At 39.5% G+C, this 61,863-nt stretch overlaps 1 protein-coding gene across 1 annotated transcript; it reads right to left on the bottom strand.

The window, feature by feature from the left end:
• Positions 1 to 1,792: 1,792 nt before the first annotated feature.
• PHF21B (PHD finger protein 21B) lies at positions 1,793 to 47,433 on the bottom strand. Its single transcript, XM_014940067.1, has 13 exons — positions 47,348 to 47,433; positions 47,089 to 47,092; positions 41,741 to 41,833; positions 27,548 to 27,898; positions 25,654 to 25,776; positions 20,392 to 20,443; positions 14,733 to 14,809; positions 11,895 to 11,949; positions 8,180 to 8,202; positions 6,631 to 6,789; positions 5,558 to 5,633; positions 4,517 to 4,620; positions 1,793 to 2,061 (listed from the first exon to the last, which is right to left on the bottom strand). Exons 1-13 carry the CDS (start codon positions 47,431 to 47,433, stop codon positions 1,837 to 1,839), a joined length of 1,428 nt encoding a protein of 475 aa, XP_014795553.1. The 3' UTR covers positions 1,793 to 1,836.
• Positions 47,434 to 61,863: the final 14,430 nt, after the last annotated feature.

The following is a 61,863-nucleotide window of genomic DNA, read 5'->3' as shown; positions in this document are numbered from 1 at the left end:
GGGTGACGTTGAGAAAAACCGGGGTGCCCATCACTACCTTCCCAGGCAGGCCGCGGGGGGACGGGGGACCCGTGGCCTACGGGGGTGGGGGCCAGGCCGACCCTTGCAGTATCAGGAAGACTAGCTAGTGAAACAAGCAGGCGCACGGGGATTTTCTCAGGCTAATGCTAAACGCTTCCCAAATGTGCTAAGATCCAACAAAATATCAAAAAGGAACCAAGTTGCAAAAAAAAACCAAAACCCCAAACCCAGCAAACCCTTTACATTTTCCACAGCCTGTCCTTCCCCCAGAACTCTTGATATTATCCACTATGAGAATCAAACCCTTGAGGAAGGGTTGGTTTTTTGTTTTGTTTTTTTTTTTCTGTACCGTTTCAGCAGATATTTCTGCAAGCAAAAAAAAAAAAATAAAAAAAAAAAAACACGTTCCCAGGCAGGCCGCGGGGGGACGGGGGACCCGTGGCCTACGGGGGTGGGGGCCAGGCCGACCCTTGCAGTATCAGGAAGACTAACTAGTGAAACAAGCAGGCGCACGGGGATTTTCTCAGGCTAATGCTAAACGCTTCCCAAATGTGCTAAGATCCAACAAAATATCAAAAAGGAACCAAGTTGCAAAAAAAATCAAACCCCAAACCCAGCAAACCCTTTACATTTTCCACAGCCTGTCCTTCCCCCAGAACTCTTAATATTATCCACTATGAGAATCAAACCCTTGAGGAAGGGTTGGTTTTTTGTTTTTTGTTTTTTCTGTACCGTTTCAGCAGATATTTCTGCAAGCAAAAAAAAAAAAATTAAAAAAAAATAATCACGTTATATATTTTTAACAATAAAAATGCAGTACAAAAATGTAAAGTTATCTTTTTGGCATATTATCTGTACTGGCAAGAAACGAAAAACAGAATAGTTATTTGCTTTCTTTTCTTTGAAAAAAATCCAAAATTAACTAAAAAGAAAACCCCCAAAATAATCTTTTTAAAAAACAAACCCCAACCTGCCAAAGATACCCAACTATTATGGTTTATGCTAAATCTTGCACAAAAACTCCATGAGAAAAATACACCGATAGCAAAATAAGTAAAAAGGACCTGCAAAAAAGTAAGGAGTTTTACAGTCATACTTTTTTAAATACTTCGGAACGCATATACAGAAGCATCAGCATGAAAATACTTCAATATTTTACTAGAAACGCTAACTTCATACAGTTTCTTTATTTAAATATCTGCAATTCTCAACTCTAATAATACTGAAAAAAACCGATCTTTTGTTTCGAAGGCTCTGTGAGTGTCCGTGACGCCGTTCTGGTCAAAACGGCCCCATCTCCAGGTCACCTGAATCAACGGGGCCAACTTTGTTCTTCTGGTAAGAATCCATGTCGAGTCCTAAGTAGTTCAGTTTCTGGTTATCTCACCGATTTCCCTCCCACACATAGCTTTCAGCCCAACTACTTCTCTACTAGCTCACTAACTCTTTGCATTGAAAATTTTCCCCTTAAAGCAGAACTGGAAACCCGTCTGCCCCCCACAAAAGGATATCCCGCTTCCTACCGGCCGTACTTTTCCTCTTCATCCTTAGTCATAAATACATTAAGGCCAACATAACAAAAAAAATCTCATTAAGCACTGAAGGTCTCGGCAAATACAAAACCGCAGCACAACCCGCTCCGTGGGAACCTGCTGCCACAGTGACCTACAGACTGGACTGATTGGTTTGCGAGTTTCTACGCGTATCAAAACTGAGATTGTTCCTTCTTTCCTTTGTTTCGGTTTAATCTCTCATCTGCGCATGTGTATAAAGTTTTTTTTCCCCCCTTCTTTCGCTCTCTCACAGCCGGCTCTGTCAGTTGTTCCCCTGTGATTGCTGCAAGGCTTTGTGCATGGCAGCGGAGGCAGAGGAGGGTTTGATCCAGGGGACAGTTAGCAGGGAGGAGGTGGTGGTGGTCGTCATGGTAACCTGAATCATGTGCTCGTTTTGTATCAGTCTAATGAGGGTTTTGAGACGTTCCAGTGATGACTGAGTCCCTTTCTGCTGGGCCAACAGGCTGGTTTTTAGCTCTAAGCATTTCTGTCAAATAAAGAGAAGGAGAGAGAGAAGGGAAGACTGAGAATACATTCAAATTGGTGTCAAACATCTCTCCAAACATCCTTTTGTGTCTTGAGTGCACGTCCTGCTCAAAGGAAGTATATTCTCCTTTGGGGATAGCAAAACCACAGCTTAACGAATGGCGTAATCACCAGTGCTGCACACACTGCAGCGCCTGTCTAAGGGAACAATATTCATCGCAGTCCAAGTGCATTTCAGAGGAAGTTTCCAGCCTCACCCTGTAGACAGCCTGGCAGAAATGCCTTCTCCAAGGAGATTACTGGCACGGGATCGGAACAGCTGTATTACTGGAAAGTACCGAAGGCACCAGTGAGATCTCTGAATCTTACCAAAAGGGAATGATAAACTCTTGAGGGATAAACCTCACCATGACGCATTTTGTATGTGCCACACATTTTAGGGAGTCAGTACTGTGAAGATAAGTTGATCTATTTAAACACAATGTCAATATCTTTCTGGCAGAAAACTTCATCTAAGACACTACTGTCATACCACTGCAGTCACAAGAATGTCTTTCTCCTATGGGGTGGCCAAACTGCACTCCACCATCACTTGAAATGTTTTATACAAACTTACATGAAAATGAGCTTGACAGCAAGAGCCAAACGAAGGCATCCCAAATCTTCCTCTTAGCATCATAGAAACATTTAGGTTGGAAAAGACCTTTAAGATCATTGAGTCCAAACGCAAACCTAATACTGCCAAGTCCACCACTCAGCCATGGCCCTAAGTGCCACATCTACATGTCTTTTAAATACTTCCTCTTCTCCAAGAAGAGATAAAGAAGATTCAGTAATTCTCCTTTCCCTCCCAAACTTCATCCCTTACACTAGCAATTGGCCTGTGAGGGAATACGTGACAGACCTGAGCCTGCCTGCTGGACAGAAAGGGACAGTGGCCTCTCTAATATCTGAAACCTCCTGCTTGCTTTCTCCCAGTGGGCCTGGGGGTCTGGCAAAACTGGTTACTTGTCTGCAGATTGCTCCTCCTTGGCTATGGTCAAGACTACCTGGGGTTGGAGGGAGCCTCTAGCCCTAGGGACACGGGAAACACCCACTGGAAAGTCAAGGAACCGTGTGGAGCTGTTTGGAGGTTGGTTTAGACAGGTGAACTATCAGGTGAAGGATAAATCATGTTCTGTTTTTACCAAATAACACCATTCCACCTGTGGTGTATACAAGAGTGTTCTCTTTAATGTAAATCTCTGTTAAGGCAAATGTCAGAAATGAAATTGCTCTGTGCTGGAACACCTTTAATTGCTTTTATCCTTTCAAGTGGATATATCTCCAAGAAATATAATCATCAGCTGATATTACCATTTAAATAAGACAGTATTGCCCACTGAAAGAACCTGATTCTGCTTAGGTAAAAACCTTACTGATTTTGGAAGCCCTGGCATACACCTGATAGCTGACTGCACCCCCAAATGCTCTTCTTTTTCTGAACACCTCATCCCAATGCACTGTCCTACCTACTAAAGACATTCTGTACCCCAAGAGTCACTCTTCAGAGATATGTGTGTTTCCATTAGTGCTGATGGTGGCTATACACGCTCACAGGGAATATTCCCCACTGTGATGTCTTTTAATAAGTTATTGCTTTTCCTTCCACTCTATTTTAAATGTGATTAATATTTTAACATGCCTCCTCTGGATAACTGCAATGGTAAAACAAGTAGTGACCAGTCACTCCTGCAGCTGCCACTTTAATTTTTCCAGGGTAAGGAAGTTTCAAATATTTATTGAGACTGCCATGCAAGCTAACAGCTACCCCTTATGAGTAGGTTGGAGGTGGGGTAGCCCCAAATAAGTTCCTTCACCTATGGAGGATAGGAATTATGGCTTTGAACTCATTCATTGCTGCCAGAGACTGGTCCTCACAGCATGGTATGTGCAGGAGACGTCTCCAGCCAACATTTATCTTTGAAACGAGTTCACAGAGAAAATGCTTGTCAATCCATTTCCAGTCCTGGAGTAGTTGTTACAGCATTCAACCCCTGAGACAAATTTCTACCTAATCTCAAGAGTTCAGAACTAATGGACAAGCAGCTACAATTGGAGGACATGCTTGTGGCTAAACTTTTCACCTGGAGAATGGAACTGCCTTAAAGTCACTGAGCACATCAGAGCTGTGTCTGGCACTAGAAGGCAGGCAGTCATGGCTGTTTTGGTTTTGGGGGGTTTTTTGCATGCAACAGGAATTCAGGTGATTTGTCCTCTTCATCCTGCCAAAGCAGCTTTCTTTTGTGCATAAAGGAAATCCATGTTTTCCTCAGAGAGAGAAACACATTCACACTTGAACACCTGTAGCTTGGGAGCATAAATCATTTTCTAGCAACAAAGTATCAGTTTTTCAGGCGTAATTTCTTTATAAACATCTCTGCAGGAGACTTTGTGTCCCCAGTCAGGTGTCCTACCTTCACTGCATTGTTGAGAAGTCGATCTTTTTCTTCTAACTGTCTATGCTCACTCTTCAGCTCACTGCTTCTCTTTAATAACTTTCGCTTCTCTTCTTCTTTGACTGTGGAACAATAAGATTAAGGATGCAGCAGTTAAGAAAAGGACATATGGTAAAACTGTGCTCTCGGCAACACAAAGCAGAAGCATGTATTTTGAACGGTGAGCTTCAGGTCTCATTAGCCTTTTGTCAGCACGTACAGCCAAATAAATCTGGAGTTTGTGCTTACATGCATGTGTCTATGTCAATGGCTAGCACACAGGACAAACCTAAAGCTATACTGCATCTTTGAGGTGAATTAGAATTAGTTCTTGGACCACATGTGGTCCTGGAAGTCTCCAAGAAAGAGGTGAATGGTATTAAAGAACAGGTCATTCACCTGGAATGGCAATAGGTCAGCAGCAACCCTAGCTGAAAAGCACCATCATAACAATACCAGACCTCTGCAAAGCTCCTTACAAATACAATCTAATGCCCCAAATGTAAGAGTACAACACGTAACTAAAAAAGAGAATTGGTCAATGCACAGATATCGTAAGACATCTGATCCTAACGACTGATACTGAAACAATTAGGAGCTGATACTGATTTCTGAGACACTAATCTAGCATTGTGTTACATACCCAATTACATGGCTTTGCCTAGCCCAACTGTGTTTCTCTGCCTCCCAGCCTGAGATGCTTCTGCCTCAAAATTCGTTTTCAGCCCCGTCCCCAGCAAGGCATCACTTTCATGATAGCCTCTTCCAGGGAGTGAAGCTCCTGAGAGACTGATCTCAGCATCCTCAAAGAGATAAGGCAGCGAAGGAGCAGACCGAGGAGAAGGGCAGAGAAAGTGACCTGCTGTTCCCACGTACAGCCCTTTATGGCCCTTTTCTTAATAATGCCATGGTACCTGGTAGCATTACATCACCACTTTAATATTAGTGCCATGAAGGATTCAAAAGGCATCGCCTGTCACGAGCAGGGAATTCCTTGTCAATAGCTATATTAATCCCTACCTGTTTTATGAGTAACATAGGAGTGAACAATAGCCAAAGTTCCGGTCCATGGCACGTTGTCATCTTTCTTTAACACCTGTAAGCCCAGGGAACAATAAAAAGTTAGAACTCCATAAAGATGCACATTAATATTTTTCTTCCTCCAGCCTCACAGCTCTGCAGGACCAGATCTAGGGTCCTTTTCTCAGAATTCGAGTGCTGAAAAGTAACAAGAGAATAATTTGAGCAGCAGTCTCCATCGGAGCTTACTCTTTACACATCACTATAAACAGCCCTACTAAAAAGTGCCAAAAAGGGGGTTACAGATCCTCTGTTTCTTGTTGCCATGGCCAGAAGACATTCTTCAGCCCTTGACAGGCAGATCTTCACACTGTCAGGAGTGTTGTCTACTGAGCATGCAAGAAGTTGTTGGTCCATATGAAAACTGGCTGCTCTGCTCTCTCCAACTGCACGCTAGAATTTCCCCTTGACATTTTCAAGGGAACATAACAGTGATCTCAGTGCTAAATACAAAGAACTCTAAGGCACAAAATCTAAGCCTCCACTCTACAATTTAGTGACACCGTATTGTTTTAGTAATTGTTTTCTTGTTCATGCAATCAGCATTATTCAAAGCAACTAGACAAATTAGCATTTCTGACATGGCTATGATCAATAGCTATGTGTAATAAATGATTTAAAGAAAAGGGAGTGTTCTCCTCACAGCTTTCAGATCCAGTGGTGAACAGAGTCTGCTTCTGACACTGACTCTCCCTCATCTATAAGATTTACACTATTTGTCTGACAACCCTACATACTGGTGGCTTTATTGTAAAGAAGGGAAACAAAGGAAACGAAGAGACATTTTAAAAGGACAAACCTAGCAGATGCAATTACAGGGAAGCTAAGGCACACAGTGTATGTTCTAACTCTAGTACAACAAAAATACCAGAAACAAAAGCTGCAATCTGTACTAAAACCTTTTCAGTATTACTGTAATTAATGTGATTCCCTAAACCGTGATCATAGGTTAGATTAGTGGTACACAAATTCCAGTTTTCTCTTCTTGGTGTGCTACACTGCATGAAGCTTACCTTCTGTTGGCACTTTGGACAGATCCAAACCCCCTTGGGGGCCGTTTTGAGAGGTGGGTCCAAGCAGTTGAGGTGATAGGCTCTGGGACACGCGCCACAGGGCTGCAAGTTAACGCCACGCTTGCAAGCAGTGCAGTGTTCATCATGGTGGATCTCGTTCTGCAAGAGAAGAAGAAGGATGGCTTGGGTCAAGTCAAGCCATTGAGAACTTCTCTCTGGACAGCATTCACAGCCACTGTTGCAGCAGACAGGCTCATTCAAACACAAAATCTAATTGTCAAAAGCACCCTGGCCACTGTAGAAGAAGACAGAAATAACCGTGTATGACAGCAACAAATACAAACAAACAAAGAGCCAGAAGCAAGTTCCATAAATTGAAACAGATAGAAAAATAAAAAACAACTAATCAAACACAGGAGGGAGTCGATGAATATAGGCAGCTTGTGATGTAGAAATTATTTCACTTGGTTTTGATAACGTGTCACTCCAACACATGCATCACCATGTGCAGCTCTATTTTGAAGCATGGATCAAAGTCAGTATGTGGATCACTTGTCCTTCAAGTCCAAAGCAGAAGGAAGCAAGCAAGGAAAAGTTTCTGGGGAAAAAGCACAGTTCCATGTTTTATGCCCATTGCCTCTCAGAGCAGCGAGGAAAACAGGATGCTGAGTACAACCTTTTGCTATGTACCCTCTTTTGTCAACTCCTCTAGAGGGCTCCTCTGTCCCTCTCTTCTCCCTGGCACTAATTGTTCTCTGTTCAGACTCTCTCTGACAACCTTTCTCCAACAAGACTGATTAGTACTTTGTCTGAAGCAATATATAAAATGAACTAAGACTCATCAACAAAGTTACAATGTCATGTAGTAAATTGCTATGCTAATCTGGTGGCAACGTTAATTACTCTTTGTATAATTAAGTGCATTTTAATAAAGGAGATACTGATTTTGAAACTCTCATGGCTTGTGAATCATTATAAAAAAAACCCTGAATTCTCCTAGCGCTTTTCCAGGAAAGAGAATAATAATTTTGTACCTTTGTTAATTCCAGAAGCATATTTTCATTTTCAGGGATATTAATCATAATGTTCCACGATAGTTTTAGTCAGGCTTATATCCTGAATTCTAACTCAGTCCTGTCAAAAAATCGCTCTCCAAAATATTACTCTTTAGAAACTACCTGCTCAAAAGGTGTTAATTTTAATCTCAATGTAAAGAGATTTAACCTATACAAACTAGAATGATTACTCATTTTTCTTAAAATTTTCATTAAAAGCACAAATCTGGAGTAGCAATTTCCCAATCAGTGGATTCTACAAAGGGACTGAACTCAAGCCTTGAATAGGAAAGCCCAAGAGTTCATCTGTTTGAAATTCTAACTTGGAGGCTCAAAGACTTTTTAAGTGGGAAATGTTTGATACAAGCAGTACGAAAGGCAAAGAGAATACTACAAGTTTGTACCTCAGTAGAGACTACAATAACCAGAAGCAAGCACTGAATTACACAGGGATGAGAACGACACTGATAATACACAAATTTTGCTACACATACCTTCCAGAATGGATCCTCATTTGCTAGCATATGAAAGAAGGGCAGAGAACAGATTAGTGGGAAATACATTGCTGCCATGAATGCTAGTTCTCAGCTACGGGAGTAATTTTAGTCAAGCTGTGACACAGGAGATCAGGACATTGCCAGAATTAACGCATGCAGGAAAGAATACAACAGCAAGCAGTGGAATTAGCATTTGAGGTTTAAACATTTACATTGCAGGAAGCCTGTGCCTGAAGATCTGATGCTAAAAAGTCATCGTATGAGAAGCAGAGAATCAGTTTCCAATTTTCAAAAATTTTCATGCAGACCTCCTCTCCACATGTCACTAGTCCAAAAGTCTTTTTTAGGGACTTTAGCCTGATGGGTGCTGAACAGTCTGGCCCTGAACCAGCGAGGCACTTAAGCAGGCGCTTAACTCGGAGTATGAAAGTGGTGCCCCTGACTTACCATCAAACACGTGTTTAAATGTTCAGCTGATTCACGGCCAAAATGGTCAGCTACTTGTGCAACTGAGCTTTATGTTATCATCAACCGTTTATCATCAAATTACTCCCACCCAAACCTCCAAGATTTTCTGACCTTCTGATGAACTGAATCTGTAGTGATTGCACTCACAGCCTGGTAAGAACAAGAACCACCAGAGCTCACTTGGAAAGCAGGCCAAGCCTTTCATAAAAATATTTGGGAAATTCGTCACACTTTGATCCAAAAATAAAAAAAAAAAAAAGCGAGAAAATGTTAACAGCTTTACGGAAACTGCACAGTGGGTTGTAATTTTTGCTGCTGATTTGTAAGAGGCTGGTGCACCCTGTCCCGGTGAAAAACATCTGATGGAGAGGCCTTTGTTTGGATTGGATTAAAGTGGAGATGATGAAACTGATACTTCCGTCCTTCTGTCCTTCAGCTCGCTCTCTGATCACAAATGGGAATATAGCTGCCACAATGTGATCTCATATACAGACCAAGCTGCTGCTACACATTCGTTTTTATACACGTGAATCATAGAATCATAGAATCGTTCAGGTTGGAAGAGACCCTTGGGATCATCGAGTCCAACCAGCGACCCTACTCCGCATAGTCCTCCCCTACACCATGTCCCTCAGTACCGCATCTAAGATGATGCAGACGCATTCACATCTCACACACATGTGGAAAGAGGAACATAAGAATGAAGGAACAGCTTCACCTAAGTTAGACCAAAGGTTACAAAGCCTGGGGTCCTTTGCTAACAGCATCCAGCGCTGCCCCTCCTGCACAGAGTGCAAGAACAGGGCAAGCACTGAGTAAATTTTTCTACTCCATAAGTATCCTTCCAGATGCTAGCGGTTTATGGACTTCCCTAACCTGGAGTTTGCATCTTCATTTTTATATTTAACAGCCTTAGTAAGATAGATTCTTTTTTTCTCCCCATAAATTTGTCTACTTTTTCCAACAATGGTAGCATCCTTTGGCTATGAGTTCCATAATCGCAGACTTACAAAATCTGTAGATGTCACTTCATATACACAAATACACACCCAGAGATCCACCACAATACGACACTGCGATTACTCAGGGGATATAAATGTTATTCAGATAAACAGGGGCTTGATAATTGAAGAGTCTTTTCTACAAATGATACATGTCAGGGGATGTGACCTCATTTCAGGTAAGACATTTTCAGATAAATGAATCCTGATTAATTGACATCTTGCTGAAAATTTACAAGAATTGTTCTCTGCTGCATTTCTAGAAATGACAGTTGTTTCTGGTACTTCACAGAGTGGTTTTTTTTAGTTTGTTTACTTCTCTTTTCAGCTCACTTTTACTAAAAAGTTTTAAACATTTTAAAATATGTCCACTTCTGCCTTCCAGTTGCTGAAAGATTAAAGTGAAGACAGTTTTTTTAAGCAAACATTTTTTTAAGAGAAGGGGCAGTCAGCTCTGCACTGAAGGTTGGCAGTGCCAAGCTGTCTGGGACAGCATCTGCCTTCAGTTCAGAGCTTACAGATCATCTAGCACAACAGTGCCTCGTGCTCATAGCTAATAAACCCTACAGAGGCGGGGAGTCCTGCTATAAAGAAGTCCAGCTTAAAATTGTCAGAAGATTCAGAATCCCAGCACACATTCTGGATGCTGGGAAAACCGAAGATACAGGACTCAAAGAGGAATTAACAATTAAGGAGAGTGCTGATTTCCAAGTGGCTCTGAGACAGCTGCATCACTGGAGCTCTGTCACCTGCCTACTTCCTTGCAAACCAAATGACAAACCCGTGGCAGAAAGAAGGTCAGAGATATTAAACCCAAATTTAAACATAATCTACTAACAGCACAGCTTGCTAACATTGCCATTCTCTCCTGGTTTTCCCACGTGTTTATATGAGAAAAAACAAGTGCAAAACAAATAATACATTTTAATTTTAATTTTGAAGATAAAACTAAGCCAGAAATAATGTTGGGGTTTTGTGGGTTTTTTTTTCCACTGGAGCTCACATGAGCATGGGCTCCTGCTAAGAGGCATGTCATCATAGCTGTTTACGGTGTAATAACCTCTCTTGTCCTCTGAGACCCTATGCATTAGAGGCATATGGTAAGTAGGCCAATTGTCTGCATCCAGCACAGGAAGTTTGGAAGGCAAACAGAAGCCCCGCTGCATTTCAGCTGCTGATCCTGCGGCTCAGGAATTCAAGGCAGGGCCAGAAAGGTGAATCTCAAGCACTAAACATGGCACTTGACAGGAATATCAAGCAAACACTGAAAAACTGTCAAAACTTTACGTCTTAATTCAAATTATCCCTGTAAATGCTCCTAATACTGAAATAATATTTGACTAAGAAAAGACCCGTCTTCCCTTGCCTGTAAGGCACGACAGTAGAGCCTAAGTTATAAAGGCATCATGAGGGCAAGGACATAATCACATTTCTTTACCAGCTTTTTTTCCCCTTCTGAAATGCAACTCTATCTTCTCGCTTTCTCTCTCAACATCCTACATGGGCCTCTCATGAAGAATTAAACCGTATTCAGTATTCTCCTTCTTTCATCTCCCACCTCCCAACTCTTTGCCTTCTCTATATGTTGTGCATTTTTCCTGGAATGAGCTTCTTCACATGAGCTGATCATCATCATCCCCAAATGGCTCCTCTGAGTTGTTCATTCTCAAGGCTTTTACCATGAAATTTTCAGCATCTGAAGTTCCTATAAATACAAGATTGGCAGGCACCTTCAAGGCCATCAAATCTAGATTTATGGCTTCAGCTCTTGGAGACAGGAAAAACTGTGTGGTTTTTCAGCTGTTGTTTTTAAAGCAAAAGATATGGTAAATTTCTAGCCCTTGAGGATGGACAGCAGTTTCTTAAAGCTGATGAAAAGCGGCAAATGAAAAGCCCAGAACAGTAATTATTTTTTAAATCTCAAATTTTCAATATATATTTTGAAGCACTTGGGGCGGCCAACGCTGCCTTCTTCAATCAGTCCTCTCACTGCATGGTGCTTGCAATACTGGAGATCAGATTTTCCACTGATTGCAGGGACTTTGGATCCGTTTCTCTACAGTTTTGAACTTTAGCCTTATCCTTCAATTGTTTTTGCAGCAAAACCATCTATTTTCACTGCACACTAAAAAGCGCAGGGACCTTACCCTATGGTACCCTAGCAGTAATTCATATGAAATCCTACTAATAAATATTTAACATGTCATTAGAATAGCAGTATATTCGTGTTAAAATATGCTTACCTCTTGTTGAAAGGAACAAGGGGTTATTCAAATAATTTGATGCAAGGCGTTTCCGCTACAAGGGAAAAGAAATCAACCACAGTGTCACTGAAAAGTGCTCTTGTTGACTCTTACCATTTCACATTATCAATCTCCTCGAGCTTCCCTCGTACAGAACCAGCTATCCAGAAGCCAGTTCTGTGACTTAGAATATTTGTTGCTAACCCCCGAGACAGCCACACAAACAGCTGTATTATTTACCTTTCTAACAATCCCTCACTAGAACGCTTCAGTGCACACTAGATTTTTTAACAAGAGAGACATGGAAATTGCAAATTTTATTGATTGAGTTCCAGGACATGTTGCAAAGGTCAGTAAGAGCAAGGCAACAGCAACAGTAACTCCAAATCTAGCACACAAACAATGTTCATAAAAGAAAAACTGTGTAATAAACTGTTGCTGTGAGATGACATCTTTCTTTGCGTATCTAGAAACGGTGATGAACTTCCCACCGGCAGAAAATCATCACTACCTTCTGTCACACTTGCCTACACTTTGTAGGAACATACTTTGTGTATTAGGGCCTAAGCAAAATACTTCACTTTCAGAAGTTAATATGTATGACCTCTAGGAACTGGCAGTGATTTCAATCTGCAGAGATCACCAAAGACTTTCAAACTTGCAAACACAGACCACTGGAAACTTGACTGAGACCTTTAACTAATTTCATGCAGCCCATCGCCAATTTGTCAAATGGTAAAAGCTGTTGGTCAATAGCAAGCTGGGCTTCATTAACAGTCTATGTAACCCCTAATTGTTTCGCTGAATCAGCAGGACTGGAAACAGCACCATTTTCCTCCATTAGATAGCGTTAGGCTCTGCTTGGAGGAAAATTAGAGGGATTTTGCTAATAAATGATTTATTCTGTGGTGAGTAAACTGTTCTCTTATACACATGTGCCTGCCAGTCTGTTAATGAATTTTGAATTGATGTTTCTTCCTTCAAAAAATATCCAGTCTGAAACTTAACCCTTTCCTATGGGGAAAAAAAAAACAAAGCTATGGAGGGTGAGAAAATAGAATGGTATCTCAGTTATTTTTTTAAAGAAAAAAGCTTTGAAAAGAAAAAGCACAACATTTGAGTGAAGATGTAAGACCGTGATCACATTTCTGTAATCAAGGAAGTTAGCATCACCACTACAGATGCTGAGCTCCTGCCGTTTTGAGGGGCGTTGGCAAATAAAAAGTCTAATTTATATGCAATTTCAATTTAAACAATCATGAATTAAAGATCATTCAGTAGACTAACCGTAAATTAAACTGCACCAAAATGCCTGAAATGCCACAAAATACCTCAACTCACTGATTAGCAAATCAATCTGAGCAGCTAATTGATCAGAGAAAAACCATCTGCCTCCATTTTACTTGAGCAGCATTCCCCATGGTCAGTACTTAATGACAACTCCTAATGAGGACACAGCTGATCAGCCACAGGACTCTTTCACAGACGTTTCTTTCTCCGTGCCATCTATCACTTTAGGATATGCTTTTGAGAATAGATATAATGAGATGTATGAACTAGGGGTGCATCAGACCTCCTCCATCCCTGCTCCAAGACAACTGAGTTTCTCGCAAATGCTGATCAGATTATGCCACAAAACTCTGCTGCAACTATTAAAATAAACTTATCAGGACAAAAATGTCTAAGAGGAGAGACTACAACATTTAATGCTAGCACAGCTAAGGTTCCTGCTGTGTTAAATAATGGATGTATGGACATCAGCATTTGCTCTGAAGAGGTCACTAAAGAAAAGTGGAGGAGTTCTAAGAATTCAAGTGCCTTGAGCTGCTCTGGAGTATAAAGATCTCCAATATTAAAAAAAAAAAAAGAATAATCAAGCCACTAAGCAGCTCGACTACAGCGGTAAGGTTCATCTTAGCCGCATCTGTCTGCTGTCTGGCAACAAACATAGGAATCTGAAATGTTGGCATACCAAAAATTCTGCATAGCTGGTACCTAAATAAAGAAAAGTCACTTTCTTAAGGATTAAAGAACTGAGAACACAGAGAAATCTTGCTTAAATGGAGAGCTGGCTGCAAATCAGTTTCATTTCTGCAGGATGTTCGAATAGTAACCCTGAACTATGGTGAAATTTTAAAGGTGGTTTTAGTATCCTGAATAAATGTCTGTATGCCAGTTCAGAAACAAAGAAAAAAACAATTTCAGAAAAAGTTAAGTTTACTTATATGCTGCTTTTTACACCATGTTTTCAATCCAATATTATGTAGAACCAAATTTTGCTGCTTCTATAAATGTAATATCATAAGCATAACAGACAACAGAGATTATCCAGCACATTTTATTTTTAATTATGCATTATTATATTTATTATGCAGGCTTCCATACCCCCTGCAGAGCACACTGATTCTTAAACCAACACATCCATTCTATGAATGTCACTAATAAAAAAAGCCAAGTTCTCCATTTATTATTTGGCACATAGGAAAAGAGAAACAGCAATGCAAGTTTGAACATAATGCAGCACTTCTGTTCTTCAGTTCTGACCTAAAGGGACCGTCTGTGTGGGTGGGTGAAAGAGTAATTAGATCCCACATTAATTTAGTCCTTTTGGCCTTTATTAAAACTAGGATGAATTCTAGTTTGAAGCAAGTGATGTTGTGGGGTGAAAACCTGTTGCTTAGCTACTGAGATGAGATATTTTCTTTCTTTTCCACATCAATATTTCTTTACAAGTAAATGTGTGGTTCTGCATTCATATATACTTTTGTAATGAGAAGCACTTAAACCTTTTATTGACATGAAATAGAACTGTGGTAAAAAAAGTGAATGATAAAGTACCTCTGTTTCCAAGAGTCCACTGTAGGCTGGATTTGCTGTGCTTCTTCTCTTTCTTTCCTGACGCTTGCTCTGGATTTCTGTAACCATGGAAAGAAACATGAATTGTGCGTTTCCCATTCATCAGGGAAAAATGTAGATCTAACTTGTTAAGCAAGACGCTCTTACCCTCCACCCCTTGGGCTTTGTGTTCAGTTTCAGTTTCTAAAGTATAATTGGGTTGCATCAGCATTGATATTTGCTGCAGTTCAAGGTTTGACATTAACAAGCTTTTCCTTGTAAGATTCAGAACACAGGCATTTTTTATTTTTTTCCCCTCTTCCAAGGTGGACTTCTGCTGCCCTACAAGATTTTTATTATGATCCCTTCAGACACATATTCAGCAAGCATCAACAGAGAGCTTTCAAAATACTATCAATGCCTGATATTAACAAAAATGAAGCATTTAAGGCAGTTAAGCCTTGTGATTCGTATCAGATGAAAGCACATAAATCCTTTAAAATTTAATTTACATTATTTTTTCTCTGCAGAAGTTAGAAAAAGCACGGTCAGATTCAGTTCTAACTAGGGCGTGATGATTTATCCATCCAAAAATATAAAACTTCACGATCCTAAGCATGCAAAATGTTGTTACATTACATGTATTTGTGTCACTGGAAAGAGCAGCGCAAAGACAGGCTCATTGAATTGCAGTCCTGTTTGGAAAAGGGTGAAACACTAGAGAACACCCTTCTGCTAAATGGTACCACCTATTCAAAGCAGTACTGGCTGAGGACCGCATTTAGCAACAATTAGTCACGTGCATACTTCTGTAAACACATACAGAAAGAGCCAGTGGATTCCTGGCTCACTGAAATCTGCAGATTGAATGCTGCTTTTACCTGAGCTAGGATTCCATTTCTGTCATATGGAATTTCTTTTTCCAGCTCTTGATGTAAATTCAGAACGGTGAGATTATTAGCACCATGTATTTTAGAGGCTACTTTTCATTTCAACAATAAAGTAAGAGCAGACCTAATTTAGCAAGGAGAGCCACCCAGTATCCATCCATGACATGAAGTGCACACAGCTGGGCTGATTCTCTATTCTAAAATGTTTCCTACTTGAATATTGTAAAGCAACATTTAGACTCTGAACTAGCAGAAGCACAAGCCCTTCAGCCCAGAGGACCAGGAGTACACCCAACAGAAACTCAGGACATCATCTAGTTCTGCAGAAGGTCTAGCACCTTTCATCAATGTCTAAGCTAAAGAGGTCTATCTCAGAACATCCTCAGTGCCAGAAATGGCTTTCAGGATATTGAGCACTATCTCACATTTGCAATCCAACAGTAAGATACAGTCCAACTTTCAGGTTGCTTATGATACACAGGAATAGGATTTCCAACACGTAGTTCTGGGTTCCAGGCACCCTTTCCAAATGCTGATCACTTCCCACAGAGTAAAAGGGGGGTCCACACATACCACTTTATGTGTTTCTACAGTAAATGGTATTAGTATTGCTGGTCATGTCTTAGACACAGTGTCCCTAGAGACACGCCCAACACTCTGCAGGGATTCTGAACTGCCCTCAGTTCCAAGACATTGATTTGAAACTTTTCATTCATGAAGGACTATTGAATAAGCCACCACTCTTGGAGTGACAGACATATCAGAAGGAAACTGGATAGACAAGAAAAACAGAAAAGCAACTACTTGCATAATCTGGCTGGGTTTTCCCACTGGCACAGTCATCTTTCATGCTCAGAAGGTGTCTTCTCCTAGGGCAATTTAAAGGGTACAGGCAGGTCTGTATTCACATCTGACACGAGCTAGACATATGCTGCCACGAGACTCAGGGAGCTATGCAGAATCTCACTACCAAGAAACGTGTGACTCAAGCCTCTACCGAGACGTGATAAACCCCATGGCTGCAGCCACTGCCAGCATCTCATTAACATCCTCAGTGCTACACAGGGTCCAAGCTGGATGATCTTGTATGGGTAACAGTTCTGTCCCACTGCGAAAATATTTCTTGTGAAAGGCTTGTCTGGCTTTGCTGAAATCACCATAATGATGCTTCCAAACCCTTTGGCATCCTCTAAAGGGAATCGGGCCTCAGCAGCAGGGTACGTGCTAGACACAGATTCAGTAGCCTACCACAGAGCCACTGGAACACACATGGTTGTTCTTGATGTCAATGTTAGTTCCTATAAGGGGAATGCTCTCAAAGACAAAATGTGAGAAATGTCACACCAGAGGAACCGCGTGCCTTGGTGCTGGCCAAGAAATGGAGGAAGTGGACCTCTGCTAACTCTTTACCTTGATCTCAGCAGTGCGAGCTGGAGCTGTGGTGCTTGCAGCCAGGCTCAGTAACCCACCCTACGTGGTCAGTGAACCCAGGGCTTGCAATCACCTTGGCACACTTGTGGCAGTGTAGGGAAAAAGCTGGAGTTTGGGCAGCCCAGGCTTAGTCTTTCAGAAGTGGTCACAGCGATACAAGATCATGACTTTTCACTGGCCGAGAAAAAGAAACAAAGAATGTGAGACAGGGGAGCTTTCTGTGTCCATAACTGGGCCGAGTGTCTTCACAAGAGGACTATGATGGATCTGTAGCTCTCTGCCCTTTTGGGTCTCAGGTTTAAGAGAGAACTTCTTCGGTACATGCTCTCACCAAGGCAACAGAAATATTTGATGAAGTCTGAATGACACACGTGGTAGCTACCTGGAATGCAGCTTTGGAAGAGGCATCGCTATGGTACAGAGATAAAAGCTGGCTGGGGGAAAAAGTAATAGCAGTGGGAATAGATGGAAATAAAGACAGAGAGAGAAAGTAATGAACTGAAACAGCTCTAGGTGTACTCTACCCTCTGCAGCCATCAGGGAGGGAGAGCACAATTTCAGCACTTTATTTATGGAAACTGTGAACAAAAAAACCCCATGCTTGAGTATGTACATCTAAGAGTGCATTTGTAAATAATCACACCAAGATAGAACAGAAACATATGCTGGTATACTATCTTTTGTTACTTGTTACTTCTGCTAAAATGTATTGTGTACATTTCAAAACGGGGCTTAATAAATTAAAAATAAATAACTTGTTTCAACTGTTATTAAAATGTTCCAGTAACCTGGATGAAAATATTTCAGGGGTTTTATTTGCTATGGTAAAAAAAGATGTGCACTTTTACAATTACCTGAACTAAAGAATTCTTTTAAAGTTTTTTGTTTGTTTGTTTGTTTTTGTTTTTACACAATGGTAATGCTAAAGGGTGTTTTAATAGCCCCGAGAAGGAGATTTAATATGCTACACCCACGCACTGCATCACAGAATTGGGCTTATTCCTTAGTTTATTAATTTAATAAATATAATCCAAAGAGAAAAAAAATCTCTAAACTGTAATACATTTGACAGAGATGAATAAATCTGAAGATAGCTTTATGTTGGAGGCAAAGCTTGAATGAGCTGCTGCCTTCATCAATAAACACTCTGTATGTTCATTCTGTGAAGCCCATAATAACAATTTATCTTCAGTGCAAGCCATACCTTGGCAGAACGTCAGTCAGTGGAAGTAGTTGTGTTCATTTACTGGTAAAAGTCTCAAAAGACGCCTCCCACTTGGGGCTCTGCAGAACAGAGCGCTTTTCCCAGTGAGGGAAAAGATGCTCCTCTGAACTTTAGGTGGAAAGGCTGCTAGGCTTATAGAGAAATCCATATAGAAGTGGGTCATAGCCCTTCACCACAAAATTAATGAATAAAATGAAGAAAAGCAGTAACACTGTGAATTAATGATACTGAGTGAATAAGCTTTTAATGACCCAATCTTGATACAGTTTAATTCCAAAAATGTGAAATTGAGAAATACATTAGAAGTACTAAAATAAACTGAACTGTGTAATGACCATTGCTTCCTGATACATAGCAATGGCTGATAACCGTAAATATGACATAGCACTAAAATAATAACCTTTAGCTTGTGAAAGCTATAAGGGTATTTTTGACAGTTGTAATCACCAATACTCATGAAGAAATACCCTTCCATAGTAAATAGCTCTCGGTGGAAGCCATTTATTTAAAGCTAGTAGGAATATTAAAAGTGAATTTGTCTGAAAGAATTGATTCTGCAGGATTAGTATTGTAGCAGTTAGGTTCAAAATGTGCGTTTCCACACTTACTGTAGAACAAACAGAGCAGAGCAGTACTTGGTGTTTTAAACATAAGCATTAAATCCACACAAACAATTTATTAGTTCCAATAAAATCAAAGGGTAAAGAATTATTCAAAATGAAGTTCTCTCTCTTCTAAGTATAATTTGCACTTCAGCATAATTTCAAATATTGTCCTATTTTCCTTAGACAAAGAGAACAAGAACCAGTCATCATTTGCACTTTTTGGATTATAAATCTTCTCCCAAAATTGCTGTAGCTTTTTAATTTCCATTTCAATCCATTACCATTAAAGGATTAAAAAGGCCGATGGCTTAAAGTTTCTTTAAACTGCTTTCAAATTCTCAGTCACTGGGACATTAAATGGGTTTCTAAAATGCAGATTTAAAGAGGAAAGACACTGAAAAAAGCAGTAAGACCCACAGAAAACCTGCTGCATGTACTGAGGACACCTTACAATTAAAGTGCTGTTTTCTACCTAATTCACAACCTCTCTTAAAACCAAGGAACAGAAGCACAGGGAATCTTACTCAAAAAAGAAATCAAGCTGTAAAATGGTAGATGCCTCTTGAGTCAGCAAGGTATGTAAGTACATGCCTTACTTTACAGCACATAAAAGTTAAACTCAGTGCACTGGAAATTCCTAAGTATTTTGCTGACAATGGTCCATAAGATGGGTCGTAAATGTCAGTTATCATCAACAAGAATCATTGTCAGGTGACACAGATAGGAGATTTTTCTCCTTATACTGGTGGAACTACACCAACTTGTATTAGCTGAGCAAGTAACTAAACCACATCGAGCTGCAGACATTTTCTTAAAAATAGCTGTATCATCTCTGTCCATGAGAACTAACCCATTCTGCCAAGAAACCCCCAACTCATCTCACACCACTGTTTGCTGAAAAAACTCTTTTTCCCCCCCTCTCATCTATGTTTTCAGAAAGCCAAAGCTGAGGGAAACAAAAGTACAAATATGCTACCTTTTGCAAGGTATTTTTGGCTAAATGGAGGAGAGGAAGGCTTTGTGAGAGGTGGTTTTCTCATTTGCTTAAACTATTGTGAAACAAATGCCAGATTTTCACCACTATTTTACACATTCTGTGGAACTCTAGAGATGACAGATGATGAACTTTAAAAATGAACGCCCATCTCACAGCGGGAAAGAGGGGGGCATGCTTGTTACAGATTGGGGTAAACATCTTTGAACCTCATTGATTCTTTAACCACATCAGTGCTGGTCAGAGCCCTTGCAGGGTTTTTGCTTCAATATTGTCCTCCGGTTGTTAATATCCTTTAAAGAATCATGATGACTGAGTAAACCCAAATAGTGCTTACGCCAAGCCTGCTAGTGCTGGCTGCAGATGGGAGGCAAAGCAAAGTAAGGTTGCCCATTTTTTTGAGGCTGAAAAGCACAATTGTGCATAGAAAACATTTAACCTGATTTTCATTGCCCTTCAGAGGACAGAATCATGAAAAGATTTCACTCAAAAACTGAACTGTAAAATGCCATCTTACCTTCCAAATGTTCTGTTGTAACCAGTCCTAATGCTACCATGAAGGCAATTTTCTAAGGAAAAAATAAACAAGGGTTAGATTTTCTACTATAACAACCACGCTAGAAGTAAGTAAATAAATCAATATAGAATTGACAGAATAAACCCAGTAAAGGTCTTTTAGAAATGTATCTTATTTGAATGCATAGTAATAAGAAGAACTTTAATTGAATATTTGCTTCAGATATGCCTAGTCATTCACGTCCTACTTGTATGACTATATGAACTTCAGCAGTTCAGAGAACTTATGAAGCCAGTGCTGCACGACTACTGATTTTATACAGTGCATGATCAAAATTCAATCAATTCGATCAATTCAACTTCACATCACTAGCTGCTTTGTTACTCCACTCTTTAGAGAAGTAATTGTGTATTATTATTACTATTGGACATGGCAATGCTTTTATTGGATGTGAGCAAGCTGTATGAAGTAAAACAAGATACAATACACTTCCACTGAACTTTAAAACACCAAACAAGACATCTGAAGCATTCTGAAAGCCCTCTCATGCAAATAAAAAGTTTCAGAAATTTCTTTTCCCAACTTACAAAGAAAAAAATCACATGCATGAATTATGAAGAGGTACACTGATCCAATATTTTCCCTCAATGGTGAGTGAACAAAAATCTTCCACTGACACTGGCGAACTCATTTTGCAGTGAGGAATCTGGTCTAAAATATTGCTCAGAATTATTTTACACTATATGTGCACAAAACACACCTGCATACTAACAAATCTTCCAATGTAGTAACAGGGCAAGTACTAGAGCAGACTAAATTTTCCATCAGTGATTTTTACTGGGAAATTTTTCCTTGCAGAAGAAATTTTGCTGAAGTTTTTTAATCCATCTTTCCAATCAAAAACTCAAATTCTTTTTTTTCTTTCCCAAACCCAAACTGAACTGAACTCCTTGGTTTGAAGTCACACATCCGGGGCCTCGGGGATCTCTTCCTCTCTCTGCTGCGCTGAACAATCTTGATGGATCATGTTACCCAAGTTGCATTTTCATGAGGTGCAATTCCACAGGAGAGACAATCTGACTACAAAACCTGAGCTATTAGGAAATCCAAGCAAGGCAAAGCCTACAATCCAACTCTGATAAAGCATCCAAAGACCACAGGAAGACTCAATTATCATACTCACCCAAAATAAAATGTGTAGATTTAGGTCAAACTAAAATATAGTGTTTAAGTGATAGAAGGTCGAAACATTCTGTTCAATCAAACAAGTGTCAGGAGAACACGTTTCAACACTTACAAGTCAAAATTAGTTTGACCTTCTTGTTTTGTGAAAAGCCTGACAATTCTGCTTTTCATTTCAGTTCAGGAAAAAACCAACTAGTCTGTCACTGGGACTACCATTTCCTTCGCAATTCTGACTTTCACACAGTGAAATTGTGAAGCAAGCACATCCTCATTTTGTACATTAAAAGATCTAGCTATGGAGTGTGTTCTTCAACATCTAAGGGCAAGGACTGGACATCTATATGCCTCTTACATATCTGAAAATATCTCTGTCAAGCAGGTGAACTAACAGCATTGTAGGACAGCAACATTTTCTTTCTACAATCTCCCAGTATGTCCCTCTCCTTGTACATTAGAAAATAGTGATGTTGAATCTCATCACTGGCCGTTTAGATATATTCATGCTATATTTCTGCCTTCTATAACTGTGGTAATGGCAAGCACATGTGTTCATTTGCATGTCAGACCTTGCTTTCAATAACATTCACTCCTTACATGTCTAAAACACCAGCTAGACACAGTGGGGGCTCCACACCTGAATGGAAAGATGAATATTTGATTCAAGATCCACTGTGCAGATCTGAGAAGAATATTAGTCAGTTGAGCTGAATTACAAGCTTCACCTCACCCCCACCAAAAAGTAACTTTGTGGTAGCACTCTGAGCAGAATAACAACATTTAGGTATAGAATCAGAAAGCTGGAACGGTTATCGTGTGGTTGTATTTTCCCAGTGGAGCACAGAATGACTGTATTACCCAAAGATTAAACTGTAGGGGGAGCATACATTTTCTGACATCTAAACTAAAATTATTTGAGTACTGGAATGCTCGCTAAACTATTTCCTCTCTTCGTACTAAAATTATTTCAATACCTATCTAATTAAACGTAATGACAGCATACTTGCTTAACATACGAAGAGCCCTCATAAATGGACTTGATAATTATCTCACTAGTAAAGACAGGAACAGTTAGCTTTTATAGATATTTGAAAGATGGTTCCTTTAAAAAAAAAATAACAGTAGAAGCTGTATTCTTTTTAACAAGCATATTATATTAACAGCATGTTTTTTATGAATTTTGCTATTTCACATTCATGATGCTCGTTGGGTTCAACTCAAAACACTACTTCTGCTTAAATGGTTTTCTTTCAAATATCACAGAGTCTGTTGTTTCTCCTCTGTGCAGGAATCCACAAAACTGAGGCTTCAGTTTCTCCAGATTTTCAATCCAAGCCTAACACTAGCATTGAGTTCACAATTGCAAGGTGTCTCTCTTGTCCTTCTTATTGCGGGACTAAAACCACTGTTAGCTAAATAACCAATATTTATGGCAGCAATTTTTCTTTTAAATAAAAACTGTTAGAATGTCCTGGAAAATGTTGCCAGAAACATATAAATTAAATAATATAAAATTTTTAGAAAGCAAGAACTTTTGGGCAGAATTCTCTTTCTTTCTGTGCTGAACTCAGCTTCTTCCAAGAAAAAAACAATAACAAAAAAATCCCCAAACACCACGCCCGTAATCCCCAGAGGAACAGCTTCCTTGTGTAATTCCTTCATTTCTTTGCAGAAGTCATTCTGGTGGGAGAAAGTCCCTCACTATACAGCCAGTTATTGGTCCCCAACCCCAGAAGAGCCCTGCTGATGGCAGGGAGCAGATGGCCCACTCCTCCAGACCTTCTTCAGCCCTAGGGGGACTGAACCCCCACTGCTCATATCCCAGGAGAGGACTTTGACCACTGGACCTGAGACACCCTGGGTGGCCAAGACTATCCATCCTCCTTCTGGGAAAGCCACCCACAGCCACGCATCCAGGCATCCTGTCTGCAACACAGTGGGTATGAGGAGGTTTGCTTTAGCCTGATGATGATGTTCTTGGGAAAGGAGAAATCTTCAGTTTATGCAAAAGGCACACATATTGCAGGGGCCCATGTCCAGGATCAGCTTCGTGGCTTCCCATCAGAACGACCAAGCCAGGAACAAAAGACAGTAATCATCCTCAGCCTTTTCCGTTCATTCAGGTATGCTCAGTAACTGGGATTCCTGGTTACTGGTAAGTCTGGCTATTTCTGGTTTATTTGTTTTAAATTTTCAATTTAATTTGTTAAATCCCAGTCTGTCATGACTAACATTTATGTAGATCCATATTGGAGTTCCTGCCTCAGTTTTGTGCTTTGAAGATAAATAGAAGTGTGGAAAGAAGTGCCTAGAGTGCTTATTTTCTCTTTTAAAATATCATGGTATCTTTGTAACTCTTTGCCTTAAATTTAATCATCTGCTTAAAAGCCACGAGTGCTTTTAGAAATGCACAGTGTGTCTTTTCATGAAGCAAAACAAAGATTTTTACAAAACCATTTCATTTTGTAATTACATGTTCTATTTATGTCATTACATGTATTTACACTAATTATGCTGTTAGTTCTAATTACACTAATTGCATAAATACATGATAATCAACTAAAGTTTACTTTCAAAGAACAAAAGAAATTAACTCTAGACCTACATATTTATGGCCGTGAAACAAATCTATGAAAAGAAAAGAAACAAAGAATCATCATACTTAAGGGCATAGCTTCATCATCCTACCCAGAAAATTGTGCTTGCCGAGACCTCCAGACCCGGTAGGAACAATGTCCTTGGTTACAAAAAAGGTAGTCAGGGTATTCTAGTTAGCAATTTAATGAAAAGCTTATTAAATTTACGAATGCTATACCAAAAAGTGTCCCCAGTCCCATGGTCTCTTCCTGCATCTCTCTAGAAGATTTTTGCTCCATATCCTTTCTGGAAGGCTAAGTTACAGGCAAAGCAAAACAGATGGTTTCTCTAGCATTCTGTTTCAAAACAGGATCTCCTAGCTTTTCTGCCCACAAGGTGCTATACAACAAATAATCTTTTGGAAATACCTCCCTAAACAAAACAGGACCTACAGTCCCACCATTCAGTGGCAATGAAGATTCATATAAGGGTCAGATTTTAAACTTGGGAGGTTTCGTAAGCGTAGTCCTTCAGCACCCCTGCATAAGGCTCTGATATCCTAGGCTAAGAGCCACTATTTGTCCCTAACACCCTTTTAACTATATGAACCTCTTAAAATGGTAAAACAAATGACCATCTACATGCCCCAAGTAACATTATAAATTTATATTGTAATGATCCTCTTAAACCTACAGCTCTGAGGATGTCTTCTTGCTACACATTTATTAGACTACTAAGGTTAAGGTTTCACATGTGCTGAGCATTTCCACAACAGAAGTAGATTCAGTTTGTATAACTTCCCAAATTGCCTCAAGTGTACGCACAATCTAATGTGAACATAGTTAGCCAGAAACTGAAATGCCTGTTAAAGAGACTCAATTTCTACAAGTTCTTATTTATATTTTTCATTTGAATAACAAATATAGTTCATGAAAGAGATTTAATCTTATAACCTGCTTTCTAATTTTTCACTCCATTTAAAGGATTTTAACGTATTTCAGACTAGAAAGAATCTGTGTACATGTGGGAAGAGATGTACACAGCAAATGCAAGAAACTATTGTTACATACAAACTAAAAATTGCAAGATTCATTACAAAGAAGATGTAAAGGCTCGGCTTACAAAGGAAATGTTAATTCAACCTCATACGCAGCCTGTAAACCTGATGTTACGTATTTGATAACATAAAAGAAAGTATCTTAAGTTTGCACACATCTCTCACAAGAAATGCCGCCATACCCACACAAGGTGCTTAGATTATTACGAGACCTGCAGTTCTTACATTTTGTGACACTGGATGATACAAACCAAATTTCCCAGAGCACCTCACCAGCAGAGAAATCAACCCGATTGCAGTGATTGGCTACACAGGTGAACAACTGGCAGAACCACGAGCACAAATACAGCAACTATGTATGCATGTAGAAGAACACTTAGAAATGGTCCCCATAATTTTACCATACTGTAGCTCATTTATTAAAAAGAAAATTTTTTAAAAATCACCTCTGGATTTTCCTCCTTTTTCTTTTTGGTAGCAGGGGGTCCCTGAGCTGACTCTTCAGGAGGTTTCTTTGTCTCCACTTTACTTTCTGGCTGGGTTTGGACTTGAGGCTGAATAATGATAACCTAAAAGGCAATGTACAAATAAAAGATCAGATATCAAACTGGATTTCTCTGTCTGAAACCTTTGATTCTTCTTTGAATGGTTACTTGATACCTCTACAGACACCAGATGCAAGTCACAAGCCAAAAATATAGAAAAACGGACACTTAGGTTAGGCTTCAGAATCCATACTTAAGTTTGTAAAAATCACCTTTTATAAGTGCATTATAAACCTACTGCAGCCTAAGCGAGCCACTTCAGTGCCTCTGAAAATTAGGGCACTTTCTATTTAGAGGACTTCTGAAGCTGACTCAGCAGCCTAGCTTTAGCATTTGCGCTGTCAGTGATTTTAAGGTCTTTCCTTTGATTTTATTTCACATACGGGTAGAAGAGATGGAATTACTACACATTCAAAACTCAGTGATACCAGTGTTATTTCAGAGTAAGCACATGTGGATGGGAAAGAAAATACTCCTCAGAACTACTCAAGTAACTGAGATCAGAGTTCAGTCCTCGGCATTTATGTGTTATAAGCAGCGGATGTCCACTTTTGCATAAATAAAATAAACTATACGTGTTTAAAATGAAAATTAATTTTTGTGTAGAACCTCTAGGCATTACAACACAGATCTCTCATACATGCATGTATGTTAGTATATCCAGCTGCTCGTATTTGAATTACCACATGAAGATTTACACAGTGCAGATAACATTATCTCAGAAGCTATTAAATTAAAAGGACTGAAGCACAATTTCTGACCACAGAACTACCCATGTGACTTTATACCCATAATCAAAGCTTCATAAAGGACCACAGAAGACCTTCCTAAGCTCGCCTTCTTGATGAAGGTTATTGGATTTGAAAGCTTGGCCTTTTCCATCTATTTCATTGCTAACTTTGAATCAATGTTATTTCATTGTTAGCTACTTTATCTCAACTCAGTCACTCTAGAAGATTCAAGAGAATAAAAAGGGATGCTTTTTTTAACCAACAGCCACTTTAAGTAAGAGAAAAATAAATTATGCTAAAGAAGTGGGGAAGAGATGCCTACTTTTAGTTACCTCAAAAGCCATCCTACATCCTGTATTCTTTTTTAGCACTGTATGAGAACCTGTGCTGCCAACAAGACCCAAAATAAGAGGATCCCAGTAGCAAATTATAACAAATGTGCTGGGTATATTGGCAGCCTGTATCGAATCCGCTTCTGGTAAGAGAGTGGTGAAGTTCCTGCATTTCAAAGCTGAAAAGCAGTGCAAAGAGGAAACAAGTAATTCATAACTTGTTGGGTTTTTTTTTTTCCCACCAATTCATCTGCTGATCAGTTTTGAAACCCTGAGCTCTCATATCATTTGGTCTTCCCCTGAAAGTCTAAAAGGGAATGCCTGATTATTTGACATACTCCCCCAAAGTCAATCAATATAACTAATATCACTGTATAATTGAAGAGGGAGTCCATATGAAATTTGAGCCTGCACAGAATTCAGGGCTATTATTAGGGAGGATTGGTTTAAGGAAATGGAAGATCATTTGGTCCTGTTAATGTCAGGCAACACCATGAAACAATTTTTTTGCCACTAAAACATATGCATGTACACAGATAAATGTCCACTAGTGTCCATGTGTCCCCCTAAGAATTTTCTCATTGCTTTCTCATTATTTTCTTCAGAAGGAACCACTGACATCACTCTGCACAGGGCTGCGCACTCACAGGGGAATATTCTGCTTCCATCTACAACATAATTCCTGTGTTTGATAACCAAAAAAACAAACCCACCAGGCAAAGCAGAACCTACCTTGCTGTCGGCACTGATGAGGAGTGGTTGCACTTTAATGCTGTCGTTGACCACAGAGACAGTGGCGCTGGTGCTGATAGGAGTTGCATTGTTGGGGGAGGTGGAAATGATGGCGTACGCCACACCTGCACCGCTCAGAGGTGACGAAATAGCTGTGGACTCGGTGACACTTTGTGGCTGGCTGTTAGGCGTCTGTACATGGCTGACGGTGTTATTGGCAGTCGGGAGGGCAGGGCTGGGGTTTTTGATGCTGACTACGGTTGCCTTCTGGAAGGTAGGAGGCTGCTTGGAAGGTTGGTCTCTGCACGGGGAGATAGGGAGGCTGTCCGGAATCAGGGTCTTTGGCCTAACCTACAAACAGAGAGTTAGATGTTATCAGGCACAGCCTCACACCATAATGATCAAACACTGAATAGATGCGCTCTCCCAGTAGAATCTCTAATTGCATTAACCATGGAACAGAAGCATCTAGAAAAAATAACGTAGCAACTCGAAGTAGCCAGGCATTCATTTACTTGTAGATATATTCCCAGCACTCCTAGGTTGAGTCATTTTAGAGTCCTTAACTCATTGCAATGCTGAACAAGAATGGAGGGAAAAGTCACTACCTCACTTTTATTAGCACACATCCATACAAATGCTACTCAAGTCACATCCAGTTCTCAGTAGGGATGTTTAAGCCAAAGTCTTTGCAAAGAATGTAAACCCCAGACACAATAATTTCCTGCTCTGAAGGATGCAACACAATTAAGGAGTGGGAACTGAATCATTAAGGGAGTTGTGGGAAAGCATTTACAGGAACAGTTAAGTGTATGCATTCATGCTGGTGGATCAGTGAATGAAGCTCCTCACATTTTTAAGATGTACCATGTCTAACAGAGAGGAGATCAATCACACAATCACTGAGCTCACAAAAAAAAAAAAAGAGGGAAAAAAATAAAGGAATTCACAACCATCAAACTTCATATTTTGTTGCTGTAAGTAAAGAGCTAGTTTGCAGCTGTGGGTGGATGCAGAAGGAACTTCCACGGATGGAGGGGGAAACTGTTTGCCAAGATTTGTGAAGGCTGTGGCTTTACCCAGAGCCCTGACTGATAGCTGTGAACAATTGTTTTCAGCTAATGTGATGTGTTTCCAGTGGGGTAATTAACGTCACCCTGTCAACATGGCTCTGCCTTAACAACATGTTAAGTACGGTTCCAGGATTGAAAATAAATAATTTAAACTGCTTCACATGAAGTTAACTTCACTCCCAGTTTATTCGTTAACACGGCCAGATGAAACAGTCGGTTCCCTCTGTGCTTATTTAGTCCTGTCACTTCTCGCACCTTCCATACTGTGAAACAAAATGACAAGTTGTAACAGACAGACATGGGAAACAGCTGCCTGTGTCACTGCACTGCAGTCTACGGGAGCCCTTCCAATGATGCCGACTTCAATCTTGAGCCTAAGTAAGCAATTTAATGAAAACGTGGGGATCTACTGATGTGCGGAAAATCAGCTCTCAAGGCTGGCCATCATCCTCTAGCGCGTCAAGGAGGAGCCGTGCCCGTCGGTCCCCGCAGTGAACGTTAAGCACAGCAACATATGTATTGCGAGCTCTTCGTGTTTCCATCGCTCGGCCCTCAATTTCAGGTAGGATCCTAACACCTACGAGCAGTGCAAACGTGTATTAAAGACACAGTCCTGCTCTAAATTGTCAGTAACCGAGGTAGATGGAAAGTCAAAGAGGAAACAGAGCCGAAGGAGAGCAGAGAGGAGGCTTTGCCCCAGGTCCTGCAGCAGACCGGTGACAAAGCCAGGAAGTTCACAACTTTGGGGTAACACTGGAAGCCTCACAGACCCACTGTGAAATGATGCAAAACTATGCTAAACTCAAACTAACCATATTCAAGATATACTGGCAATAACTGAAGTAGGTTTTGTTCTTTTTCCTCTATCCATTCACTTTATGTAATGATTATTTGATTTATTTAGTTAAGATACCAGACAAATAGCCCAGCCAAGCTGCTTAAGAGAGGAGGCTATAATTAGCTTCATATCCATAATTAGTTCATGCTCTTATTTTCCAAAGTAGTGCACATAAGATTGCTTTAAACCCATCTTGGCCCAGGCATTCTGCAAAACTAAGGCTTCTAACATAAGCAACAGCTCAGTGCAACAGGAGACATGATACTTAAAGCAGCTTGGTCATATCTATATCAGAGTCAGTTATACAAGCAGATCTTGTAGTACCCACCTTTATGTTTTCATAATAATCTTTCCCTGTTATGTTATATCTTATATAAGTCTCTCATATGTAAGCCTTTAACAAATTGCTCATGCTCATGTGCTCAGAGACACATTCACAGAAATAGTACCGTTATTCAGAAAAGAAAGTCTGAGAAGCTTGGAAAAATTCAGTTAAAATGTATTACCATGGCTGAAAAATAAAAATTTAATTCTTAGCTGTTTGGCTAACATCTAAATTTTACCATGTCTCCTTAAAACAAAATAATTTTCTTGTAAATTAATATAACATCTTTTACCAACAGAAATACTGTAAACACACAGATAAGCACATATATACAGGGAAAGAGAGAGAGAGATAATAAGGAGTACTTCACAGATTCAACAGAACAGCCACTGAGATCTTTAGAAAAAAAACCAAGTCTGACAAAAAATCAACTCAGGAGTTTTTCTAGCCAAAAACTGTCATGTAGTCTATCAGGATCTATTGTATCTGTCACTCTTAATTGCACTTTTATATTTAACCAAAAGCCTAATTTAAACTAAATGCCTATACATATTCCAGCTATATAATTATATTTTCTACACTATTACATATATATATTGACTGTCAGATGTAATACCTCAATGAATCCTATGCACACCCTCAATACACATTCTGCAAGTTGTGGATGAATACATATTACTTTGCTATAAAATAAGCTCTTCCTGCACAGACAATTAAACAGACTTAATTTTCCAAAGTAACATATTCTCTATAAAGCACTGCAGACTGAAATAGCTGGTAAGGACTTACCAAACCGGTACAGCACAAGAACATAGGCTGGGTATTTTCTGCCACCGTGTGATACAAAGGAGGTATAGCCATCTTCATAGTCTGAGCCTCTGCAAACTCTCTGGCAAGTTCAGCTAACGTTGTCAGAGCATACTTATTTGCAATTAAAGAATTATAAAAAGGGTTGGCTACAGAAAAAGTTTCAGGTGCTCCTGAGTTAAAGCTAAAATAAGTGAAAGTTAAAATAATGTTTATTTCTACAGTCTGCAGGAATGAATCCAAAACAGAAAGCAAGCACAGAAGCCCCTTGAGCTCTGACAACTATGAACCTTCCCCCCTTGATTATAAACACTGAGCATAAGCACTTAATAAACAGCTAAGTGAAAAGCCTTTAGGTGAGTTTCACACTAAAAACCAAACTGCTCAGGTCATCTGTGAGAATAAATGGCATCAGCTGGGAAGAAAAAAACCAACCAACAAAAAAAAAAAAAAACCAAAGGAAAGATTGTCAATTCCTTTTCCTCGTGGCAAAACCACAGCTTAAATTTGGGAGATGAAAGGAGGACAGTGGTACTAACAGAAGTTTGGAAGCTGACAGTCACTAAAGAAGAACTGGAGAAAAACTAGGGCAGGGCATGGACTGCATTTCACATGCAAGGTATCAAAAAGACGTTTTCTACTGAAAGTAGCGCAGGTTGGATGGCACCAGTCCCCATTACAAAAGCCACAGAAATAAAAGGCGCAGAAGTTCAGGAAAGGAGAAGCAAAGAGAAGGAGTAACAGACAGCACGCGTGCTACCGAGTGAAAACTGCAACTGTTGGCGAGCACTGCAAATAACAATTCTCCTGCAGCTCAACCCTCCTCTCCCCAAATATCTTTCATTTAACTTCTGACAGCTGTCAAAACAGAATGTGATACTCCCAGGGCTCTACATGCAGGAGAAGAGAGAGCTTCTTCTTGAATATAATGATTTCACAAACCCGTGTTTTTCTTGAGTTTCCTCAATACCCACAATAACAGAAACATTTGATTTTAGGCGGCAATATTCAGACACCCCTGGCACTTCTAAAACAGCCTGCAGGTGAGCACACTGTTCAAGAAGATACTCCCAGGCCTGAGAATTCATTAGGTGGGGGCTGTCTGCTTTTCAGACAGGGAAATAACAGGGAGCCCAATCCCGTGAGATGCACAGAGCACTTTTTGGTTCAGCAACCTCTAATTTCATATATTTTTAAAAGTTTCAGATCAGGAGGGAATTGGCTCCTGTGACTAATATGACTTATTGCGTATCCCGTATCATTAAGCTCCATCTAGATGTCCCTATATGAAGCCCAAAGGCTTCCATTACAGTGAAACATCATGCCAGCAGCTCTCCAGAGCACAAATGGTTGAATACTGCAGAGGTGAACGAACAGCTGAGTGGTGGAGGTGGGAGAGCCTGATGTGTGTCACTATTGACAAAGGCTACTGTGATCATGGGCAATCTATTTCCTGAGCTACATCCCATCGGGTGAGCTGCTCCCAAGCTGCAGTAGAGAAAAAGAACGTAAAAAAGAGAAACTCTTACAAAATAAGCCTTCAAGATCCATCCCAAACAAGTATGGGGGAAAAGGAGGGGGAGGGCAGGAAAGCACACGATCCCTCCCATCTCTGTGGGCAATCCTGTGTAGTCCTAGAGGACAGGATTTAATTAGAGCAGTTATCTCTGTGCAGATCTGCAGGTCCTATGACAATTGTTACAGGCAATTCTGGTAAATGTGTTCTCCTTGCTGAAGAAGGGAAGTTAACAAGTGCACTTCAATTACAAAACCAAAACGGATCACCACGATGCTCTAGCCCACCAACTGGCCCTAGAATTTATCCCAGAAACTGAAGACTGGTTTTAAAAATAATACTAAAGACTTCTTAATGACAAATTCATCACGGGTCCCAATAAACTGTTGTGATATTTTATTACGCTCATGACCGGCATTTTATTGTGAGGTTTGATTTGTCTAACTTCAGCTTCCAGTCCCTGGATCTTGTTATAGCTTTGTCAGCAACACTGAAGAGCCCTCCCCCTCCCCAATATCAGATATCAGCTGGATCGTGCTCAGCATCAATCAGCCCTTCATACTGGCAGGGCCGATCTGTATGAGAGTAAATTTTTCAGCTCAACGCAATATCACATTGCCTTTGAGAGAAAGACCATTATTCACACTTTATTTTCACTTCACCCTTGTACTCAGAGCTTAAAAACAAAAACTCAAAATGGATTTGGCACAATTCATATGTCACAGAGGCAAAGTGCTGGGAGCAGCAGACAGAGCTTTCATTCTTGAAAAGCTTTAGAGGATCACACAGAAAACATTAGCAATGGCTGATAAAATGAGTGCAATATGGGGTAATTATATCCTTCACCAGAATGAACAGATGCACACTGACTTCAGTAAAGCTGTGTCTATTTATGCCAGCTGAGAACTGATTCTCTTCCTCTTCTGTTTTTTTAATCAATAAAAATGATGTAAAAGAAAAGGTTTCTGTGTAACAGAATGCAATGACACACCCTAAAATCCATGTTGCCCAACCGACCTGAATACAAGTGTTTCCAGTTTGGTTGATTTTTGGTTCCTTTCCTGATAAGCTCCTATTATCTTCAGCCTGGTCTGAGACCACAGTCAAAATAAACACACTTTATTTTCTTGCCACAGGAGGAAGATTTAAAACCACACGTGACTACAGATCCACAGGCGCTTTTCTTCCTTTTCCTTGATGGGGCTACACAAAAAAGAAGTTACTTTTCAGTGTGTATCATGAGCAAACCCCAGGGAAGATGACCCAGTTCATGGATCCTGTGTTCACATACAACATAAGCCTCTCCTTAGCATCTACCTGGAATACTAGCCTGGAAATCTACAGAAGAAAGATATGAAATGCAGGGCAAAACGCAAGCAACTTCTCCAGCCCAGGTTTCCAATCCTGCTGCTCTGGACAGTGAGCACCAGGGAAGAAATCTTACTCTGACTGAAACCAACAGCAAATTTGAATAGACTTCAGTAAGGGCTAAAACTACAGCTAGCACCTCAAAACAAACCCTAGTCTCTTATTTTATGTGCCATGCAACCCAGGAATCATTACTCTGGGGTATTTTCACACATATTGAAATTATGTGCACTATATCAGACGTTTTCCACTGGACAGTATACTTGTTGTGCTTTGGTATTTCAATTTGTTAGTCATGGACAGCCAACTTTAATAAAAAGGTGACACACAGATAATATAACCCCTATGCAATTTTTAAGAAGACAAAGCTATTTCATTTAGTTTTTCTTCTCCTTCAGCTCTGCTTGATACAGAAACGGAAGTTTTGCTGTGAGGGATGTTTGTGTGGGAATCCGCCAGCTCTGCTTTTTGTGGATGTTGGCATAATGCAGTCAGGTGGGAGTTCTTTATTAAAAATGTTATCAGTGTTTTGAACACAAAACTGTATTTTCACAGGAACTTGACTGACTTTTGCTAATGAAATGTACATTTTCTCCTCAGCTATACTGTCTGTATTTTCTGGTTTGGCATTGCTGCTATTGAGTTGATGAATCATTAAGTGGCTCTTTTCCATTTACAAAGGGGAAAACTACCATTAAACCAGTAAATTAAAATCAATATTATTCCAAAAAATAACAAGCAGGGGTTGAAGTTGACAAGGATTTCTGCTTTTTTTTTCTTCCTTCTGCACAATGATTCTGTCCTTGAATATGCAGTTATCTCTGTGCCTCTGAGGAAAGAATTTAATCTTTATTGTTTAGGATTACAATAGAAATATAAAAGCTAGACTGTGATTATACACACCAGTCAATAACTTACTTCCATTTCTACTCTTTTCAGCATTAAAAAGTCAGCTTGCTTCTCTCACAGATACTCATCTACGATTAACTCACTTCAATTTAAAGTGTCCATGAAGCCTTTAGGCACAAATGAGTGAACATCTGTCCGCTCTCCTCCTATCCATACACTTTCATAGGCAAGCTCTGGACTAATCCATGCAGTTGGGCATTCACTGGACTCAAGTTCTGGTCACTTTAAAGACCATAGATGTCACTGCTTTGTACTGTCCATCATTTTAAGAGCTTTTACTGCTTTTAGACAACAATCCTAGAATCATAGAATGGTTAGAGTTGGAAGGGACCTTAAAGATCATCAAGTTCCAGCCCCCCTGCCCTGGGCAGGGACACCTCCCACCAGACCAGGTTGCTCAAAGCCCCATCCAGCCTGGCCTTGAACACCTCCAGGGATGGGGCATCCACAGCTTCTCTGGGCAACCTGTTCCAGTGCCTCACCACCCTCACAGGAAAGAATTTCTTCCTAATATCTAAGCTAAATCTACCCACTTTCAGTTTAAAACCAACCATCATCCCTCATCCTAATAACAGTATATTATAATGATTTGACCAGCCTCAACTCATTGACTAGCCAAAACCAAAAAACGTGGAAGACAAAATAATAATAAAAATAATGACAAAAATCATTTCTGTCTGCTAACAGCCTGAGCATATGGAAGCACAGAAAAAGCTCAGACATCAAGAGATTAAAATGAAGGTTTTAGGGACAGAAGTAGTGCAGTGTATTCCTTCAAGCCTCTACTGAGGTACTGCAGACAGAGAAAATCTTCCTATCTGCCTGCCATTCGGGCAGAGGACAACTGCAAGCTTGTTCAACTGGCACAGAGCGTCAGAGACACAGCATAGTCCAGATCCAAGGCAGACATGGATGCAAATGAAGTCAATGGAGAGAGAGGACACTTCTTCTCAACTTCCTGATACTCTGCAAAGCAGTATTTGACATGGAGAAACATCAGAGTTTTCACTGGGGAAAAGGTACCATGTCAGGTGTTAAAATGGCTTGAATCTTTCATGGGGTTGTATGCATACTTTAGGCTCCTATGTGCAGACTGTCATGGAGATCTGACTTCCATGGAGGTCGTTTTCAAAACATTCATGACACTGATTAGATCTGAAGATCTTAAGCATCAATAACAGCCAGTTCTGCTTCTCCTTCCCTACAACCCTAGATTGGTTCTCTCATGAGGAATAGACAATTGGCACTGAATGTCAGAAAGGCAGAGGTAACACAGGGAGGTAACTTGGAAAATTTGCATCAGGGTGTAGTCCCCCTTGATACATTATACACGTTCATCTTTGTCCATACTGCAGAAGACCGGACTTCTCATGACTGCCAACTTCTGGCATACCACCATCCACAAGGAACAGTTCTTATCACACCACCTCAGTCATATCTTCATCCGTCTTAGCTGCACTACAGCACTGTAAAATATATACCATGGAGCACTCCAGATGCTCCAACAAGCCCATGCCCCTCAGCAACACAGGCTACCTATCAAACCTATCCACTAGTGCGTAACTGAGATTGCCACAGACTCTTCAATATAGTACTGCGTCTTCATTCTAATCCTCAAAGCTCTCCCTGTAAAGACTTACTATGAAAGGCCAAGGTTTCTGGTGCAGGGAGTCTCTACAGGAAGGCTGATGCTCACATAGGTGGGCATCTCAACCTTCTTCTCTACAAATTAAGGGCATAAGCCTCATCACTTTCTACAATAACCATTTTTTATGTATACCGCTTTGACAGAAATATATAGTGGCATGCAATTAATAGTAGCATGCCTATTAAAAATAAGCCAACTGACAAAAAGGAACCCTAACCAGAATTCGCAGCTGCACGCACTTCTTCCCAAAGGGAAAGGATGAGAGAAGAAATAGCTTACAACAGATGTTAATCTTTGTGCTTAACACATTACCGGAAGGTGCTTCAAATACAGTGACAAGCACAGTATAAAAGCTTATATAGAATAAAACAGATTAACAACTATATTTATTAAGGGCTACATTTTCAGCCAGGCCTCTGCAAGACTTTCTTTTGAAAAAGCAATTTTGTTTCTGTTTTCTGCGCATACAGTCAATGAATATTAAATACTGTTGCAAAACCCTTAGCTTGGTTATATACCACGCTGATTAAGTTACCTTGAATTAGATTATCTTTCTTCTCCTCCACTAGCATTCCAACACATCCTTCTGGAAGCACTGAGGGTTATATACCAGAAAGGTGCATGACATCCCTTAGGGGATTACAGTCCTTTTCTCCTCTGATATTGTAATACTGACTTTACCCAATTCAATTATTCCTCACTCAAACAAAAAATAAAGTGCTCTTGTCTCTCCATTGCACAATTCTGTGTAACTTTTTATACAAACATGTCTATCTGCTAGCTTCTTTTCTAGTTTCACAAAAGGCTGAGTTGCATTTAGTAATATTTTTCCACTTTCTAATGGCTATGCACATAAAAAAATCATTAAAAATAATGACTTTTTTTTTTAGACTTATGATGCAAACAGAGAGAGAGGCTTTGCCACAGACCAGTCTGTTAACACATTTCCTCCACAGTACACAGTAGCACCACACAATTTGGGTTCTCTCTACAGGGATCATCTTCCTTTCAAGAACTCTTCCAGGAGCCCTCCCACCAGGGAAGAAGGTTTTGGTACACACGTGAAGAGAAGCAGCAGCTATCAGTGGAGCTGCGCTCATGAGAACTATGACAAGAAATTTTAAAACTGAGACTTGCATTTAAGTTTTGGGAACATCTAGAGACCACAGTCTCTGGCTGGGCTTACACAGTACCCAGTGATGGACTAACGCACGGTAACAAAACAGCCCCTGTCCCAAAGCAGCCTGCAGCCCAGTGGCCAAATTCAGACCCTACTGAATTATGCATATTAAAATCACTACAAAATATAAAAAATAAGCAGCACTTGACAGCGAGACTGGCTAGAGTCAATTGAAAAACATGCACAAAGCAGTTGTGTGTAACTGTTTCTTTTCACCACTAACCTGCATGATAGCTCCACCGCAGGCATCTGCTACGCAACCCTCTGCTCTACTCTAATCAGGAATGTCACGAGCAAAGCCATCCCAAGCCCTGCCTTCAACCAGGACTGGAAAAATAGGTCAGGGAAATAGCATTATAATCTGATTTACTTGCTATTCAAATCACCACAGTCTCTCCATTAATTTCAATGAGAATTGGATTGGGCCCAAATTACTGACAACAAAATGGGTGGTTTATTTTAATATCTTCACCATTTTATTTAAAATCTTCCATTCGAAGAACAGAAATTAAGATTTCCCACATGCCTTCAGGTGGCCAGAGCGCAACTTAAATTTTTATGTAAACCAGCTCAAAATAAACAGCCTGCCTGCACTGCAGTTGGAAGTTGGAGCCCCAACCTGACATAAGGCCACTCCCTCTTCACAGTTGATGGGTGCTACAAAGCCAAGGAACAGCTCAAGAGGAAGAGAGTGCACCACCCATGGGTTTGAGTAGAAGACCTCCATGATTTGCTTCTTAGATTGCAGTGAAGAGTCTGCAGCTTCAAATCATCTCACCCAGCTAGAAACCTCAAAGGACAAAGTAAGAAGACAAAGACTATCTGGAATTCATTTCCCAAACATCACAGCTCATAGCAGAAATTTTGTTTATTTGATGAAAGCAAAAATAACTTTGCATTCTGTAAAAAAAAAAATTTAAAAAAGAAACTTAAAAAGGTCTGCCAAAGAGGCTTGTTTTGGGAAATAATGAATGCCTAAAGAAATACTGTTTGTATTGTGCAATGAACTTGTAATTAATGTTTGTTTGCTCACCATTTAATAGCTGTTCTGCATTAAGTGATGGGATTTTGCTGCCATTTGTGAATGTGCAGATTTTGAGACTTCATTCCCCATATGGAAGAGCTCCCAGGGGGTCATATCATAAACCCATTCAAATGAACAAAACAAATGACAAGTATCTGTACAAATGTGGAAAATGAGAAAGCTGTATGTATTATTTTACGTAAGTATAATTAAATGCCTCAGTTTACTTGTGTGGTATTTTCCTGCTTGACTGCACAGAGGTAAATCAAAAGAGGCTGTCTAGAGGAGGAAAATGAAAGCATCAAAAATATAAAACTCCTTTAGATGTGATGAGGGGCCCTTAAATAGAGGAGTCCCCTGTTTCTCTGCAGCCACCCTGTCAATGTTTATGCCTGTCACGACTACATCTAAATCTAAAAGGAATCTGAAATCCCAAAGAAATTATGAGACTGGCCAAAAGGACAAATGCGAGGTAGCAATCGGTGTGCTGTCAAGAATGCAAACACTGATCTGGATTTATCCCACTTATCTACATACACCTAAAACAGAAGTTCAATCTGTCTGGCTAAAAATGAAGCCACTTCCAGAGGGTGACTCAAAGACACATAGGCTCCTAACGTGGCAGGGATCCCAAAAGGGATCCATCTAGGCCTTCCACCCTTCTAAAGACAAGAAGAGAGGCAGCAACACACAGAGACAAGATTAAGCCATCTTAGGTGATTGCCACCGTGCCACTGCACTTGCACAAACTACACCTAGACTTAGCTGGTTCAGTAAATAGGCAGGCAGGCAGGTAGCCTTACTGGAGCCTTTGCTACTATGGTTTCATTGCTATTAGGGCTCTAGACAATTCACTGTTAAAGCTAGACTTTGCAGAGACACATGTTGAGGAAGGTGCAATACCTGGTGGCACAAGATTCCGCCCTGGCTAACATGCACGAGTATGGACATCGTACTGCTTTAATTCTATGAGCAAAATACTATGGACTTCTTGGTAAAGGAATGAAGAATATTGCTTTGTTTTGAAAAAGCTGTCCCTTTAATTTGCAGCCAGAGTAAAGGTTTTAGCAGATGCCCAACTCACTTGGGCCCTGCTTGTCAGTATCCTTGGGAAACGGTGGCAAAGCTGCCTCTCAGAAAGTCAGTTCCAGAATGGTAGGATTTTGCCACTAACTCAGAGCAAGATACAGGAGCCATGCCTGTCACTCAGGAGGCAAAACCAGGTTAGTAGCCAACCTGCTCTGTAACCAAGTCTGATGCATAATAGCTGAGAGGTCACGGACTGTGATAGGATTTAATCCTGCATTTTCCAGCTCCTACTGGAAGATATTATATGCCCCTTAATTTCCAAAATAATTTTTAATTTGGTGCTTGTTTTCTCAGAGATATGAGGGAGAAGAGGGAAGAGGTGTTTTTTACCATAATGCTTTTGTGGTGTTACATGGCCTTGCTTCCGGGCATTTTTATATTTTCATCTGAATTTTCCAGTTCTCCTGGAACACAGATTCCTCTCGACCCTCAAAATTTGCCAGTGATGACTATGCACTCATCTGCAGTTATTACAAAGGAGAACTTTCACAGTGATGCAGTGCTGCAGCTCACTTACAGTGGCCTCCTAGATCACCTGTACCCAGTTGTTTCGGGGGAATGACAGCTTTACATCACTCTGATTTATGGTTATATTAAATGAAGGCATTTGCCTACTTACTTAGAAGCCAAACTTTCCACTTGTAGATGAAAACTTGATCTCTCTTAAGATATCCAGCAGAAAGCTTTGATGGGTGGAGGAAGTTCCCCACTAAGAAACAATATGGAAATTTTAAACTTCTCTGTAAGCTTTGTGTGAGAGAGGAACAGATAGAGCATAACAAACTGCAAAGGAGGACACAGACTGTAAAAGGGGCAAGCTGTTGTTAAAGAAGGAGGTATTGGCCTGTGAAAGTCAAAAAAACCTCTGAACTTAAGATATACTTCTGATAATGTGGTCTTACATACTGCCTACTTTGTTTAGTTTAGACAGAAATGAGATTGCTGCGTGGTTATTTTCCATGCTATGTATAGGAAATAGAAAATTTAGTGAACTATGGCTCGGGGCTGCTGAGGAAAGGTCGGTGTTTCATTAGTATTAAGTATGATTGCATAAACAGGTCTGAAATTGAAGGCTGTGCTAGGAAAGGAGTGAAACAAAGTGAAATCCAAACACAAATATTGCCATGAGCTAAACAGCAAGACAGAAAGGATATATGTTCTTTTCAAAAAGTTGAGGAAATCAGTTTCCTCTGCTTTTTCCAAATCTTCAAAATTGAATCTAACACCAAATGAAATTTTTTCTACTTAACAGAAGTATAGAACATTGATGCTTCTCTAAGTGCAGCATTTGCAATGCCATCATCATTGCTGAAGCATAACCTTAATGATAATTTAAGCCCCTGTTACAGGTCTTTCAGCTGCTCTTGAACCTCATCTATTTTCAGGAGCAATCTGCTCATCTTTGACACCTCAAAATGGCAGAAATCAATGTGTTATTATGCTGTAAGAACAACTGAAAAGCAAAGTCTTGAACTTGATAAGAAAACTATAACCTTCCTTTATGTTCACAACTTTGCCTTCCACAAAATGTAATTTAAAGAGAGAATTTAAGAACTTTATCTTGGAAATACTCCTTCCTCCAGGCAGATTTAGCTCGCAGATCTTCTGCTAGATTCTGCCACTAAGAAAATATTAGGAAAAGAAAAAAAGAAAAGGAACAATAGGAAGACCCAACATTGACTTCAATGCTAGAAAAGTGTTCACACATGAGAAACAGACCTCTAAGAGCCACACTGAGACAAATATATTTACACTTAATAATCATGAATCTGAAAAGCAAACCATAGAATTGCAGCAAAACACTTGTTGAAAATGACATTCAAAATCTTTGAGAAAGAGGGTTGAAATGGGGAATGAAGTTTATGGTTAGGGAAACAGTGATTAATATTCAGAAAAGAATTTTAAAGGTTTTTAAAACTCTTTAGAAAGGTTTTTAAAATCTATGAGTGTAACTCTCGTTTTAATCCTACCCAGCCAATCTTGCCTCAGTGTGGCACCTGGGTTAGTTGGGCCAAAACTTTATACTGGGATAGACAGGGATAAGGTAAGTAAGTTAATAAAAGAATGTGTGAGGCTAAATCTTGAACAGAAAGGTCAATGCTTCCAGCACTTTTTTTAATTACAGAATTGCAGATTTTCACTTCAGTGATTTGTGATTCATCTTTTAAAGCATAAATTTACATTTCACTGTATGTACTTTGTTCTTCCACAATGAATCTACAAGAATTTTTATAGCTTTTCATTGTGCTAACAGTATGCTTCCAGAAGAAAACTTACACGTTGTTCAACTCACTGAAGGTGAGTCTCTATTCAGAAAAATAAGTGTGCTGACCTACCCAGGCCCGGACTTCGGACACGAACAGAGTAGAATACATATAGAATGACACAAACTCCACTTTTGAACTGTATTTTGTACCTGAGGTAGCACTGCTGGTCCTTGTCCTGCCAACCTCTGCAAGGAGCTGACCTGAGGAACCTTAATGGGCACTGCAGTGATAGTTCCCAAAGTCTGTTGGAAGAAAAACAGTTGAACACAGTTTAAAACACTTGCAGAGCTTCCCCAGATAGTATCTGCTGAACCCAGCAGTTCCCCTTCCAGCTCTTTGCCTCTTCCCGACTTATGATGGAAGGCTATAATACATCAGTTCACTTGAAGCTCTCTCTCTTCTGCCTAAAGAGTCAGAGACTCTTCCTTCTCTTTAACCTTCTCTACAAAGCATTGTTAACTAAAGCCTATTATCTCCTTAGAGCATTTGGTAATTCTAAGCGCAAAGGATACATCTCATTGTTATGAAGTTTTTTTTGGTACACAAAGAAAATACAAGTGTCATGTGTGCCATGGCTGAAGTGCCGTCTACGCACTAGCTTGCTTTCAAAAGAGATCTGGAGAAAGGTGAAACGTGCCACAGTGAAACTTCAAAATGCTCATTGGTAAGATGATGCATTTCATGGAAGTCAGGGTCATAAGGAAGTTCACAGTGTCTTAATAAATAGCAAATGCTGAATTATCAAAACTGAAAGCTACCTATAAACCTGCTACAGCACACTGTAACATAACATTCAGCTAAGACAACATCCATTTGGGCCAACACAGTAGCTATTACTATGCATATTTATTTTCTCTACTCACCCTTTTCTAAGTTGTATAACAAATTTATTCAAAGCTTATTTAAGACAGAAAGGAATGGAAAGGAATGGAATGGAATGGAATGGAATGGAATGGAATAGTGTAGCATAGAATATTTCAGTTGGTAGGGACCTACAATGATCACAAAGCCCTCTTCAGGGCTGTCCAAACGTTACAGCATGTTAAAGGCATTGTCCAAATGCCTCTTAAACACTGACAGGCTTGGGGCATCGACCACCTCTCTAGGAAGCCTGTTGCAGCATTTGACCGCCCTCTTGGTAAGGAAATGCTTCCTAACACCCAGTCTAAATCTGTCCTGGTGCAGCTTTGAGCCATTCCCATGTGTCCTATCACTGGATACCAGGGAGAAGAGATCGGCACCTCCCTCTCCACCTCCTCCTCCTCAGGAAGCTGTAGAGAGTAATGACATCTCCGAACTAGACAAACCCAGTGTCCTCAGCCACTTCTCACAGAACATTCCTTCCAGACATTTCACTAGCTTTGTTGCCCTCCTCTGGACAAATTCAGGTATCTCAACATCCTTCTTAAATTATGAGGTCCAGAACTGCACACAGTACTCCAAGCAAGGTCACACCAACACTGAAAACAGCAGGATAATCACCTCTTTTGACCAGCTGGTGATGCTGTGTTTGATGCACCCCAGGATGCAGTCTTCCCTCTTGGCTGCCAGAGCACATTGATGGCTCCTATCAAGCCTGTTGTTAACCAGCACCCCTAGATCCCTTTCTGCAGGACTGCTCTCTTCCAATTTATACTTGTGCCCTGCATTACTCCATCCTAGGTGCAGAATCTGGCATTTTTATTTGTTAAATTTCATCCAATCAATCATCGCCCAATGCTCCAATCTATCCAGATCCCCTGCAAGGCCTCCTGTCCCTCAACAGAGTCAACGGCACCTCTGAGTTTGGTATCATCAGCAAACTTGCTAATGGTGCATTCAACTCCTGCATCCAGATTGTTGATAAGTATATTGTACAGGACTGGCCCTACAATGGAACCCTGAGGAACAGCCCTGGTGACCAGCTGCCAATCAGATGTAGCCCCATTCACTACAACCCTTTGAGCTTCAGCCAGTTCTTCACCCAGCACACCATGAACACACACACCCCACAACTTGCCAACTTGTTCAGAAGGATGCTTTGAGGGACAGTATCAAAAGCCTTACAAAATCCAGAAAAAATACATCTACCACCTTCCCTTCATCCACTAGATGGGAGACCTAATCATAGAAGGATATCAAGTTAGTTAAGCAGGACTTTCCTTTTGCAGACCCGTGTTGACTGTGCCTGATGACTGCATTATTCTTTAAATGCCTTTCAATAGTTCCCAATATAAAATATTTGAGGAAACTCCTTCTATGAGCAAATATATTGCTGCATTCTACATAAATTTTACTTTGTAGATGGAGAAGTGGTACTTTTCAACCCAGTATTATCTTTAACCCTTACAAATACAGTTGGATACCAAGAGCAAGCGAGTTATCTTTCTGTAATACCAAGTCAAGTACACACAAATTTTCCCCCTGCCAAAAAATCTCTGTGTCTGTTTAGCTCCAATCCTTTGCTGACTTTTCATCTGTCTGTAGTGATAGAGATATCTATAGCTGTAGATTTATGTGTTCTGCTATAGATGGTCTGAATGACATCTCTTTTTCAAGCCTCATCCACAGAGGTCCCTAAAATACTGGATCTGAAATGTTGTGTAACTTGTACTTTATTTTCTTCATTAAAAAGACAGCTTATAAAGTTAAGATTTGGTCATAGATCTAAAGAACATAGCGAACTTTTCCCCTTCAACCTCTTTCATTCCTTTGTCCTTGATTATAGTTCATATTTTGGTTAACTGGCCAACATTCTTATGGCAAGGTTTTATAACTTCTATGTAATAACTTCTATGTAATATTGTATAACTTCTTAATTGCTGTTAGGACAACATGGCAATATAAGCAAGAGGATGCTTGTCATTACAACAGCAAGAGACACTTAGTCACTGATCACAAAAACTTATCAGGCTGCTAAAAAAAGCTAATAAGGAAAGAAAACCAGATTCAACCGAATTTCTCTAAATTTAACTCTCCTCAAAACAAAACTATCAGATCATAACCAGTAAGATAATGTACGCTAATATTACCCCAATCTGGTAATGAAATTTGTCAATAGAAAGGAAATTATAACATAAGCAGCTCAAGGAAAGAAAAACTGTGTCAGGTCCATGCAGATATGTTCTCCTCAGACCTGAATAACAGACTGGTAAACAGCCTATTTCATTCTAACTACAGTGTTTTATAAGAATACCATGCATTTGCATGCAGAATATTTTTAATAAACTTGTCCTACAGAGTTTATATTTTTAACTCTGCTACTCCTCTTGAAGACATTTGGGGGTGTGATGTTATATATTCAGCAAAGATTAAAATTTGCATAAGATTTGCCTGAGTTAAACAACAAGGAGAGCTCTACAGTCATAAACATGCAAGACAATTTTTCCTGAGTACTCGTGGATTATCAGTAGCCTGGATTATCTGTGGAACAATATACTCCATTAAAATCCTGTCTTGAGCCAAAGGAGGGGAATGGGGTGGGTGGCTGCGTGTCGCAGGAAGCAGCATTTCCAGCCACAGATGACAGAACAAATAAGTTATACCTTCCTGCAAAAGTAAAGGTATTAGCAGCAGAGTGAGGAACAGAAGGGGGTATTTCCACCACAGTTATCCTTAAAGGGTGACAAGTAGAATAAAAACAATGGGAAGGATACTATAAACTATGTCAGTTAATTACTTCTTTGCGCCGTCTACCATATCACAGCCTCACACGTTGGGAAGGACAATGTGATGAATTCCTGCAGTTTGGAGAGGGGATCTTGAGCTGGCACCTGCTGCTGTTGCCACTTATTAGATGTGTCACAACTTCTTGCTTTATATTAGCATGAACTAAAATTAATTCAGCCCAGTTATTTGCTTTTTAAGGGGAATACCAAAGTGAACTTTCCAACCAACACTAGAGGAACTGAAAGTTTATCACAAGTATGAGCTACATTTTCCCTCCATCCCAACACTGCTTATATATGGAATGAGATTTCTTAGACAATGCAGTGAAGCCTGAGTTTTCCCTGGAAACACTAGGAACACCACAACTTCTCCTGGATTGCACATATGCCCTCTACAGAAAGTTAAAACAAGAAGTCCTTCCTTCTGGAAGGTCATGCTTAAAGTGTGGCTCCATCTCTCATCATTTTTATATATGCTACCTCTGACCTTGACACATTCTGATATTCCTATTCCTACAGATATATGTAGATTTGCAAGGATTTTTAAAATGGCCAACAGAATATTATGTATTAAAATACAAAGTGTCGTCACTGAAATTTGGAATTGGCTATAAAGATAAAATCAAATTACTCAGAAGTAAGATACAGTTATCAGTTGATGCACAAAACCTCCACATCTGAGTAACAAATTTATTTCCTTATACTACTACAATTATCAATCACAAGGGGAAAAAAAAACAAACAAACCAACCCTGTCCAGAGCAAAATGCCTTTGTCCTGTGAGGAAGGAGCTCATCTCAGCATCATTGGGCCAATTCCCTTTTATGTTTCAAAACACTGAGCCATTGTGCCAAATGGAATGGGAAGGAGAGAAGAAACAAGAAATGCCATAAAACTACTCTGCACTGTTCTCTTAGATTCACTTGAGGACAAAGCCAGGATGTATTGTCTGCGGGTATCAGAGAAATGAACTATCATTAGTTTTGTCACCTGCACTCTCAAAAAACTCATCAGATTTATTTTCTTGAAGTAAGAGTTCTACAGCAATCTCGAGAGAACAAAAACAAATTATGGCATTCTCAGGTTATGAAATTTTCAGTGACAAAGATGCAGCCTCTTGTTTACAAATGTTTTTATAGTAGGGATCTGTTATTTAATATTCAAGGAAACAATCTCAGTATAAAAATCATATGGCCAAGGGAAAATTCAAAACTTTAATCTCACATTAATAATAGCACTATAGGATGTTCAGACAGAAAAATACCTAAGAATCCATTTTACTTTTCACTATTTACATTGGTTTGTTATTGTTTCCCAGCTCTGGCAATAAATAGTTCAAGCTGTTATATCAGCAGAATTCAATGACAGAAACCTCTGTACTTTTCCTGTAACACATTACATCTGTTATCTCAGGGTACTTCACCCAGGTCAGTGTTATTGTCTCCATTTTAGTGATGAAAAAAATCGAGATTTAGAGGTAAAATAATGTTGTCAGGGCTAGACTGTTGTACAGGTGGAAATGCAAGCCAGACTTCTTACTTCCAATGTCTCATTCATGTGATTGATTAACCTCATCTCATCTGTTGATGCAGAGTTACATCTGAGTCGCCTAATTTTTAGGTCAGATTTTAATGATCAGACCAGGATGTCTCCATGATGATGGGTAAAAGAGGTGAAGTATAAAAGAGAGGGAATCACAGTTGCTGTCTCTGGAATGAAGGTGGTGCAGGTGCTAGAATGGATGACTGGGCCATTTGGCTCTGGGTAAATTTTTCAGTGCATTTCAGAACACGGTTTTGGTGTGGGTGTGGGTTTAAGTGGTAAATAAACAAGCAGATAAAAACACTCACCCGGCTAATAAAAAAGTAATAAAAAAATAAAAAAATGTCCTTATCTGATGTTCTTGGCCAGGCAGTGAGAACTGGACAAACTCCCCCAGGCTCAAGCTATAACAGGACAAATACTGCTCACACTCACCTTAATACTTCAGTTCTAGTTGGGTCCTCAGCTCAAGCCCATGGGCTGCAAGAGGTGAGTAATCACAAAAACTTCCTCCCAAAAAGGGAAAGAAACTTTTTTACCTTCTGTTAACATTGCCACCTATTCTACCTCACAAAGTGTCCAGGCTTGCCATGGTGAGCCTGGTAGCTCAAAGAGTCATCACTCACAAATTCCACACTATCACTTTCATCCATGTGGGCCTTTTTTTTTTTCTCCTTCCTTTTTTCCAATTTGTCCAAAGAGCAAGCTGGTGCACATTCTTATTCACCTTTAATTAACAAGCTGAAAAGACATTTTTCTGGCAATGCCTGACCTTTAAGCACTTTGTATGAATTTATCGATACCAGCAGAAACAATAATTTAAAAGGTTATTTTATGAGTGCTGAATAGTTTATGGCAGCACTTTTGTCAAGATAAATGAGTTTCTTATTTCTACATTTACAGCTCTAAGCATTTTAATAAAAAAGGTCCATAAAAGTCAAAGATTACTCCAAATCTCTCCTCTATCTAAGTCTATTTGGGCTTTTCTGGTGACCCTCTGAAACGCCTACAATGTGGAGGGAGCACTGAAATGGGCAGTGACGGGGGAAAGTGAAGAGTCCACTTTCAGTTAGCCTCAGGATTGCTTTGATCTGATTGTATGCATTTAAGCCAGATTTGCTATCTTTATACTCAGAATTTTTTTTTCAAATAAAAGCAAATTCATCAGGTGTACTTCCTACTGTCTAACTCACTCAAGTTTACATCCAGCGTCATTTCTTACCCCAGGCAAGCATCTGGGAGCTCATGAGTCCTTGCTAACTCGTACCTCAAGCACCAAACCCAGCCCTGGATTAGAAGAGGAACGTCAGCCACTACATCACCCACTGTAGGAGTCATTGGCTGATGAACACATATGGCTGCAACATAAACCACTTCCAAACCCCTGTCTTCAGTGACCTACACAGAGCAGACAGGTATCTGACATGTCAGGGATGCCTCTTTTGCTTGAGCAATCCACAGATGCCCTCAGATGGAAACCTCAGTAGCCCCACTGCATTGGTGACTTGCAAACTCAGTGTTTGGGTAAATGTCATCCAGTAGCATGCTCCAAAAGGTCACATTTCAAATCACAAAAACAGGTGAAAAGATGCAAATGAAGTAATCTTTTCAGTGGTTAGTTTATTCACTAAGAAAATAACAATGATAAGAATTTAAAAAAAAAAAGAAAGCCAACCCAAAAGCCCCCCAAAAAGAGGACACAGTTGCATTAAAAGACAAAAAAAGAGCAGTTCCTCCCATGTAACCAAAAGAAAATGAAAAATATAGAAGAATTGCCAAGTGCAGTTAAAAAGGACAATAATTTCTCGCCCTCAATTTTTCTATTAATACCCAATTGCATTGTAATTATTTGCTCCAGTTTTTCCTATGCTTCTCATGCATTAAATCAGCACCACCCCTAGATCAAGGCTCTCAGAGAGAACTGAGGGATAGAAGTATGGGGACGGCGGCAAGTAGAAGACACAAAAAGTGAAACAAAGAAGTATGGTATGGACAGAGAATAAGAAGTTAAAGGATGAAGGGTAGAGATAGTTAGAGGACAAAAGGACGCTGAAGCAGAAACAAGGATGAGCTTTACATTGCCAATGATCAGACTAAGGGCCTACTGCCTATTATAACTTCTTTAGTCAATGACTGAGTTTTTAAATCCATGACCTACACACATTTGTGATTTTAGTACACTTCTGCATTTCAGCCCTGAATAAATACACATATATACATGTATATATAGATATGTATCTCTGCTTTATTGAAAGATACTTATATTTTACTCTGTTTGGGTAAATATATTTCTGAGACCATTGCTATGTTTGTTTTGAATTACATATTCCTTCCCCCCCTCATTTGAATGTACTAACAAATGCTTAAGGACCTGTTCCTACAATTCATTATCCATACAGACTCATTGTGGAGCTTGGATACATGAGCGGTTGAGGATTAGATCACAGACATAAAATTGTTAAGGGACACAACTCTCCTCCCATTCCGGAATTACACCAGTACAGACAAAATCACTGAAGTCAATCACTGAAGAGAATCGGCTTCAATGAGTAGCAGAAGGTTAAATAGCCACATAGTTTCAAAGCCTTTCACTACAGCATGCTACCAAAATACTTAACTCAGGAACATATGGGTTTGTTATATCTTAGGAGAACAGTTCAATTATTTGAGTTCAACTGACACTGCATTGCTGTATTATTTGCAAACTATTTTATACTGACATCAATACTGCAGCACAAATATTGTGTTCCTGCAATGTATTATAGAAACACTAATCTTTTTCTTTATAAAGTACATATGCATCTCTCTAAGATCTAGGTCTTCGTGTTGCAAATAAGACACCTAAGCTATTAAAAAAATGTTTTTGTCTGTTATGTGTTCAATATTGGCAACAACAGTTTTACAGAATGGATTTTTAATGTGGTAGTGACAGGGGAACAGATTGCTATGGCAACAGCAAAGATGAAAATTCTTAACCTGAATGGATCGTCACTGAAGTAATTGCAGGGTTTTTTTACCCATTCTACATCCATTTTACAACTTGAATGCTGCATTCAACCTTGAGCTTGCTTTATATAAATGCCAAGCACTATATGCAACCTCCAAGTTCATCTGACAAAACTTGCTGCACCTTACCTCACTAACACAGGATAGTTGCTGTCCTATAGTTAACCTAAACACCCGAATGCTATTATTTTTCCATATACTCCACTAGTAAAAGCACTGTACGTTTGGAAATAACTTTGAGGCTCCTGCAAGACATGTATGCATACACATTTTTTTCTTCCCTTCTAGACTTAGCTTTTACAAAAATCTGCAGAAATCATTCTTCATTTTCAAAGTACAGTGAAATCACTGCGCATGGTATTTCTAATAATCTGGTGCAATAAGGGCATATTTCAGTTTCACACTCAGATTGTATCCCAAAGAGACTGCACTTCAGGCACGTATTTTGTGTACAGTAATTTAATTGGGATTTCATAGAAATCTAAAGATTTCTCCCCCAGCTTTTAAATGTGTTTGTTTTCCCCGCTTCCTTTCTCTCTACTCAGAATTCATTAATCACGCTCTTGTATGCCCATTTATTATTGTTATGAAGTAGACAATCAGAAACACAAGTCCTCTTGCTTTTTTACAATATCCGTATTTTTGCAACCAGCCTTTCTTTGGGCACTAAAAATACCATTTCAACCAACCCTCATTATAGCCAATTAACAACGACTCAAACTACGCCAGCTGCTTTTGCACTGAAACAGCCTACAACTGCTCTCACTGCCTGTTACAAGGCCCAGCACCAGACAGCAACAAGCAGCAGGAGGCAAGGTACCACCTTAAATTCCAAACTTGCTTTGAAAACCATGGTGTGACCAAATTCTTAATTGCTGCTGAGGTATTCCTACTCATCCCTTTCACCACCAATCATCTGCAAGGAAACCCACAGTGGTATGAAAGCTCATGAGGGTATCAGAGTACATGGAGAGATAAAGCAAACAATTTTCTGCTATTTCCATGTCAGTTAAGTTTTTCAGAGCACCACCTAATTTATCTCTGCTTCTACCACAGCTCTCAGACTTTTCAGACCGTTGGCTCTACTTCTCATCACTTGCACATTCCCATCTGGGTAAACTCAAAAATACAAATTCTGTTTGAACACAGTATGTATTATGGCAAAGGAAAAACATGATGAATAAAGTTCATGAGTTTTCCTGGTTTAGAAATCCCCCTGGTTCCTTATGCAAGGGGATAGATAGCTGTGCTGAATACCTGCTCTTAAACACAGCTTCCATCACATTATTTTATTTACTGGTTAGTATTTTTTTAAGGCACCATTATGTTTATCAAAGGAAATAGTCAGGATTTTTCCACAGTCATTAGATCACATTCTAAATTTAGGGAGGGGGTGGCGTGGGAGATAAGAAAGTTTGGCTATGTGAACTGCATTAGCATGCACCTATCTGTTCTGTGATTTGAAGCTTTATTCAGAAATCATATTCAATTAAGTCTCTGCCTCCTGCACAACTGAGTATAGTCTCACTGAGTTGCAACAACAACTCAGATCTGTGATCACACCTGTAGTCACTTGCTCAGCTGATTCATAAAAGATTTGCTGTTTAACTGCTAAAGTGTTCCAGGTTGATGTTGTTTTTAATGACTAATGTCTTCAAATTACTTATTCTCTGTTCACAGTCTGCAGAAATATTTCTGAGTAAAGGGAAAAATGCATACACGGCGTGTCGCACAAAGCAGTTTCTAGACTCTCCCTCAAGTGAGTTCGAGCATGAGTGAAATTCTTCATCAGAGCCCCAGCAGCTCTGATGAACTCCAGTTGCAGGACATGAGGATTAGGGTATGGAAAGAGAAGGCAGCAGGAGGAAAAATAAAGGGGGAAACGACCATCATTCCTTCGTGATTTAGGAATCCTCACCTATCAGAAAGGCCCATGCAACCTATTAGCAGCCACTGAAAAATTAAGATTATCTTCCAAATTATTCCACCTTAGCACCCATAAGGCTCAGAGCTACTACTTTTGCAGTTCTTGCTCTGAGTTTTATTATGCATTCTTCAGTCACCCTGAAGAACTGGAAAACATGAGGGAAGTGACAGCCTGAGATGATCTAATTGCTCACTGCCACACAGTCCCTTTTGTCGGGCCCTGAGCTGAGCTAATTCAGCTTGCTAACCAGGATAAAGAAAGTTTTCTGCTCGTTGAATTAGCTTAGGAAAGTATCCAACAGCCAACAGAATAAAGGCTGGGGAAAAAGCAACGTTTCTCAGCTGGCGGGGGAGGGAGGGGAAGACAAAAACCACAAAGGCAGGGGAACAGACAAATGGAATGATGGTTCCAATGTTTTTGGAGAAAGGAAACTATTATATCAGTTCAGCCACAATAACTGAACGGTGTTACCAAAAGTAACTTCCTTGAGCATAAAACTTGGGGAAGGAACATTAAGACTTTGCCTGAATTCTATAAATATGTGTATATATATGATTGGTCTTAAAATTCTACTGTTAATATAATTAGCTAGAAAAAAGGAAGCAATAACTTTCCCAGGAAATGTTAATTTGAATGTGCAGAACATCCCATAAGCTTGCTTTATTTTTTTTAAGGCAAACCACGCAGCAATATTGAGTCACTTGCCCATCAACACAATCCAATGGAAAATACTGCTTTACTACGGCATGGCTGAATTACTGTTGCTATTGAATTCTTAACTTTGGCATTCTGCAGCTCTAGGATTGCAGCTGTGAAAAAACACTGCAGGTATTTCGACGTGGGTGCCACCTTTTAATTAAAAGAAAATACTAAAATACAGCAGCACCTTATTTAGTTTGGGAGGGTGATAAACTCTACAGTATTCACTTACGAATGTAATTGATTCTTTGATGATCCAAATAAAAAGGCTGATCTTCTATGTTGATTTGTTCAGACAGTAGCAGGATTTGGCAAATCTATGTTTATATAAAGAAATTCATAAATATATATGTAGGATACATATATATACACTATATATATGAGAATACATGAACATACGCTTCAGAGCACATAATAATATACTACACATAATATTTTTCCAGTTGTAAATAGATCAAAGTGAGCACCCATGTTTCTCTACAATGACAGAGCCAGGAAATTTTAGAGTTAGCAAGTAGAAAATCTCTTCTTCCTGAGATGCTGAATTAATACTAGTCCTAGAAGAACTAGCCTTGTAAACACTAAAGTCAGCAAAGTTTCTTTTGTTTCTGAGCCTGGAAATTGTATCTGTTTCTGGATTGCAGAACTTATAAGAAAAAAAAAAAAAAAAAAACAGAAAAAAATCAAACCACAACTCTGGTCTACTATCTAGCCCGTGTGACTTTTTCTGGCTTCTACGTAGGATGTTTCATCCCACCAGTCCCAGATAAACCTGGATACTGGAACATCTTCCAAGGTCCTAGTAGGCTCAGTTTCAGAAACAGCCCCAATGTGCCTGTGCCCGACTTCAGCTAAAGAGTTCAAAATCATCTTCTCAACCCACTCCACTTGGCTGCTGTCAAGACAGCTTAAAGACAGTAAAATCCTCATGTGCTTCAGATTTAACCAGTAATACCATAAATAACCATAAAATACCATAAATACCATAAAATAACCATATTTTCTGGACACCCGAATGTTTGCTTCTCTGTAAGCCCAAAAGCATCAGCTTTGAGATGTCAGCAACTCAGTACCTAGAACTGAATTCACAAACACACGAAGGTATTGCACAGCACAATGTCCAGTTCTCATGTGTCTTACTGCAGTTCTTAATTAAGCATCCAAGTTTCCCTGTGTAGGGTATCCAAAGAGTATGACGAAGTACCTTGGGAAGAAATTTGCAAATCAGCACCCTAGGGCAGAAGACAGATGTCTATATAGATGACTAGATAGATGTGTTCAATGGGAGTGTTTTACTGCATTACCAATCCCAGGCCTTGGTACTTTGCTCTGAAAGAGGAGACCTGCTTCATTCCCATTGGGATTCACCTCCCTGAACCCCCTCCTGGAGACTAATCTGTGTTCAACCACTTTCATTCAAAACACACTCCCAGCAAGCTCTGCTTTCCTTTCTTCCTCCTTCCCATCTTTCCCTTCAAACATTTTCTCAGGAGTTCAATCACCTGCTCCAGAGAAGAAAGATTTCAGTTCCTACACTCACACACGGCTCTGTAAGCCATTTAACTATCAGAACATACTTGTGAAAAAGACTCTTCTTCCAAGCTTTTCTGCTAGTCAGTGAGAGAAGAAAGAATGTGGTCCTGTGGCCCAGTGGTTAGAGAATGCTTCAGGGAAAAGACAACCAACAATTCCAATCAATGCTTTAGCCACCTTGTTGTTCAGCCCTGTTAACAGCAGCTTGTACAATGCCCCAGTGCAACATTGTGGAAGATAAGGAATTTATCTAATAGAAATAGTGACATTTATGGATTTCACCTGGGTCCAAAGTTGAAAGCTTCTGAGCAGAGTTTGAGGATCTAAGTTCTGAACTCCAGAGAGCTAGATGCACTTCAACACTGAAGTACTTCCAAAGTTCTAGTCTAAATCTCTTTTGCTAGAAATGTAAGACATGGGGACAAAATATGTCCCATGTTTTCCACTTGCATACTTTGCAAATTAGACAGCACAACTATCATGTTTTCATAAAGGCAGAACCATGAACCTTTATGAGTCTTAACTCAGTTCAATGAAGGTCTGTGCATGTATCTGTATGGAGATCACTGCAGAGATCAAGACTTCAACCTAGTCACTCCCAAAGCTAAAAGGGGAAAAACTACATATTTTTCCTTTTTTTTTTTTTTTCAACTGAACAATGGTATCTTAAATCCAAAATAATTGCCAGGGGGATACAAAGACAACTTTACTACCTGAAATATCTGTTAATTTTTTAGACTGACTGGCTTTTATTCGAACAGGGTTATTTATATCATGCCAGCAGTCCAAAAAGCAAAACGTTGCTAAGGGATAGTACTCAGATCTTCAATTATCTTCTAACTGCAGACATGAAAGTTCTGTATAGTCTATACCCTGACACTGTAAATTGAAAAATCATAAGAATTTGGATGAAGAGGTCACAAAGATATTTTTTTTTTAATTAAAAAGAGATTTTCAAAAAAATGTAATAATAATAACGGCACACTGAGCCTATTTGTTGCATTATTATTTGGAAAATTGTTAGAGACATGCTAGTGATGTAATCTTGTAGATTAACTCTGCTGGTATGAATCTAGCTTCACTATGCGTGACTTCAGTGGAGATATTCCAAATTCACACATTTGAAAATGCTCATAAAATCTGTTGAGTAATATTTTGTTACTAAGAAGACTTATAACCTTATAATAATTGAGGACATCGTGTATATCAAGACATAGGTTAATTCTGGTTCTATGTAATAACTTAGAAATTCAGAAACAACTTCTGGACTCAAACTAGAAGAACCAGAGTTTGAGCTCACACTCCTCATGACTTGACAACAAAGTGTAAACACTTTGAGCCATCAAAGTGGTGGCTCAAAGCCACTTACTCTGGCTTTAAAGCCCACATTAAGAACACAGATGTAGCAGAAACCTGAAGCTTTTTATTGTCTCATACTTATTAGGGAGGTTGGCTTTTCCAGCAACACTAATAAATACAGTTTCTAATTTTCCACATAACAAGAAACATTAAAAAGTGATACAAATTGACAGAATATAGATTATTGGCTTATATTTTGAGAAGACAAGTGCAGGGGAAAACTAATATAGTAATGTTTCACTCGAAAGAAAACATTGTGAAATAAGCAAATCGAGTGGTGGGATTTTATTAGAGCAAATGTTAATTAATTAGCATATACAGTCTTCTGAAATCATACCCCATAGTAACCCTGCCAAATTTCTACAATATTCTCATTACTATTATGCTAATTTAGCTGTCTTTTAAAAACATTTTAGTGTACTGTTCCTTTAAAGAGAAATGAATATTACATTAAATTAAACAAGGCTGACTTGTGTTTTTATTTTACACCCATAAGGACAGTAAAGATTTAAGGTAACACCCTTAAATCATCATTACCACTTCAGCAAAGTGCTTAAATCTTAACAAAGCTGTCATGCACTTCCTGGTATTACCTATTCAATCACTGCTAGTTCAGTGATCTTGTATGTAAAAATGAACTTATCTCCAATCCAGCCAGTCTCATTGTTTGATTCAGTGAGGGATGCAACAATCATATTGTTTGTAATATCACAATTCATCACTATACGTGCAAATTTGATGACACAGTCACTGAACTGGGGTCTTAATAAAATCAAACACGAGAAACAGGCTAAACAGGGGTCTATAATAAGGATCTCACTGGTAAAAAAAACCCAACAAACCAAAACACAAAACCAACACAGTTGTACCCATTAATTAAATGTCTTGTATAAAGCAGTAGGGACATGTTCTTGCTTTCAGTGGTCAAATCTCCAAGGACAATATTTGGCCAAAGAATTAGAATAATCAAAAAGATTAAGACCCCAGCACAGAAAAGCAGGTAAATACAAACTCAGCTACAAGCACATGATTAATCCTACTGAAGGCATGTGAATTATATACATGTTAAACTTGGGGTTATGCTCAAGTGAAGGATAAACTGGAACCTGGTTTCTGAAATTACTGATATTGAAACCTGATTGTAAGAACAAGAAGAATTTTGCTTTGTCTTACCTTGCCTGGTACCTGTCTTATTTTAAAAGGGTCTATGTTTCAGTTTTCATAATGATAAAAATCCAAGTCCAGTGCAAGTCTCAGAGGGCAAAAATCTGACTCAAGACTACAGTGCACCTTCTGCACAAGCATTATCTACACTGAAGGAACATCAAGCCCAAGCACGATTTAAAAGCAGTCAAAGAAGGAACAGGCTCATGATAAATAAAATAAAAGTTAGTAACTAGTCTTTTCCCACCCATACACACATATATGAGTATCAAAACCACACGATATAGCTGTTAACAGGAATCCGCCAACACTTTGTCCTTGTCACTGATGGAAATTGAAATATATCTGTCTTGCCATTCAGCTATTCTCTAAATTTAGAGATGAACAAATTTGGTTAAATTTGGATCAGATCACTTTCTGACTCACATTAGCCTGCAAGTTAGCAATCCTTCACGCGTCACACAAAAAAGGCCACTGAATGTAACACATAATTTCTTACCTTTTTGAGGCACTGCACATAGTCAAAGCAAGGAATACAAAAATGTATCGTTAAACAACAGGAAACCCATATAAACAATTCTGACACAAACATCAGAACAGTGCTTATGTGTTGAAATATGCATTCAGAGAGCCAAATCTTTAAGTAGTGGAAACTCACACAAATCCATCATTTTGAGCACAACTCTCTGGGTTCCTAGGCAGCAAGGGTCTGTCCTCCCGTATGACTATCTCCACAGACAGATTTTTTTTCTCTCTCTCTCTCACATACACAAACACTTTTAATTGCTTATTGTGTAGCAATTTAACTTGAATTTTTATAAAATGGCTGTGATGTGAAGAAAAGGTAACAACTAAACCCTAACATCAATAAGTGCTAATAAATATTAATATAACATAAGCACCACTTTTATTGCAATGTGAAACCAGTTTATTATCCACAGATGAAATCAAATTGCTGCCTTTATTACTGTCAGGAATGACTTCTAAGATATTTCTATTTACTACTTGAGTATTCATCAGCACTTTGTATTTACAGCATCTAGTCTCTCTCTCTCTTTCTCTACCCCCTTCACCCCCCCCATTTATGCATAAAATAATTTAAGAGCAGTACTTTCTGGTACAGTTTTCCAATTATTTTAAATATAGACACAAATACACATTATGAGGCTAGTAGCAGACCAATTGCCAAATCCTGCTACAGTTATAACACCAACAGGAAATCTTATCATGCCTATATTTGCAATACGAACATTGAAAGAAGATAAATACAGAGTTTCTAGTCTGGTATCAAACACTCAAATTCCTGCAAATTATTCAACTACCCCACAAACTCTGTGGATAATGAAAAAAACCCACCTTTTGACGATAAATAGAACTAAGACGTTTGGCGATATTCCAAAGCCTTTCATTTCCTAAAGTGGTGCCTTTTATTAAAGTAACAGCACATGTAGAATAAGTGGATGTTTTTATGCATCCTGTAATTTAGAAAACCTAAGAGATGATTTCCCCACCCCCAAAGTTGATCATCTTTCATTATTACAAACTGCACTTTGAGTTTGAATCACACAGCCTTCAAATTTTCTATCCATCCCCTCGCATTCTTGCTCCCCCATTTTAAATGGAACTAACGTGAAAATTCTGACATTTTCAAGAATGCTTGCCTGGTAATTTCTGTGAGGCACAGACAGCCTCCAATTACAATGAAATAGCTACAGTGTATTACCATTTTTAGAGCATTCTTTGGTTTTCTGAAGTAAATCAAAGCTCTCCATGGGAGCTACTCTGATTAGTGTCAAAACAATCATGTGCTATAAACTCTCACCATTAGAACAAGGGACTCGGAACTTTGTTTACATAGATAATATATAAGCATGTATAAAAATACCACAGAAACTTCCGTAAGGGGACTGTCTGTATATTCCTATACTTAGGACTTTCCTCATTAGGAAGTTAAAATAGCTCCCAAGAAAATGCACCAAATTCAAGCAAATGCTTTGTCTCCTTTAACCTGGTCTCTTTTGTTTGGTTTCCTGTATACAGTCCAATTAATTACATCTGGCTATAAGGACATGGCTATACAAAAAGGCTGAGAGCTTTGCCATTCTTCTGCAGCATCAGGAATCATTGACAAAATGAAAGTAGTTTTAGTTAATTTCCTTCTGCTCCTGTTCCTCGGTAGAGGAACTTGCAGGAGGAAATCCATTCCCTAAACATTGAAGCAGCACATCCATACCTACATCCCACTTCACGTCAAGCTGCAGATGGGACATTTATTTAGTGACACAAACGTTGCAGAGGACTGACCATAGCACGGTCTCCAAGCTATTGTTTCCTGGTCGTTTAAGTTCTTGCAGTGTGGTGTTTGTTTGCCAGTCTGCACAGAAACAAATTTGGGAAGGTTGCTCCTAGATTCTTACAAGAAAGCGTCAGTCGGTCAGTGGGAGTCCACTTCTGCTTATCCCTTCTTGCTGAATATTCCACTGCCTTCACTCAAAATTTTTGGCTATGTAAGGAATACCATGGTGGGCCTAATCAGGTTTTATTCAGTTGCTGAGAGTCTTTATTCAGTCTTTGATACCAGTGAGTGTTTGACCCTATTGTAGACCAAATGAAAATGCAGATTGAGAAAACATAAATCCATGCACTTTAGATGTATTGACCATATACGTATGTCTGGGATATTTAAAAGGAAGCCATTTATAATCAGGAAGCATAAGTGCTTATTCTGAATCTGACATTTAAATATCCCATCAACAGCAACCAGCATTGCAAAACGGTTTAATTAACCTGAAAGGATGTAATTTTATGCTATTTAGCAAGAAATACAAATTTTAAAGTGCTTTTACGCAGTATATATCAGAGTAGTAGGGCCAAATCCTGCTCTTAGCTACCCATATTTAAATATGGAGTAAATTCATGTACCTGTCTTAATAAACCTGCAACTAAGATGGTGTAAATACAAGCAGAATCTGACACACATACTCTATAATCCATTTCCTAAAATTACCATGCTCTTTACAACATTCTAATGGTAGAGTGAAAAGTTAGTAAAGCCTCAGTGACAGAATGGATCACTGGATGGTGTGGGGGGCTATGAATCTTTGGGGTTCCCCCTCTTCTTGTCTCTTTCTTTATTATTCTTTTTAATTTAACTTGGCTGACCTACCTCTCCTCTTTTACATTTACAAATACCTTCTGAAGATAACTAGCTTTAAGCTATCAAAGGATGATCCAGGAGCCTGAATATGTGATATTGAATCCTTTGAGGTCCAAAACTACAATAATCCTGTGTCTATGTCCCAGTCACACTCACAGTGTGGCTGACATTCTTCTGAAAGCCTGAGAGGTGTGGTCTGTTGGACAAAATGTAGGGCTGTGATGGATGAATCTGGGCTCTCTCCTGCTGTCTGACCCCACAAGTCAATTCAGCTCTCTGTACTCTGATTCCCCCACAAATTTTGTCTTGCCTGCTTGCATTACATGCTCTTTAGCAGACGCTCCCTCCAATAGGTAGGTCCTCAGTATCTGATGGAGATCAAACAAGATGGCTAATCAAGTAGTTAATATGCTAATAAGACTCTGCTTCAACTCTCTGCTCTATAAGGGCATCTGCGCATCTCCAGGGAAAACACTTGGACCCAGATACCACAAGCAAAATTTCCAATGGGATTTAGGAAGGGAATACTTCAGAGTATATCCGCTTCTACCTCTGCCTCTGCTGTCATAATCTCTGCAAAGTTTCTGATGCAAATTTTCCTATCTATGCTACTGTTCTTCACAGCAGCTCCAGTGGGAACCCAGAGAAGGATTTTGGTTCTTAGAACTTCTCCACAGGCTCCCGTAACACTGTCTAGTAGACCCATACTTCAGAATTCCTCTGCCTACAATAACTGTGGTTTATGAACCCACAGGCATGATAGCACGGGCAGGACCACAACCACCTCATCCTTGGGCCTGCCTGTTCAAAATCTTCCTGCCACAGGCCTTCCGTGTAGTTCTCTCCTGTGTTGTTATTTATAATAAACACTGTTACCACACACCAAGTCACCTTCACAAACTGGCAGAAGCAGAGAGCTCCAAGTGCTAATTTGGGCCCAGCAAGAGACCCAATCCCCATTTCACGTTTGAGGAGAGTATAAAAAACAGCACAATTCGGGGTAAATCAGTAGGAACTGTCACCCACACCGAGCAATCATTGCTCTTCCTCCAGAAGAGACATCCAGAAACCAGTATAGTGCCAGATAAAATGAAGGTCAAGTATGCCCTCAACAAAACTCTCCAATATCTTAAAATTCATGAGCCATTGTTGATCAATCCATACCTGGAGAAAGATATAACTGGTGTGACAGTAAGACCAGAAGCCATGGACTCCAGAAACGCAGTAATTTTTTTGGTACGTTACAGAGAGCCTGGTACATTTCTGATGCCAACAAGATTTCTGGTCCTCCTGCAGATTGCCAAAATGACCATAGTTGTCATAATCCCTAACACAATGTCTTCATTTTTCCCCTCCTTATGCAGACTTATGCGGAGCCTCTGGATCTTTCTTTTGTCCTTCTCTATGCTCACCAGTTATAATTTCCACCTGCATCTTGGCACACCGAGATCAATATGGATGCTGAAGATCGAGAAGTGTGAGGCAGATGGGTAAAGAGCTATGGCAAGAGCTAAAAGGAGCTGTAGCATGCTCCAAGGACTTGTGGGACAGTTCTTGTTCCCAAGGATGCCATGTGCAGCATGGACATCTCTGAGGCATTCTCAAAATGACTGAAAAGGCCAATACAGGGATCATGCCTAAGGCAACCTCCTGTGAAGAAGCATAAATGGCTCCTTTATTTCTCAGTTTTCCAACAGCAAAATCTGGCACCTTAGTCATAATAACTCCATATTGTGAGGATAAATTAACTATTGCAATGTACTTAGACACTGTAGTAACATGGATCATAGAAAAAAAGCTATATATAGCCACATAACTAATACAGATAAATATATCTATAAATAAAACTTCTTAGTACTACTGCAATACAAATAATAAATAAAAGCCAAAAAGACTTAGTCATACATGCAGGTGGATTTCCAATTATGGAGGAAGCACTTTTACAGACAGAAGAGTGGAGCACATTAAATGGGATGGTGAAGAGAAAAGTAATAAACCATTCTACAAATAAATTATTCTGAAAAATGGCCATCACAGGCAGAGGTATGTTCTTCAATTTCTGGAATGCAGTTTTTTTTCTAGAAAATTGAATATACAGATAGCTAAGAAGTATATATGAATAGCCTCCTACAGGTATAAAAGCCACTTTTTTCTTAAAAAAAAAAAAAAAAAGGATACCCATATAGCCTGCTCAATCTAAACACAGATACAAGTAGGTTTTTGAGCTGTGGAGTTAAT

Source organism: Calidris pugnax, unplaced genomic scaffold (assembly GCF_001431845.1).
Source record: "Calidris pugnax isolate Ruff unplaced genomic scaffold, ASM143184v1 scaffold36, whole genome shotgun sequence".
Lineage (NCBI taxonomy): Eukaryota > Metazoa > Chordata > Aves > Charadriiformes > Scolopacidae > Calidris > Calidris pugnax.
Note: the sequence above shows the minus strand (reverse complement) of the source record. Positions and strands in the feature narration are given on the sequence as shown.

Excerpts from the sequence above, each read along its gene's own strand:
- PHF21B (XM_014940067.1), bottom strand. The coding sequence starts at position 47,433 with ATGGATGAAAGTGATAGTGTGGAATTTGTGAGTGATGACTCTTTGAGC. Across the intron at positions 25,777-27,547 it reads TCATCAGTGCCGACAGCAAG|GTTATCATTATTCAGCCTCA; the intron begins GTAGGTTCTGCT and ends ATTGCCTTTTAG. Across the intron at positions 20,444-25,653 it reads AAAAGGAGGAAAATCCAGAG|AAAATTGCCTTCATGGTAGC; the intron begins GTGATTTTTAAA and ends TTTTTTCCTTAG.